The sequence below is a fragment of the Micromys minutus genome (assembly GCF_963924665.1).
Source record: "Micromys minutus genome assembly, chromosome: 21".
NCBI lineage: Eukaryota > Metazoa > Chordata > Mammalia > Rodentia > Muridae > Micromys > Micromys minutus.
This window is the reverse complement of record NC_137956.1, coordinates 30,864,134-30,932,636: the sequence shown is the minus strand read 5'-3', so window position 1 is coordinate 30,932,636 and position 68,503 is coordinate 30,864,134. Positions and strand designations below refer to the sequence as shown.

The window sequence follows — 68,503 nt, the reverse complement described above, 5'->3', positions numbered from 1 at the left end:
AGGTTGTTACATTGGAGTGTCCACTGAGGAATTCGAGCATCTAAAGAAGGTTCTGTAGTGCCTACAAGTCCCCGAGAACTACTAGGTAACAACCTCTGTGACCGATATCACCCAATAGATAGCAAATACCGGACCTTGATGAAGCCAAAGAGCCTCCAACTCACTCTGCAGCGTCTTTGTCGTCGTGGCAACCTAGCACCTAGCCCTCCGCCGCCAATGGGCAGTTCTCATTGGTCGAAGGGAATGTCGGTCTGGAGGCACTAAGGTTAAGATCCCACCCTTCCGTGCTTGGTGCAGCTCGATTCCCCGCCTCCTTCCTGTTTGCCTGCTAGAGTTGGTGCACAGCTTTTCAACCGTGAGATTCTTGAAGGAGTGCCTCGTGGGAGATGGCTTTTCAGGAATATGAGAGCTGTCTTTTAAGTCTGCAAGTAATTGTGAATTCAGAATTAACTTTGAAAGTCAAGTCCACATATTCCCAAGAGGTACGAATAGTGGTTATTAATACAAGCCTATCAATAGTCTGATTTGATTAAAAGGCCATTAAAAGACAGAGACAGGGTGTGTGACTGAAGAGATGATTCAGAGGTTATGAGCACAGAGGACCAGGGTTCGATTTCCAGCACTCACAAGGTAGCTCACAACCCTAGTTCTAGAGAATCCTAAGCTTCTTCTCTGACTTTCTCGTACCTGGCACCGTACATGGTACGAGATAAATATATCTAGGGAAAACATACACATAATATAAAACAAATAAATATAAAAATAAGAACTTAAGTGTACTGTTTGAATCCATCACTTTGGGATACCATGGTTTTTAATGCCGGTATTTAAGGAATTGGTGACGGGAGAATTATTTATAGTCTATTTATATGTATGCGTGTTTTGCTTGCAATGTCTGTGTGTAATGCCCAAGGAGGTCAGAAGAGGGCGCGAGATTGTCAGGTCCTATGAAACTGGAGCTGGTCATAAGCTGTCGTGAGGGGTGCTAAATTTGTCCTTGGGTCCTCTGGAAGAGCAGCCAGCACCCTTAACCGCTAAACTATCTCTCCAGCTCCTGGAACTTGTTCTTTTTATATTTGATAATATTAGTGAGATTGTTCTGTCCAAAACCAAATCTCTAGAAAACATACCTTTTAATTGGACTTACGCCAAGGAATGCACATATTATTTTGCTTTGTTTTAATGCAAAAATGTCAAACTTTGTGGCTACAGAAATGCTTTGGTCTGAAAGAATAACTTCTCCAGCAAGCTGTGCTCTTTGCCACAAGGTGGTGGTTTGCTCAAAAGAATTCCTGCTGAGGCCCAAATTTGCAGGTGCACCTTCATCAAGCCACCCAGAGCTGGCCCAACTGTGTGAAACTGGAATAAAGAACCTGGCTAAGTGGTTCTTCCCTCACTGAGGCCAGACAAGACCGCCGAGTTAGGGGAACGGATTCCACAGACAGGAAACAACTTTAGGGATAGCCCCCATGCCTGTTGTTTGGGACCCATATGAAAATCCAGCTGCACATCTGCTGGGGAGCTGTGGGAGACTGGGGATCAAGGTGTATATATACTCTTTAGTTGGTGGACCAGTCTCTGAGAGACCTCAAAGGTCCAGGCTAGTTGACTTGATTGGTCTTCGTGTGGAGTCCTATCTCCTTCCGGGCCCTCAGTCTTTCCCCCAACTCCATAATGTGCCAGGGTGGAGGATACGAGGGAGGGGTGGTGTTGCTCCACTCTTTTGGAGGGGGGGGGGAGGGAAAGGAGAGGGGAAGGGGAGGAGAAGGGGAGGGAAAGGAGAGAAGGACTGTGGGAGGAAGGGACTGGATGGGGAGTTTACATTCTCAGAGATCAGGATGTAAAATGAATTTTTAAAAAATAAAGAAAAAAACCGGGCAGTGGTGGCACGTGTCTTTAGTTCCAGCACTAAAGGCAGGGGCAGGCAGACCTCTGTGACTTCAAAGACAACCTGATCTACAGAGAGAATCCCAGGACAGTCAGAGCTACACAGGGAAATCCGGTCTCAAAAAACCAAAAGAAGATGGAGGAGGAGTATAAAGAGGAAGAGGGGGAGGAGAAGAAAGAAGAGGAGGAGGAAGAGGAGGAAGAGGAGGAGGAGGAAGATGACAAGGACTTGCAAATCTTGTCTGGCCATGTGTCATCTTCCAGTTTTTCATCTTAAATGATAAGGAAACAGAAATTCAGAAGGAGAATTGAAGAGATCTCAGCCAGAACACCTTGGCTGGCTCCCAGTTCTGCTACCTTTTCCTCTCTAAGCCTGGAAAAGGGGCAGCCTTCTTCAGCCTGGGTTTCTGAGTTTTCACGAGGAATATAATTCTTGACATCTAGCAACGGTGTTAAAAAGATGATTCTTTGCATCTCTGGACACTAAGGGCAGTGTTGCCACTGCTGTGGAGTCATACCCTCTTCCACAGAAGGAAATGTGCTGGGCAGCAGCTCCAGGCCAGGACCACGGTGGCTGTCCCACCCGCATCCCTTGCATCCTAATAAAGCTATTTGATTATTTTTACTCAGTGAGATTGGAAGAGGTGGACGCCACTCTTTTTCTTCCATTATGAAGCCCAGGCTGGCCTTAATTTGTGATTCTCTGTGGTGCTGGGATTACGGGTATGAACCACCATAGATTGGTGAACTACAATTTGCCAGAATCATATGCTATATTCATTGCTTATTTTTGTCCTAACAAATCTTTGCTTACTCACAGGTCATTTCTATTATTGTTTCTCACAAGTTATAAAAAGCTCCAATTCTTGAAATTTTAAGAAAAAAAATATAATTAAAGTAAGCGTTATGAAGTTACCTCTAGGGGCCTCTCTCGGCTGAAGGGATGACTCAGTGATTTAGAACATTTGCTGCTTTTGCAGAGGACCTACCTTCAGTTCCTGGCTCCCAACTGCCTGAAACGCTACTTTAAGGAGATCCCATGGCCTCTTCTGACCACAGCTCCTGCACACATGTGAGCATGTCTGTATCCTCGGGTGCACACATGTACACACAACCAGAAAGGGTTATTTCTACATTTAGGCATGCAGTTCCCTGTCCTTTTAGTGTCTGCTGTTGCTCAGGCTGGTTGAACGTATGAATTCAAATAACCCTTTACCCTCCCAAGTAGCTGACATGCTCCGCCCAATTAATTTCAGGTTTTACTCTGTTTCTTGTTTCTTGCTGTGGTTGTAGCAAATAGCACAGAGAAATTCTTCCAGGGCTCTGCCAGGGGTTTCTCTCAACGGTAACAATTTTTAAAATTACAATATAGTATCATAAAGAGATTAGTGATGGTGACACAATTTACTCATCTCAGACAGCCCAGGTAGTGGCGCGCGCACACACACACAGATGTGTGTATTCTGTAAACATTTTATAAATTGTATTCACTGATATTCAGTATTTTAAACATAAAGAACACTATGTTGCCCTTTAAAGCCAAGTCTACTTTCTTCCTGGATCTCTTCCCAGCCCTTCCTGTAGCCTGTATCTAAACTTTTGTCATTAGAAAAAAGTTATATAAATTATATCAAACAATATGTAATCTTTTGGGGACCAGCTTGTTCATCTGATATAATTCCCTCGGAATTTGAAATTCCCCTGGCCAGCATCCCAGTTGCTGTGTGTGTTCATAACTTAATTCTTCTGCATGGCTGTGCATTCCACAGTCTTGGAGCGCCATACTTTGTTTCAAACTAACTTTTGTGGGGGATGTGAGAGTCAAGGCTTATCTTCCCACATATATTTCTGGCTGTGTAAACTGAGGTTGAAAAGGGTTACCTTTATTTCATTGAATTGCTTTCTCTTTTGCAAAACAAAAACAACCCCCCCCCAAAAAAAACCAACCAAACAAAAATGGGACTGGCTAGGTCAGCCATGGTGGCACACACTTTTAATTCCTTGAACTGAGGTGGCTTTCTATCAGATATAGGTCAGTCTGGTCTACATAGCAAGTTTCAGGCTAGATAGGGCTATAGAGTGAGACCCTGTGTTTAAAAAAAACAATCCACTGCTGGGTGTGGTGACACACAGAGGCAAGGGGCAGAGGGCAGAGTCCAGAGGGCAGGGGAGGCTAGCAGATCTCTGTGAGTTTGAGGCAGCCTAGTTTACAAAGCAAGTCCAGGACAGTCAGGGCTGATAACACTGAGAAACCCTTTCTGAAAAATACACACACACACACACACACACACACACACAAACACACACTGATTATACAGTGTGTATGTGTTTTAGAACTTTGTTGTTGTTGCTATTATTAGATAACAAGATTATCTTATCACATGCTTTATATATATATAAACTTCAGAGTCTCCTTGTTAATGTTTTTTGAAAAATTCTGAGTAGTGTTGACTCTAGGATTAGCTCGGGGAGAACTGGCATTTTATTGGTAGGAAGTCACCAGATCCACAAACAGGGTGATCTCTTTATTTCTTCTTCCCAGTGCTGGGGATAGAACCCAGGGTCTTGGGCATCTCGATCAGACTAAATCATCAGACTTCTGTTTTTCTTTTATTTCAACCATGTTTTCTTGTTGTTGAAAAATCGAAAGCCATTTGTGTTTTGTGTTCCTCTACACTATTATTGAAATATTCGATTTATTTTTAAGGAGATTTCTTTTAATTACCCAAATTGTGGTAGTGTCTGTGGAGACCAGAAGACTCAGATGTCCCCTGGAGCTGGAGCCGAGAGCTGGACTCAGGTCCTCTAGAGCACCCATCACTCTCCACCAATGAGCCATTCCTCCGGCTCTGAAATATCTAATTTGTTAGCTTCGTTTTCAGTGATTTGCAGCTAGAACACGGAGATGCCTTCATTTGTTTTGCATAATGACTGCTGTTCTGAGATCTTGCTAAACTTACTATTGATTGCTAGTGGTTCTCTTAAAAAGATTTTTTTAAATTATATTTACAATGTCCTGCCTGCATGTATGCCTGCACAGCAGAAAGGAGCACCAGACCTCACTACAGATGGTTGTGAGCCACCATGTGGATGCTGGGAATTAAATTCAGAACCTTTGGAGAAGTAGCCAGTGCTCTTAATCTCTGAGCCATCTCTGCAGGCTGGCTGCTAGAGGTTTAAGCTACACCTTTATTTATTCTTTGACAATCTCATACATTTACACAATGTATAAATCATACACATTTTTATCCTACCCATCCATGATTACCTCCCTCCAGCCTAGTACCTCCAACTTGTCTGGCTCCCACTTTATCTCTTATTGTTATTAATAAACTCCTTATTAGTCTGATTAGTGCTTCGCACATACAATATTTTGCTGGTGGTTCCTTGGGTGACTTTTGAGATAGCGTTTCACTATGTAGACCAGGCTAACCTTGAGCTCATAGAGATCTGTCAGCCTCTGCTCCCTTCCAGTGCTGGGACTAAAGGCATATGATACGTGACTTTGCCAAGAAGATAGTAAGCCAGCCATAAAATATCTCTCTGAACCTGACAACCTATAACTATTGGGCTGTATCTTTCCTCAAGCTGCTAGGTTAGTTAACATTACATCAAAGTAGAGTCCTGGTGGGACTTCCTCGTGCATTTGCTACCAGAGCCTTAGGTTGCCATCAAGATTAAAGCTAAGGAGCCCTGTGCTGCCCACTGCCCTAGCATCTTCAACATCAGAGAAGCAAAGAGTGGTCCTGTAAGCTGTATACTTTCTAATCCCATGGCAAATGTTGTCCTAACAGCTTCTCATCCTCCGTATGCAGTGCAAACAGAAGTGCTGGCTGTCTTTATTCTTGATCATCTTTTTCAGGAATGTTCTACAGCCTTGAAAGATACAATGCTTTTCTAGAGCAAAGCAAAGGTTTGCTTTATAGCCTTGGAAGGGAGAGATGTGCCACCCTCTCCTGAGTCACATTTACTCTCTATGTAGGAGCATTGGTTTATTGAAACCAGACTTTCTATCCTGTGACACACCCCGGCCCCCTTTTCATGGTCCTGTGGGGAAACTGAGGAGGTTCCACAACCTTGGTACAGTTTTTGTTTTGACTAATAAATTCTCCTTCCTCTCTGACTTAGACGCTTCACTTCTTCTGCCCGCACCCGTGAAACGATAGAAGGCTAATTGTTAGCTTGCAAAGAAAGTAAGAATCACAGACCACAGTAGTTTGTTTGGGATGGGCTCAGAGTATTTACCCAGACTGGCCTCAAACTCCTGGGCCCAAGTGTGCCCCTGCCTTATCTTCCCAAATACCTGGGGGCAACAGGCATGAGCCACCCCAGTGCCACCCACTTCATATTCCTTGCTCGGACCTTCTGGTCTCTATTCACAACTCCTTTCTCAGATCTCTGGCCTGACAAGCCTCAGGCAGGGCTGTAAATCAGCCATGCCACTGGCTTCGTTGTGAGGACTTCCTCCCCCACAATCCCACAAGCTTCCTCAAGTCACCCCGGAGTTGAGTGCTTTGTACTAAATGGCCCTCTGGGATCTCCAGACCTCATTAATATTTATCTCGAAGATTTGTGTGCATTTTTGAATATTACACGCTGTATTTAGAATGTCATTTAGACTGACTCGTGTCTAGAGGACCAGACACTGCTCATGTGGCAGGTAATGGCCTTCACTCCAGCTCAGCCTCTCAGCAGCTACCAGGAAATGTTCACCGAGGATTTTAGTTTTCAATAAAGCCATCAGATGCGTTTTCGAAAGTATTGCTTAATTTTGATGCTATCATTTTTATCAAATGTAAATTACTGAAAATGTCGGGTTCTGAGTGTGTATATGTTTCTCAAATGACTCATACTCTTCTTTACCCAACTCTCAAGGTTTGGGAAGTGATGACATTAATGTCTAAAGATATTAAATTTGCCATCTAGAAAATTAGCTTCTCCCCCCAACCCCTATCGCCAGGCACAGCACTGGTGTGTACAGAGGTGCCAGAAGAAATTCTCCTGGAGGTACCTACTGTGGAACCAAGCCCGTTCTCCCGATAGAGTTCACAAAAGCAGTCCCTGCAAATTCTTAGGGAAACAAAGCTCCAGGCCTTCGCTGCATTGGCTGTATCCTGCCTTCGGAGGAGTCCCTGAGAGCGTGAGTCACAGAAAGGAGACAAGAAGGTCCAGGGGATCCAGCTTGCATCTGCCTGCAGCACAGACATTGACCAGGGAGGGGTGAAAAGCAATACTGAAATCTATTCAGGAGGCAGAGACTGGAAAAAGTTCAAGGTGATCCTTGGTAACATAGCAAGTTCAAGACCAGTCTGGGATACATGAGATACTGTCTGTTGTGAATAAATAAATAAGGGCTGGAGAGATGGCTCAGTGCTTAAGACAGTGTGCGAATCTCGAAGAGGACAAGGTTCCATCCCCAGCACCCACATGGTGGCTTAGAACTATTGGTAACCCCAGTTGCAGATGGAGTTCCATTCTCTGAGAATATGAGGCACTCACATGGCTTATATACATGCTCAGATACATAAAATAAAAAAAAAAATGGATAAAATCTGTGTTTAAAAAACAAAGGAATGAAATTGCAAAATTTGGTTCTTTTAACTTATATAATGAAACCAATATTATTGGAAAGCAAGGCCATTTCCAGCCTATGACCAAGCCAGCATGGGGAACCACAAATCTAAGAGCCAGTCTGAGTTTGGAGGCCAGTGGCTCCTTGCTCTGCCACTGACCCTCTAGCCTCTGCTCCAACTCGTTTTGTTACAGGGGACAGTGGAAAGGCTAGTTTATCAACACTCCAAAGATGGTGGCTGTATTTAACATATGAGTTCATTTTAGTGCTGGGCTTTGGTCTTGTTTCAGTTTGAGTTGTATTTCCCAGCATGAACTGAGAAGGTATGTAACCCCAGAGGAGACGTGTTCCTGAGAAAAGGCAGGGTAGAGAAACTGATCCTCGGTGACAGTAGAATCTGGAAAAGGGGATAGGTCCCCTGATCACATATAGGATCAGGCTGTGACTTCGAGGGGTCGGACAGGCAACCTTGCAAGTTTGTCCTAAGTATGCAGTGATGTTTTATATTTTATATTCTATAGAATATTTTATATTCTATAGAATATTTTATATAAAAAACCTGTACAGAAGCATTTATTGGGCCCAATGCTGTTATCCGTTTACCTAATCCACTGCTCAGCTGCCACCACACCAACTCCCATCCCATGCCATAGTCTGTCACAGCCTTCAACTTCGTGAGAACCATGTCCTGCCAGGGCCAACATTGTATTTGCTGTAGTAGGTGTTGTGGTAGCCCTGGCAACCAGACTTGGTTCCCAGATCTTATTCTGGTCTGTTTTGCCACCCTTGAAGGCAGGTGAAGCCCCAGTGCATGGAGAAGCTGAATGATCGTAACTGGAACCGTGTTTGAACCCATCCTGAGGATAACTTTGACCCTGAGAGACAGAAGTAGCCCACTTTTCCCTTTTCCCTAGTATAATTGTTTTCAACTCTCCTAATCCAGTGACCCTTTAATACAGTTCCTCTTGTTGAGGTGACTCTGCCAACCATAAAATTATTTTAATGGCTACTTCATTACTGTGGTTTTGCCACTGTTATAAATGGGACTGTAAATATCTGTGTTTTCCTATCATCTTAGGCAATGCTGTGAAAGGATTGTTCCTCATACCTGCCCCTCCAAAGGGATTGCACCCTACAGGCTGAGAGATGTTGCTTAGTGGCATTCTCTAAGGCTCAAGGGCTCCAATTGCCTTATAATTCAGACCAAAAGCACTAATTTTCTTAGGAACTTGTGTGTTTGAAAACACCATCAGAAATATAGGCACCTTTATGTTTTTCCACAATGTCATAATTTATTGAGTAACATTAAATTCACTAGCTTCCTCCTAAGTTTTCTCTGAAATTGAAGCATTCTATCCTGGAGGAAACTCTGGAAACAGAAAGGTAAATAACTCAAAATAGCTTCAGGAAATCCCTGAAGCTGAGTAGATTCACTAAGCCCCGCCCTGCCAGAGTAAGCAATTTAAAAGTTGAGAGTTCCTCTCAGATGAGAAAAGCTGAGCTGTGGAGAAGACTCTGAGATCAGACAAGCTGCTTGGAAGAAGCAGAAGCCAGGTTTAGACCAAATTAGGTACCTAGAAAGAACACTCTCCAATCTGTTGAGCTGCCTGCAGGCTGTGCAGTGTGTTCCAGGTTCCCAGTTTTGGGAGCTGTCACCCATGCTGGGGTGGACCTTGGTGATTCAGCTGTCTTTGAGTCATTTCTGATCTTCCAAGGAACTCTTCACACATGCATCAGTAAATAACCCCAGTTAATCTCACTGGTTCACCAAGTTGGACTTTGGTGGGATCCATACTTTGGTCTGTTTGGGTTCTCTGGGGTGAGTAGACCTGTGTGCTTCTTCCTGCCAAGAAAAGTTTGTCACACAATAGTTACATTTAGTTTTGTTAGCTACAATTTACCATGTGGTTCAGGTTTTCCTTGATAACTGTAGGGGGGAGATTCTCTAATCATTTGATTGGATAAATAAAGCCAGCAGAAGCTAATCATTGGTCGAAGATGTAGAGGCAGGTTTTTCAGGTCTTAGGAGGAAGAGGAAGAGACATAGAGAAAGGGCTTGTTGGCAGGCTATAGGGCAGAGAAAACATACACTGTGTAGGCCTTGGGGCTATTAGACTTGGTGGTGGCCTCCACAGCTGGAAGAATTCTAACACAGGATAGCTGATGAGTTTAGGACAATAGATTCCACTCCCAGTGGTTGCAACATCTGACTAATTTTAAATATTAAGATTGTCTGGTGTTTTCCATCTGTGGTGACTCAGGTGGACAAGAGAGAGGTTTAACTGCAGAGCAGTCAGTGGTGGTGGGCAGAGCCAGCCAAGGGGTGGATGGTCAGTGTAGAGTGATTTCGTGATGCCGGGGCAGTCCTTAGAGGCTGGCTAGTGGAGCTGGCAGAGAGAGGTTGGAAGACCACAGGTGGAGCTCTCGAGAAGAAACGTGTGGATTATAAAATTATTCATTAGATAACATGGGCATTGGCAATCATGGATTCTTATTTTTTATTTTATATGTATGAATGTTTTGCCTGCATGTATGTTTGTGTACCATGTACATGACTGGTGCTCAAAGAAGGCAGAAGAGAGTATTTCATCCTCTGGAATTGGAGTTGCACACATTTTTTTGGGGGGGCTACTGTGTGTGACTTCTAGGACTTGAACCCAGATCTTCTGAAAGAACAGCCAGTACTCTTAACACTGAGCATCGATCTAGTTCATTGTGGATTCTTTTCTTTCAATCTTAATAGCTAAAATTAACTCTAGACTACACATCACACACACACACACACACACACACACACACACACACCCTGAGTCATACCTTTGGGAGAAGTTGGGAGTTCTCTACCTTTTGGGTTCTTAGCATGGGTACCAGATGGTCACATGACAAGTCAACATAGCCCCATAGTTCTCTTCTTGAATGGGCTCAGGTGAGGATGTTGTGCCCTTTATTGATCTGGTATATTGGGAAAGTTGGAAGGTCTGGCTTTTTTGACATGGTTTTAATTTGATAGGTTTATAGGTGGGCCCTTATACTGACAGGAACAAATCATGTGCCTCATGGTTGGTGTCAGGCAGGTGGTGGTGTCTCCTACAGCCATCCCACCTCTGCAGTGGCACTGGTGCCAGATGCCTCTGTGTCAAATGGAATCCCCAGGGCAAGGTGCAGACTGAAAGCCGTTGCTCACCCTGCTTGGAGCAGATCCAGTGAGTGGAGACATATTTCACACATCCCCCCACCTTCCCAGCCTCAGTAGACTTAGCCTTTCACTTCTGCTGCTGAGGTTAGACCTCCCTTCCTTGGGCTGTTAGTACGTATGGTTTGGTTGAACTGTCTTCTAGATAATAGCTAGACAACCCTCTTTCCCCTTCCAACTGCTGCACAGAAAACATTCTGACACATTTCCATGTGTGTGTGTGTGTGTGTGTGTGTGTGTGTGTGTGTGTGTGTGTGAGAGAGAGAGAGAGAGAGAGAGAGAGAGAGAGAGAGAGAGTATATGTGCATGTGCGTGTACTTCAGTCTATATCAGGGATATGCATTCATTTCACACTTGTTTCTTACATCCTTCAGCTATAGTTCTAAGATCTACATGCTGGTAAGTGATCAGCTCTCCCAGAAGCTTCTGGCCCTCCATGGCAAGCATTCACCTTACTTCTCTTTCCCACTTTGCAATAATGAGAACCAAAATTCTCTAGACCCTTCCTTCCCAGCAAACTATACCCCTGCTCTGTATTGGAAACATCCACTCCTTCTGGTGTTAGAATTAAGCTTTGGCCAGTTGCATTCCCAGCTGGTACAGTTAGACGGGTTGATCTCAGTTCCTTACCATTTCACTGGGCTTCCTCCTAACACAAACCCCATTGGAGTTACCTTGCAACTACAGGAAACTTACCCAATGTCACTGCACAGTAGAGAGGCATTTGGTCCTCCTGATACTTGGCACCTCACTGCACTGGTCCTGTGTGTGCACTTGTACTGTGTTTGGACATGCACTTTGGAGAGCCCTTACCACTGAGTCATCTGGCTGACAGTTTTGGAGTTTGTTTTGTTTTGCTCATTGCTTTTATTGATTATTTTTCCCTCTTCAGTGGTTTAGCTACACTAGACATGCATGTAAGGGTTTGATTTTGTTTTGAAAAATAGATTTTAAAATATGTGCATTAGCTTACAAAAATGGGTTTTCATTTTGGCATATTTTTGTTTGTTTTCTTCCCCCACCCTCCTTTGGGCCCTTCTACCTCCACCTACCTGCTTTCATGTCCTGTGCAGCTTTATGCTCCCCCCACAACCCCCACCACCTTACCAACACCTCTTGTTCCTGGCTCCTGGTTTCCTATCTAGTTCCCAAGTCTGTATCCATTTGGATAAACCCCCATTTACACACATAAATACACAAGAGTTAAGATCTGCATATGAAAGTTTTTTTTCCTCTTTAAGACTAGGTCCCATCACTTAATGTAATAATTTACAGATCCATTTATTTCCCTGCGAGTTTCGATTTTCTTAACAGCTGAATACAATTCCATGGTGCTCACATGTCGGTGTTTCATTATCAATCCGTCTGAGGATAGGCGTCTAGACTGGGTCCGTTTCCTCGCTATAACTATAAACATGAGTGTGCAAGAATGTCTGTGGTAGTACACAGAGTCCTTTGGGAATGTGCCCAGGAGCGGTATAGCTATGCCATATGGGAATTTTATTTTTAACTTTTGGAGGAGCCTCCACACCGACTTCCACCGCAGCAGCACTGGGTAAGGGGCCCCTTCCCCCACCTCTCACTAGCACTGGCCTTTGGTGCTGGTGATTTTCACAAGCCATTCTGACTAGGGTGAGATGGCTTCTCAGGTGGTCTGGGTTGTTTGTGATTTTGTTTGCACTTATCTTTTGGGGGGAACAAGCTCCTCGCATCTGTGTGTTGATCTTTCGTAAGCGGTAGGAAACCTCACTGTAGCTCTCCCTTTGCCAACAGACTTCTCCGTCCTTCCGTCCTTCCTTCCCTGCCTCTCCCGCAGGATCCTGGTGCTATAACCGTTAGATGTTTGAGAATGTCCTGTGTCACCTTTGTGCTGTGATCACTCGGGCTTCTGTTTTACTCCCTGGGCTTTAGTTTCGGTGCCACCCTAAGACTGCCATCTAGACAGACCATCAAGCCTCTACAAAATTGTGCCTGATCTCCCATTAAACGACCTGACGTAATCTTGATTTTAGTTAGAACTTTACACCTTTCGGACCCTTTGGTGTTTCATTCTCCCTCCTTAATCAGTCCTATGGGCACTTTCCTCCATGTTTTAATCATTGGTGCGCATATTCAGACTCATTATCGCATGGAGCAGTGTGCTTGCTGACTTACGTGGGCAGATGTAATCACTGCCCAGATGTAGTGCGTGTCTGACAATGTTCCTCTCTCCAACTCCTATCACTACCAGATAGCTTTATTATTTTATTTTTTAAAAGATCTTATTTTATGTTAACTCATGTGCTGGCTAGGGAATATAAATATATTTATGTATACATGTACACACACACATCAGGGTTAGGTGATATATATATATATATATGGTAGATGTGAGTGCTGGGGATTGAATTTGGGTCCTCTGTGGGCTAAGTGGGATTGGAGCTCTTTGTTCCGCACAGGTCCCTGGGAGGTCCATAGAGCCACCATTACCCCCCTTCAGCTGGCACATCACCTGTGAGTGCTCAGAAGCTCAGAGACCATACTGAGCCCCAAGTCTAGAGGAAGATGAGCTAAGGTTTCTGAAACCTGAAAGCCCCGCCCATTCCAGGTTTCTCACTGAACCATTATCTCTAACCCTTTGTTCACCATTGGGGGTGGGGGGCAGTGGTACTGCATACCTGCTTTGTCACTAACTGGGAGGTCTCTTTGCGTATCAGCCTAACAGCTGTGACCTTTATTCTATTCCAGGAATTGGCTCTTGTCCCACTGACTGGCCTCAGGTCTGGTCTGCGTTCTGCCTGGGTCCTTGGCCAGAAGTCTCTGGTGTGTCATGCTTCAGACACACCTGATCAACCACGAAGATCTGCAGTTTGGAAAGGCTTCGGATCAGTCACACCTCTGTGTACAAGCTTTTGTCTCGTGTCTCTTAGCATGGCTGTTGGATTTATTTTCCCACATCCCCACACCCACACACTATCTTCTGACCTGGCTCCGTCACCCGGCTCTCACTTGTTCCCTCTGCACCGGTGGACTAGGTGCTCTTCTCTGGGCTCCCACACACCCCTCTGACTCCGTGATTGGGAGGGATATCCCTGTTGCAGGCCCAGCATTCCATGGGTGCTCTGTCAGTCCTCTATCTCACCCCCAGTGAGCTCTTGAGAACTCGCTTTTGCAGCACAGTCATCCTGTTTTAAAAAGACTGTTCACCAGCAACCACCACAGCTTTCTTTCAGGGCTCAAGGAAATGGGGGCGGGGGGGGGGGGCAGAAGCTCTGAGCTCTCTACCCAGAGCTGCAGCCTGAAAGCTGCAGACTCACTTTATATAATGATGAAGCTGGGTGAGACCCATTTCTGCATAGACATGAGGATTTCTGAATGGAAACAGGGTAGCTATAGCCACACTCTGATGAAATGCTGTCTGCCCACCTTCCCTGAGGCCTGTGCTGAGCAAAAGTGAGAGAAAAAGACAGTACCAGGGCAGGACCTACAGCCAAGGTAGAACCTCTGACCTTCCAGGCCTCTCTCCTTACGCCTCACTCCCTACAGCCAGGGAGTATCTAGATGCTATTTCAGTAGCATCTAGTATGTTTTAGAATGTTCTCTGCCCCGGGGCTCTTGAAGGCCACCTGGGCTTTGAGAGCAGGCTGGGGTATGGATGTAGGGACTATAAACTCATTAAATGGGCGGTGGCTGGGAGGCCAAAGGAAAACTGCCTTAGGTGGAATCTCTGGCTAAGGTTCTGGGAGGCCAGGGGTGGGGAGAAGCACTCAAAATGGCAGGCAGTCTGGGATAAGTGAGTTCCAAGTGACCAAAGTCTATTTGCAAAAGAATGTCCTCAGAAATGACCCAGAAGTGGAAGTGGTGGTACAGAGACCCTATCTGGGGGAGGAGGAAGAGAATAGCTTTGAACAAGAGGCCACTCCCATCCCCCATTCCACTAGGAGGGAGGTAATCATCTGAAAGATACAATTACAAGTATTGGGCAGAAGGAGAATGGAAAGGAAGGCTAACATCAGGGCCTCCAGACCTGGGAAGGGAGGCGAACAGCCAGAAACCCTAGGCTTGTAGCTCAGGCTACTCTGCGGGTTCCTGGTCAATGAGACCCCTCAAAATAAACAACAATAACGACCCTCCCCCCAAACCAAAGATCAAAACAAGGCAAAATGCTGCCGGGCACCTGGCACCTGAAAAGCAACACCCGAGGTTGTTGTCCTCTGTCCTCCACAGCTGTGTGTGCACATGATTGCATGCACAGGTACATACATGCTTATGTGTGCATGCACACACATAGAGAATAAGTGGTGTGAGTGTAAGACGCCGTGGCTGCTTTGGAACCGGATATATCCCTCAAAAGAGTTGCCTAACTGACCTGGCAATTCCACTGGAGATGTATGTATCCAAGGGAAATCAACGTGTTTACATTAAGACTGGTAACATTCTAGCCACTTTATTCACAACTCGGAAGAGGAGAAGTAGGTAAGCATCCGCTGATGAGTGGCTAAACAATGTTTCATATACACTGTGGGAGATGAGTCTGAGGCATTGCTGCGTGGAACCACTTGCATCCAGCGTGCGAACGCTATGGAAGAAGCCAGTCACGGAGACCACATGTCGTATGACTCCATTTATAGAAAATGTTCTGAATAGGCAAATCCACCGAGGCTGGAAAGCAGATTAGAGGTTTCCAGAGGCTGGGAGGAGGGAAGAATGGGGAAAGGTTACCCACAGAGGTTTTTAATTTATTGGGGAAGGGAGTAGTGACCAAAATGTTCTGGAATTAGATAAATAACTATGGTTGCACAACTTTGTTATGCCAAAACCCCACTGAAACGTACGCCTTTAAAAGCATATATTTAGCGTTATGTGATCGTATCTCAAATGTTGTAAAAGGGAAAGCCAGGGTAGGGGATGGCTGGATGACTCCAACCGAACAGAACGGCTAAATGGTGTATGACCGGCGCCTCCTGTCCAGGTCGCTAGCCAATTCACAGGAACTTTGAGGCCTGAAGCCTCCCACCTAGCAAACGCAAGCAGCAGGCCCTCAGAAGCCCGGGATTCTGAGGACGTGGTTGAAGCGACAGGAGTCTTCTAGAACTGGGGAGGCATCCGCAGGTCCCGAAGTTGGCAGCCCACGGCAGAGAGTTAAAGATTGAAGCTCTGGCTCTTTTAAAGCGATCCGGGGCGAATTCCGATTAGGTGTCCCAGGCTCGTCGGCAGCTCGCGGGCTGCAGGTCAGTGCGGTGAGTGCGTGGAGGCGAGGGACCCTTGCTCGGTGCCAGCTGTCCCAGTGCCCACAGTGGTGCTGTTGGGGGGCGGGTGAGATCATCGCAGTCACTCGGAGAGTGCCCGGTGGAGCGGGGTGCGCGGTCGCTTTAAGGCGGCGGCGGGGCGGGGACGGCGGCGGCGGCCCGGCTGGCTGGCGCGGGGGCCGTCAGTCGGCGGCGCGGGGCCCGGCGGGCGCGGCGCTCCCTCCTCCGGGTGCGAGCGAGGAGGCGGTGGCCGAGGGCGGGAGCCCAGCCCCGGCGGGAACGCGCCGGGAGGAGGCCGCCGGGCGCTTTGTTCCGTTCCGGGGCTGGAGGTGTGGCCGGCGGTGTGGCCGGGTCTGCGCTCGCCCTGCTGCGCTGCGCTGCACCGGGCTGCAACCGGGTGACGGCGTGCTCCGGCTGTGCGTGGCCTCGGTCCCTACCACCCGCTCTGGCGTAACGGTGTCCAGTGGAGGAGTCACTCGCCACACACCGACCCAAGTGGGGAGGGCCTAGCCGCCGCTCAGACTCCTTTGATTGTAGTCATCCTGGGGTTCCTCGGCTTCCCGGGTAAGGACTCGGCAGGGAGATGGGCGGCGGGGTCGGGTAGGGGCTCTCCGGGCTTAAAATGGCGTAAACCAGGGTAAAGATCTGCGGAGGGGTGGCACATTTATGTGGATAACAAAAAGCAGCTTGCTTCATAAACAACTCTTTACTGCGCCCCGAGTTCGGGTTGCTGGTGGCTGGATCGCTGGTCACAACTGGGGCCTGTGCTCACTCATTAAACTGATGCGGCCCGGTGCTCATCATGTGTCAGGCTCAGTGCCAAATCCTGTTCTGCTCGGAAAGCAGGGGCACAAACTGAGTGACAGTCCAATGTGGCCTGTGGGAGCTCAAGAGCCTCTACTCCAGGGTTAGGTCAGGGACGACTGCTCAGAAGAGCAAATGTGGGCATCTGAGTGGGCCCTTGACATCGCGTTAGAATCCCCCGCAGAGCTGAGGTGGCTTGGGGGTGAAGTGCAGTCTGGAGACTAGGACAAAGCGTCACCTGAACTCTGACCTGAGCGCTCCCCCCACCCCCACCCCGATGGTGGAGAACCTTCTTGGGCTGCAACGAGTTTTGATTCTCTGGACCAAATTAGAGTCTGACTGGTGATGCTCAGAACTGTGGCCTCCAGAGGTCTGCCTGGCTGAGAAGTGAGCAGAGAAGACTTAAAAGCAAAGATTACAAAGCCCTGGCACTTGATGGGAATTTGCCCATCTTCAGACAGGACGCCTTCAGAAAGATGCTGTTGCGGTGGTATCCAGAAAGGGAAAAGTAGGAAGACAAGCTACCCAGGACTGTGCCTAAGCCTGTTGTGAGTGAGGCTCTAAGAAGCTGGGGTTTACGGCTACGGCAGCCTGTGTTGGGCATTTATAGTGTACCAATCCGCACGTCCTGCAGTGGTGGGTTGAAATGTGAGGTGGCGGCTATGTATATTAATAACTGACGCATGTCAGGGCTCAGCTATGAACAAAGCACTTTCACTGAGGCAGTTCATAGAGTTTCTCCGGCCCCTTTTCCCTGAGAAGAAATTTGAGCTGCTGACATTCCGTAAACCTTATTTCCTGTAAATTGCACGTCCCTGCTGACTGGTGCTGAAAAATGTTTCAGGCCGTGGTGTTTACTCATAGGTCTGCTCATGATACCCAGCAGGCAGTTAGCATCTCTCTGTGTTTTATGGCATGGTTTGGCCTTTCTCCACCGTGGTGGGAGGTGTGGGGCTCTGGTGCAGTGGGTTTCAAGGTTGGTCTCTTTGCAGTGGGAGGTTAAGCAAGTCCAGTGCTTAGAAACTGTCATTCCCCCCAGATGTGACCTTGACATTTCCTTATGGAGAAGAAAGGCCCGGCCCTCTGGAGAGGCAGGTGACTGACTTCCCTCTCAAGTAGTGGCCTTGCTCCTGCCTAAAGCAATTTCCATAGCCATGGCTGGCCTGGAACTTACAGTGTAGACCAGGCTAGTCTGACACAGATCCTCTGACCTCTGCCTCCTGGGTGCTGGGATTAAAGACACACAGCACTCTACTTGACTGCTTTCATAAGATTTATTTATTTATTTATTTTGGTGACAAATGTAACTTTTATTACTAGTTTTAGGCTCAGATATTTCATACCCTTTTATGAAGTGACAAGTCACTGTCCCTCTGAGGTTGGTCCCAGTGATCATCACCCAGAACCAGGGAGGATGTTAATGAATTGAGCCCTTTTGAGTGACAGGTCCTAACATCACATGTTTACCAACCCCCTGGATCTACTCAGTTCTCAGAAAATCTCTATTCTATACTGGACACATGTTGTTACCATAGTAATCTTATCTACCAATGAGATGCCCCAGACAGTGCACTTCCCTGGGAATACCCAAAAACACACTGCTCCGGAGCACTGTGTGGTCTGTGCAAGTCATGCTAGGTAGGACTTGGGTTCTTGTGAAAAGCTGGAATGCTCACTAGTATCTTGAGGATGTGAGTGCAGGCAAAAGTCGGCTGTGAGGTATCAGCACCTTCATAGAGAGATGGGGAAAATGGAGGAGCTGGGTTTGAGCATTCTGCAATTTGGAGCGCATACCGGGTGCCCATGATACAGATGCTGAGCTGAGTACTTTGTCGATGGACTCTGAAGCCTTACCCTTATAGTTTAATACGATGCTTTAGGCCCCATGGCCTAAATCTGCAGGGATGCATTGGGCTACAAGTAGCAAAACACAAGTAACAATAGGCTAGCCATAGCTCAGATCTCCCAAAGACACACTTGGCTCTTAGGAGACCATTGCACCCTTCCAGCTAGTTCTTGTGTGGGTAGATCCTTGAGAAGGATGAGGCTTGGAGTCTAGACTCATGGTTTTCATGATCTTGAGGAGCCACTTTAAAAAAAAAAGATTTATTTATTTTAAATATGTGGGTACACTGTAGCTGTCTTCAGACACACCAGAAGAGGGCATCAGATCTCATTATACAATGGTTGTGAGCCACCATGTGGTTGTTGGGAATTGAACTCAGGACCTCTGGAAAAACAGCCAGTGCTCTTAACCACTGAGCCATCTCTCCAGCTCTGAGAAGCCACTTTTTATGTGTATGAGAAGTCAGACAACATTGTTTGATGTGCAGAGTTGAGCGTGCGTGTTGGTTATTTCTCTTGTCACTGTGACAGGAGACCTGGGAAAAGACTGGAAAGGCTTCGTGTTGCCGGACAGTTTGAGAGTACAGCCCCTCGTGACAGAGGGGGCATGGTGATGAGAGCTTCTAGCTGGGTCAGTGTGAATGAGAGGCTGGTCACACTGCATCCATCGATAGAGTGGGAGATATGAATGCTGGCTTTCTGTTTGCTTCCTCCTTATTTAGTTCAGGGCCACCAGCTCATCGATGATACCTATAGTTCCTCCTGCATCAAACATCTCTAGAAACACCCTCACAAACATGCCCAGGGAGTTAGATCCTGAGGCGATGATTCTAAATCTCATCAGGTTAACAAGATTAGCAGTCATAGCATATGACCGGGGGGCAGTCACGAATCTCTGAAAATGAGCCACGGGTTAGCCTTATTTTTTGAGACTTGTTGTGTGGTCCTTTGTCACAGCTGGGCACTATTCACCTCTAGAGCATCCTGAAGGGACAGAGACAGAATCCAGAAAATAATACAGTGACTGGGATACTGCCTCCAGGCTGAGGTAAGGTCTGTGGTCTCAACCTGCAGCCTTCCTTGGGAGGGTCTGGGACAGGAGCTGTGTTGCCGATACTAGCTGCTATGCAGGCCACGGTGGCATCTTTTGTCCCATAGGTCCTTGACAGTGTCACCTCACCAACCCTGCTTAGCCTGCCTTCTACACCTCCATACCCCCCCCACCCCACCCCAGAACCTTTTCAGCTGGCTTTTGTGCTCCAAGGTAGTTTCCTTCAGGTGTTTCTCTCATGGGAGTCATGAAGCAACCCTGTGAATTCAGCCTGTTATTTTTCTTTAATATACTTGGGAGCTTCGTTAGATGGGTTTGAGGATGGCCAGATGGTCAAATGAAAGTCTGGGTCTCCCCAGCTGCTAAGGTGACACAGTGGCTTGGAGAGCCCTTCCGGCTGGAGAGCCTGGCCTGAGGCTACCTCCCAATGGATGAAAGCCATGATCTATCTTCTGATTGTTCTATTAGTAAGATTTTGAAGACCACCGAGAATGGAACTGATTCTGTAGCAAGGAGTGGTGGGCAAAAATGAGTAGCTAGGAAGCTCTAAGCTCAGCCCTGGTCCTCTGAGACTGTCTAGAGGGCCTGGGTGGATCCCGCGCTGAGCAGGCCCGGGCTCTGTCTGTGGCTTCTCTACCCAGGCTTGTCATGGGGATTAGATGAAACACACAGATGAAATATGCCGGGAGACCAGAAAGGCCAGGAGAAAAAGCATAATCAGAGTTGTGGCTATCTCGGATAGCAGAATCCTGACCCAGCAGGCCCCTCCAGCACACTTAATATACAGTCACACTTAGCAGAGCCGTCCCCTCATCCTCGTCGTAATGGGAAAGTTCATTTACAACGAGGCACAGACAGATCTCCCATTGGAACAGATAGTAGTTGTTACTATGCTTTACTAAAAAAAAAAAAAAAAAATACCAGCAGGCATCATATCAGACTTGTTTATTTAAATGGCTATCTTGTTCAGATTAATGCTCCAGGAAAAATCAGAGACAGACGTGGTAATAGAAGTCTGTAATCCCAGCACACGAGGTAGACGCAGGAAAAGCAGGGGTTCAAAGTTATCCTAAGCTACATAGCAAGTCTGGGGCCAGCTTTGGGCTACATGAGACTGACTCAGAAACTACAGAGAGGGCCAGTGGGAATGGCTCAGCAGGGAAAGGCACTTGCTGCCAAGCCTGTTGGCCTGAGTTCAGTCATTGGGACCTGCATGGTAAAAAGATAGGACTCACTCCTGCAAACCGTGACTCGCTCCTCTGACTCCTGTGTGCACATACCCAGAAACAAACACGTAAACCAACAAATAAAACTGATCAGAACGGAAAGGAAAGAAAAACTTTTAATAGGGAAATAAAAGTCTAGTTTTAAGGTGAAGATTATGAATGGACCGATACAGCCCGAGTGTGAAGTTGTCCCCTGTGTAAAGGCTAGGAAGCTCTCTAGAGAGTCCTCCATGTGTCAGCTTTTGCTTCAGCTGGACCCTTGTAGAGACAGGATACCTACTGCCCTTCAGCCTGGGCTGCTCCACTGGGGAGTTTGCTCATCGTCCTAAAGGTCTTTCCTTTCATCCCTTATCCTGACCCACACAAACCACTCACAGTTAGGTGTCTTATGGAATGGACAGTTTTTCTTCAGCTTCTTCTCCGTGGCTTGGTTTAAAGATAGCCTGTCTGTGTGGCCATCTATATATCCACCCACGGGTCCATCTGTCCACCTATCTGTCCTTCTATCCATCCATCTGCCTGTCTGTCATCCACCTGCCCACTCATCTGCCTACCTATCTTCTCTTCAGCAAGGACACGTGGACTTGCCCTGCACAGGACACTTTATAGTCACCATCTCTGTGGCGACACTTACTCATGACAGTGCCACTGGATCTTGTCAGCCTTCTATGGTTGTGGAGACCAGGATTTAGGAAGGTTAAACAGGTCTCTATCATCATGAGCTTAGAGATGCAGTGCCAAGGAGGAGTCTGAGCATGTTCTATTTCAGGCATGTGTCACTTCTGCTACATCTGTTGTTCCCAGAACTGGAGTGGAAGACCAAACAACACAGTCCCACTTTGCTGGTGCTCTGAGGTCTGATTCATCAATGCTACGGGGCAGGGGTCTGTACGGAGAGAGGTGGAATACTTTTTACATGAAAACACCGTAGGCAGCAGAGACTACAGAGGTGAACCTGTGGCTGATTCATAAATGGCAGGGACTGTCAGTAACCCTGGCTCCATTACTCAGGCACAGATGAACCCTAAATCACTTGCTCACTCCATTGTCTTTAATTTTTAAAAAGAAAAATATCAAGGCTAATGTAAAGAACACTCTGGAACCGGGACTCAGAAGAGACCGCTATGACTGTTTTATCTGCACTTGATCCTTCCCATGGTACCACTGGACTTACATAGCCTGGTGAGTTTGGGCCTAGTGTGAGCCTGTTGAGGGCTGTGGCTGGTTTCCATGTATTAAACCTCTCTCTGCTCTCATACCCAGGTAACCCATCAAAAATGCTAGCGAGTCCTCCACCGAGTGCTCGTAGGAGTGCCATCCTCCTCTGGTGGGCTTTGGCTTTTCTCAAAGGTCTTTTTCAAGCCTGTCCATCTGTCTTCATAAACACCTGTCTTGATCACTGGGTTTTGGAGCATAATTTAGTCACCAGTGTTTTCTAAACTGGCTGTAATTTAAATGGAGACTGGAACAGGAGGTTGGAAAAGACAGAAGAGCTATGGTTGTCCTCTTAAAATCCGATGATTTGTAAAGTTCATCTGAAACAATCATTGTCAATGTCCATTTTATATTCTGAACTATAGAAGTGAGCTGGACATGGTGGGACATGCTTTTTTAACCCTGTCACTTCAGAGGTCAAGGCAGGAGGATCAGGGGTTTAGGGTCTTCCTAGTTACATGGTGAGTTCAAGGCCAGCCTGGAATACACAAGACCCTGTCTCAAAACAAAAGTATAGGGCAGGTATAGTGGCTCACACCTTTAATTTCAGAACTTGGGAGGCAGAGGCAGATGGATCTCTGTGAGTTCAGGGCCAGACTGGTCTACAGAGTGAGTTCTAGGACAGCCAGGACTCTGTAGAAAGACCCTGTGTTAAAAAAAAAAAACCAAACCAAACTAACTAACCAACCAACCAGACAAACCAAAACCAAACAAAAAAATCCCAACTGGATAAACAAAAGTATAGGCCTTTAAGGAAACAGACCGAGTCTAGTGGAGATGCTTTTCTGATCCCCAACTCTGCATGTTCCAATTTTTCCTTTAGAATGGGCCTGGGTGCTTTGTAGGGGGTTCTCTTCTCTGCCCAGCATGGATACCAGCTGTTCAGCTGCAGACGGTAGATGCTCCCGGTGACTGCTGCAGGCAGCCTCGCCTTTCCACCCACAAGCTGGATCTGCGTTCAGCTGGGGCTTGAGTAAGAACAGCAGAGTGCTGTTTTTTTGTAGAGCTGTTGGTGGGGACATAGACTGTTCTAGAAGGCCTTTCCCTACTGGCAGATCTATTCAAGTGCAACACTAATGGTGGGGGGGGGGGAAGGGCTGAGGTTTGAACTAGTTTTATGATATGCTATGGTGACCTGAGGGGGCCTGCAGATCCTCAATAGGATCTGTCAAAGGTGAAATACCTTTTATTGAGTTGCCAGTAAGAGATAAACCTGGCTGGATCCTTTTCCATCTGATGGAGATGTTACAAAAGTCACCAAGGCTGAAAGGACCTAGAGGTTGTCTTATTATACAGGTGGCACCAGCAAAAGCAGTTACACAGGCTATAGAACTAAGTTTTATTTGATTATACAGAAATATAATGAACGTTTTGTGTTTACAGACTTAATTTCCAAAGAGAAGTTTGGGTTTACAAGAACCTATAGCACATACTGTGTGTTGGGTTGCCCACAGTATGAGATTAGAATTGTTTGTAGTTATGTGGAGCTGTACACAGATTGGTAGAATTACCAGCAATTGAGAGGGAACTTGGAGCCACCCAGCTCTTTAAGAGTTTAGAGAAACTTGGAGATAGACTTCTGCCTCCCCAAAGTGTTAAATGTTATATTCATTTCAAAAGAAGAATCAATTTCAAGTTATCTACTGCTTTTCTTTTCATCCTTTAGAATTTCAGCACTTTCTGGATAAGTTCCCCCCTTTTGTAGATAATCACAAATTCACCTCTTCGTGTTTTAATGAGCGGCTGTGGAAACCGAAGCTTCAGTGGAAAGATCCAGAGCAGGGCTTCTTCCTCAGCCAGTACCACCTCCTCAGGAATCACCCCCACAGCCCAAAATAGTCTCTCTCCCGTGTGTTCTTTCAAAGCTTGCTTTACTGGAGAGGAGGGAAGAAGGGTGGAGACGATGTCCCAATGCCTGAAGAACATATTTTTTGACATTGTGTATAGAATGAGTCTCCTCAGCCATCCTTCCACACCCACATTCCTCAGGTTGAGATTCTTGGCAGAGCGTGGAAGGTCGACCACTGCACACACCAAGCCCTTTTCCTGCTGAGGAGATCAGGCTCTCCAAAGGGCAGGTACCCTTTTGGCATCTAAGGGCAGCTGGCCTCCCAGTTCCTGTCCTATCCACCCATTGACCCAAGCTCCACCCTCACTCCATGGATTGTGGCACAAGTCCACTTATCTGGGACTGGGTGGGTGTTTCCTGCATGTTTAAGATTTTATGAAGGAAATAAAAATAAAAGGAACAAAGTTTTTTGTCTTATTTGTGGACTCCAACTGGGGATAGTTGGAAGGATAGTAAGGGGTACAGAGACTGGCCACTTGGCTCCTTAACAAAATAACCATTCTAATAGGCAAAGCGTTCGGAGGCACTGTTCTATTTGGGATTGGTGTGGGTGAATAGGAAGGATGGGCAGAGGGTTTGGAGAAAGCCTCTGTGTGGGTGGAATGTCATAGGACAGGGTGGAGTGGTTTTGCCCCAGGGTCTCCATCTCTGTCAGATGGGGTTTTGAGGCCACCCAGCTAGGCTTCAGAGCAGGCAACCTGCCCTTAGGCACTGTCTTTCTTGGAAGATGTCTCTGCTCTAATTTCTGCCCACTCTCTGTTTGTGTGATCTGAAGTGAGTTCCCTATTCCTGTGAGCCTTTCTTCTATATGCATAATAGAAGAGCTGCCCCCAGCTGACTCCCTACCCTTTCCTTTCTAATCCAGTTTCCCTGGGGTCAGGCCTCAGTTTCACATGTGTGGGGAGATAGGCACCTAGCACTTCTCAGTTTTTCCCAAGGAAGTTACTAAAACCACCTAAGCATCAGTGGGAAAAAAACCCCCAAAACCCATACCTATAGTATTTGAGTATTTGAGGGTGAGGACCATACTTAGTGATTGTCTGAACTCCAGGGCCAGCTACCTGCTGTGCCCCATGTGTGTCCAGTACTCTTGGCTTCTTTGCGTCTCAAGCCCTACTGACTGAGTACTGTGTTATATAACAGGCTTTCGCCAAGTGCTTAGTGGCTTGCCCATGGCTCACAAGAGGTATCGATGAGTGACATTCTCCTCTTGGTTGGTCACACCCTTGAAGAACTTCTCACAGTGGCTGTCTCTTTCTTTCTTAAACCTCGTTTACCACAATTTCCCAGGGATCAATTTTTAGAGGTGAAAACTCCAAGCTTCTGCCATTTGATAGCAGAGCTTCCATAACAGTCTACTTTAGACTAGGCTCGAGCCACACCCTTTAAATTCAAAAAGGTCCATTTACAAAGCTCCTCTAAGCAGACCTACTGTGGGAACCACGGGTATTGTAGGATGGTTACTGCTTTAAGGCTAGCATAAACTGTAAAGTCAGGCCATCCCTCCTAATGACCTGGGGTGGATTTTCTTCTTGATAGAGGATTGGTGAAGGACATTGGTGATGTGAGTCCACAGATGTTTGCCGGGACCCTGTGGAGATGGATGTGCATGGACCATGGTCGGGGGAAGTCACACTGCATCATGCACAACTAAGCCTTAGGTACCAGCCTGTGAAATTTGATCAAAGTAGATCACAGGGTGCTCTAACTGAAATCTCACCAAGTCCTAGGCACAACAGGAGTTTGGGAAGTTATTATGGGACTTAGTATGTGGTTAGGGTTTAATAAACAGGTGTTATAGTGATACATTTTGGCCATAGGTCTTCCGCCTGGGTCTACTTTTAGTGGATTGCTGCTCTCTGGCACTCACCAATAATAGCTTTGCAGTTATTACTTTGCTGAAGATTGTACAGCTAGAAGATAGACTTGCTTTATTTATTTATTTATTTAATTTATTTATTTATTTATTTATTTATTTTGACACTCCAGGGTCTCATGTATCCCAGGCTGATTTCAGACTTGCTGTGTAGTCAAGAATGACCATGAATTCCTGATCTCTTTGTCTCTACTTTCCGAGCTATGGGATTTGGGGTGTAAGCTGCTTTGTGTGGTTCATGAAGCGCTGAGGGTCAAGCCCAGATTTTCATGCATGCTTAGCAAACACTCTACCGACTGAACTGCAACCCCAGCCCCTTGGATGAATGATGTTGAATGAAGTGCTCTGTAGAAGGCAGAGGGAGCTAAGAAGGTGTGGAGGTGCGCACCTTTAATCCCAGCACTTGGGAGGCAGAGGCAGGTGGATCTCTGAGTATGAGACCAGCCTGGTCTATAGAGTGAGTTCTAGGACATCCAGAGCGACACAGTGAGACCTGTCTCAAAAAAGAAAAAGAAAATAACAGCAGAGAGGGGCGGGGGAGAGGGAGCGCGAAGGGTGGGAGACGGACCCCCTGGTCAGTGATGACCTTTGGTTTGGCCTTGCCCTTCGAACTAGATCATTGTGCCTGTTCTTCCTCTCAGACACAGAGAGAAATCGAGAGAACAGAGAAAACCATAGAGCTTGCTGGGGGAGATGTGGCAAGCTGTCCCCTGCTTTTTCAGCTTGTTCCAGTCTTGGAGAAAGGACTCCACCCTGCCCTGAGCCCTGGTTGGATGCTCAGAGCTGATTCTCCTCCGAGTACCCTGACACTGGCCTTCACATAGGAAAAGCCCAGCAGTCCGTTGCCATGGAAGTTTCCCCTTTATTTGGCCCATCCATCTGGTTACTCTTTAAAAATGGAAATTAGATCACCTCACTCTACCTCTGGGAAGAGCCTAGTTCCCTGTTTCTCCCCCTCCCCCCTTTTTTTTGGTCAAGCATTAAAAAGATGTTCGCATTCTTTGATAATGGCGTTGGATGCTTTGAAAATAAATGAGGAAAACAATATCCTTTTTGGATGTTCCTTTTGCCCTCCACCTCCCTGGGTCTGAGCCACTCCTCTCTGTAGAGAACACGCCCCTGGAAATGTCCCTTCAGGCTGAGGAACCCTTGTTGCTGCTTGGGGTCAAGTTCACGGCTTTCATCTTCTGGCTCCTTGCAGCCAGATCCAAACCAGGCCAGCAGTAAAGAGACATCTGTCCCAGGCCAGCACAGGATTGTGTACATGACAAAAAGGGCCAAACGAAAAGGGTCAATGAGGTAGCCATTGACCCAGGGCCAAACCATTATAAGGGGGGGGGGGTCATTTGTTTGGCTTATATAGTGGTTTAAAATCTAAAGTTCTTATACAAAAACCCAGGCTTCTAATTACCCTAAAAGGCAAGCTATCTGTTAGGAGGCAGAGACAGACTAGCAAGCTACCAGCCAGCCCAGGTCATTCAGGGAGACCCTGTCTCAAAAACAGACCCAAACCAAAACATCTGCTCCTCTGCAAGCATTCTCTGGCTACAGCCATCAGCTGGGTCAGACTCATTGAGGCTCTGCTTTCAGTCTCCTCCATCCTAGCCTAGGAATCTGACAGTGAGGGTGGGAGAGGGAGACATGCTTCTTAAGAGAGGCCTCAGCTAGACAGGCACCAAACCACAGAACCCTGTCCTTTAGGGTTCGGCTGGAGGGGGAGGGGCAGTGAATAATGGCTGCCACTGGGTATCTGCCCAAAATTCCATAGACTGAAAGAAGGGGCTCCACAGGAGGAGAGAGAGTGGGGTCCAAAGATGCCTTTCTGAGGTATAGTTCAGAAGGGTCTGAGAAGACAGCGGCAGCTCCTTCAAGAGTCTTGGAGGGAGTTTAGTTAGAAGGCCATCACTACTAACAACCAGAGGCAGTGGGCTCTGTTCCTGCCTCCTAAGGACACCCTGCTAGGACATAGTCGGGGCAGAGACTGTGTGGGGGAAGGGGTGCTGAACAGCAAAAGGAAAGTCTAGAAGGCTCTGTTCAGAAAGCCTCAGGTTCCCATGCACAGTTTCCAGGAGGGTCTTTGGGTTCAAGGACAGCTAATGAATAACTGCTGAAAGACTGTGGAGACAGTGCTGGGGAAGGGAGCCCACGTTTGGAGCAGACTGTAGCCACTGAGTAGGAACGCCACATGCAGCAGAGTTCCTGGACCTTGGTTTTGAATTTGAAGGAAATGTAAGAAATGAAGAAGAGATTGAGAAATGGAAGGAAGCAGATGAGATTTAGTTTGGAGTGGGGAGGAAGGAAAGGGTGAGTGAGTGGGAAGGGGGTGCTAGCTCATCCATTATTAGTTCTCAACCTGTGGGTTTCAACTCCTCCACAGGGCTCAGCTAAGACCATTGGAGGACACAGATGTTTACGTTACGATTCATAACAGCGGGGAAATTACAGTTATGAAGTAGCAACAAAATAATTTTATGGCGGCGGAGGGTCACCCCAACCGGAGGAACTGTACTAAAAGGGTCTCAGCATCAGGAAGGTGCTCTCTGAACCCAGTCTGTGCAGAGCTGAGCCGGGCTGAGCTGTGGGGCAGCAGAGAAGAGGTAAAAGGGGCCGTGGGAGTTCAGTTCAGGCAGGGTAGGACTGCGCCTGCTTGACTGTGCTTTGGGAGGCCTTAAGTATGGGGAACCCTTCCTGTGAGAGGGCCCACTAGGGTGACCTCCCTGGTCACATGCAGATTCCTGTGGCAGGCTAAAGAAATTTTGTCCCTTTAGCTGCAGGTGAGAATGTCCCCAGTACTAGGAAAATATTAACTGATGCCTGCCCCCACCTCCAGGGACTGAGAACATGGATTTACAGAGCAAACCACTTGTGCCTCTCCTTGCAGTGGCCACCCTCACAAGCCTGCGCTTCAAGGGGACCTCTGTTCCTCACCTCTGGGCTGAAATCCTCCCACTCCCTCTACGTGTGCGCGAGTGCGCGTGCATACACACACACACACACACACACACACACACACCCTCCTTGATGAGGTATTAGGAGACACAGTGAGGAGCAGAGCTTGGGGTCCCAGAGGCCAGGTGAGGCCCATGGCTTGAAGGCTGAGACGTGGATCCTGAGACATGGAGGCCCCTGTCAACCCTGTGACTCTAGGAAGTGAGAGTAACTTGTAGTCTTGCAACTTGCCAGGGCTTGGGGGGCAAAAGCTTTAGCTTCTTCCTTTACTAACTTGTTACCTTTGGGCAAATGTCTCAGTACCACTGAGTTCCTTCATAAAATGAAGTAGCAACCCTCCCTTGGCTTCTGCCTCACACCCTGTGTGACCCCACCGGGTTACCAGTCAATCCTTGCCCACTCTCCAGTCTTTCCCTAACCCCCCTTTCTCTAAGCTTCTAGTACTTTGAGTTTGTATTGTGCAATCTATCCAGCCGCACACAGGCTCTGGTGGGATTTGCCTACTATGTAACCTCCCTGTGGCTATCACAATAGTTGGGGGCCCTGTGTCACTGGCAGCTCTGTGGCAAGACTAGTACATGACTGTGTTGGCCAATGGGTAGGAGAGGGTCCAAGGGGCTCCAGCCTCACCTGTCTAGGCCTGCAGCCTTGGCCACTGCTTCCTTCATCAGTGGATGTTTCTTGAGCAGCCGCTGGATGCCGTTGCACCATGCCAGTGTGAAGGTGCAAAGATAAAGACACCCGGTTTTTCCCGGACCCTCGCTATCCTATGTGATCGTATTCACATTCTCCACTGAGCCACGTCTCACAGCTTAGAGCATTCACTGCACTCTTGGTTTCATGCTTCTGAGCTTCATGGCTTTGCGTCGTCTTGTTTTCTACCCGGGACATGCTGACTCATATTGTTTACCTAGCTAATATTTATGAGGTCTGCAAGACTCCATTCTGGCATGTCCTCACCAGAAGACATCCCCACAGCCCCCAGCATGGCTAAGATGCCCCTATTCCCAGACTTTTGCATTACAGCATCAGGGTATAGACCAGTGGTTCTCAGTCTGTGGGTCGTGACCCCTTTTGATGTTGCATATCAGATATCCTGCATATCAGATATTTAAATTACTATCCATAACGGTTGTAACATTACCGTTAAGAAGTAGCAATGAAATAATTTTGTGGTTGGGAGTCACCATAACACGAGGAACTGTGGTAAAGGTTGAGACCCAGGGCTCTAGACCGTGAGCAGATGTGAGTCCTGAGAAGTTGGCTGCACTGGCTCCTTACCCGCTCTACTGTTCTTAGAACTCAGGGGTAATTTTGCCATTTCTTACACCCTGTGGCTTGTCACTTTTTAATCTCCCCCATGATACACTCTCTAAAACACCAAACACCCTGAGATGGCTTGCTTTTCTTGCTTCAGAGAACACTGGTGTTTAATGACTTGAGAGAGACGTTGAACACCGAATGCACTAGCAATGTGTTATCTTCTGAGTGCTCTGTTGGGAGAGCAGCTGTCTGCAAAGCTCTTGGAGACGTGCACTTGGGGGCTTGCTGTCCTAGGGAGTTACTGTAAGGATCATTGCAGGCTGAGATGGATGCTTCCCTCCAGCCAGATTCTTCAATGAAGCTAGTACAAATGACCGTGAGAACCTTCCAGCAGTGGGCTAGTGAGGGACTGAGTTATACCGAGCTGTCTGTTGAACTGCTAGTTTTGAACCACTAGTTTGCAGGCCACCCCTGAGCTTAGGAAGGGCCTTGCAGGAGTAGGGGTTCTTCCTGAAGAAGGGCTGGACTGGGTTTTGAAGGATGCTGCTGCTACTGGTCACCGGGTGCATCCTGCAGAGTTACTCTGTGTCAGAACTGGGTCAAACAAAATGCAGCTTCTCCTAGCACCCTAAGGCTGGTCCCACTTTCCCAGAGGGTGAGTGACTGCCCAGGGTTACCAGTTTGTAATCCATAGAGCCAATTCCTTGGTCTGGAGTCCCAGGTGAGGGGCCAGTCCATGGGCTCAGCTGGAAGCAACAGCTCTGTGTGTGGGTGGGCTGGGGGGGGGGTGGGGAGCAGGAACCAAGAGAATAGACAAAGTCCCACATGAGAGTGATACCATACCAGAGGAGGTTTCCCAGCTGTCTGGTTTCTCCCACTTCCTCTCTGGTCCACAAGGTGGGACCACATCTGTGCAGCAGGCTTTGTACCATAGTGGGGGTTGGGTGCCTGCTCAAAGGTCCTTCCATCTGCCCCGCTCTAGCCTCTTTTGCTGTTCTGTCTGTGGGGTCAATAATTTGGCCTCATGACTCTGACACCCCCCCCAAGCCCACTGCTGTGCTCTTTCCAACACTCATGGGTCTGCTGTCTCTGCCCTGGCCTGACTTTGCACACGTATACCCATGCTCCTACTGGCCACAGGGGGATGCCTGGAACAGTGCTAGTGGTGGCTCTGGAATCACATTACTCCGTTTTAGCTGGGAGACCTTGGTGAAGTTATTTTAACTTCTCTTGTGTCTCAGTTATTTTTGATATTAACTTTAAATTACGTTTGTTTATTTAGCTCATGTGCACGTGTGTGCACACATCGCACCGGCTGTGCATGGAGGTCAGAGGACAGCTTGTGGAAGTCAGATCCCTCCTTTTACCATATGGGTCTCAGGGATCGAACTCAGGTTGTCCAGCTTAGCAGCAGATGCTTTGGCTCGCTGAGCCATCTCATTGGCCCTGTGTAATTGGATTAATCAAACCAGTGCTTGAGAATTAAGTGGCTTAATTGGACAGCAGGGTCTCTCAACAGTTTCTGTGACACGTTGTTTATCTTAAGCGTTGGCTGTTGACATGACCACTTATGTTGTGACTGCAGTCAGCGGTTCCTGCACACCGCTCAGAGTCAGTGCTGGATGGTAGATGGGTACCCAGGCCCTCTCTGGAACATACCTTGTACTTGTGAGGGTGTCCTAAATGTTAATGATGATGATACAGGAAACCTAAGGTACTGGGTGAACAAGGACATTGTCCCTCTGGTTCTCTTGATGGTAGTGGATACTGGGAGGAAGAGGTCCTGTTGAGTTAACATGAGCTAATGATAGAGTCATCCAAAGATGACCAAGCAAGATGCCTGTGAAGGCCCCAAGTCCTTCCCAAGAAAAAGGATGACCAATGTATGAGGAGCTTGGGAGAAAGCAGGAAGGGTAGTGGTGCCAACTCTGGGGTGCCAAATGCAGGCTCTACCCATGCCAACCACCTTGTTTCTGCCCGTCAGGAGCACTAGGTAGAAAGAGTAAGGAAGGAAGGGGCCTACCCCCAGTCAGTGGCATCTGCCATGGTTCTGGGAAGGAGCAGTACCCAGCCATACAATCATCTTAATGGACTTAGGCTTAAGGTCCCCACTTAGTAGCAAGAATTTACATCCGTAGCTGGCTGTAGAGTTGGAGGGAGCTGGGTGCAGTGATGGCTGCTTACAGGTGATGAGTGCTCCAGGGACAGTGCTGGCTGAGTTGGTAAGAGGGTCATACAAAGGAGAGGGGGAACATCTCAGGGAGAGATGCCAAGTGCCCCAGACTCCAGATGGGCCCTGCATTACTACCACACAGCCTGTAGGTCAGTAGGGGGGAAGCATCCCATTTCTGGGTATTGTGCAGAAGGGAAGGGCAGCTCCTGGAATGCAGAGCCATTTCCTCCACTGGGTTGGGTTGCTCCCCGCAATGTGTCCTCATCCCCCCCAACCCCCACTCCGTGCCCAGTGCTGTGCACATCCAGACATCACAGAGATGAGACTAGCTTCCCAGGACTGATTCAGTTCCATGTGAGCGCACTCTCAGAAGAGCATCATTAATAATGAATGCATCCTCCTTTCCCAGCCTGCTTCATGTAAGAAACCCAGCCCGACAGCTGGGCTCAGGAGGAATCTTTAAAAATAATTAGTGTCAAAATAGAGATGTAAAAGAATGTTGAGTACCAGCTCTTCACAGAAGTTGGTGGCATCTTTGGAGGACTTGTACCCTTGCTGTGGCCTCTTAACAATCTGTGGTCTCGTCAATGTCAGGGAAGCCACCACAGGACGCACAATGGCCCTGGGTTGTGAATCACAGTGGCAGGAGAATCTGTATGAGGCTGCAAATGAACTCAAGGTCAGTTCTAAGCACAACCTTTAGCATCTGATCAGCCTACAGCAATGGTCAGCTAAGGAGTGGCAGTTGCTACCACTCTGGGCACCATTGGTCTTAAACTAGGACTATATGATGTCATTTTTAAAGTAGTAGTAGGTGGGTCAGTGGGGTGGCCAGGGACCTCCTCAGACCCATTTGATGGTGTCTGCCACCAGCCCTGTTTCTTTCGAATGCACAGCTCTCTTGGAACAGTGGATAGTGGTTTGGGGGCTCGTCTCCTGGGAAACAAGCTCCATGGACTCTGTAGAAGCTGGGAAGAAGAGAGCAGACTGTTGTCCTGAGCATCCTCTCTCATCCCTACATGCACGGGCAAGGAATTGAACTAAGTCAATGAAACCCAGTCGGTTGGAAGAGAAAGCAGGGTCAGTTAATTTCCACTGGGGAAAATGGAGGCTCTAAGAGATTGAGAAGCTTCATCATGGGGAGTCATCTGCCCAGCTGCAGAGTCAAGGCTGTTACTGAACCCCTAGGCTTGTTTCTGGGTTGTCTCAGATGTATCTTCCACTATCTATCTATCTATCTATCTATCTATCTATCTATCTATCTACCTACCTACCTACCTACCTACCTACCTACCTACCTATCTATCTTTCTATCTATCTATTTATCTAATCTATTACCTATATAATCTATCAGTTCACTTTTATTATATGTGTGAATGTTTTGCTTGCATCGATGGCTGTACTGTGCACCATATGCGTACCATGTGTGCCTGAGGAAGACAGAAGAGGGCACTGGATCTTCTGAACTAGAGTAACAGATGTTTGTGAGCCACAGTGTATGCTGAGAATTGAACCTGGGTCCTCTGGAAGAGCAGCCAGTATTCTTAACAGCTGAACCATCTCTACAGCCCTTGTACCCACCATACTTTAAAACTTGCTGAGTGACAAGGTTAGGTTGGCCTTACCACCCAAATACCTGCTTCTTAGGGGCGTGAGCTGACCTCCTGTGAGAAAAGCGACATTGTGTTCCTTCTTGGCACAAGAGAGGGCTGAGAGGGTAGAAGCTAAATGGGGCAGGATGGAGTGGCTAATGAATGCACAGATTCCTCCAACCTTGTGAGGGCGTGGCAGGGTATGGCTGTCCACCCGATAGAGCTGATGTTCTTCTTGGGGAGGTGGGTCTGGAATTCAGAAAATAGTTTATGTAAGATGGTGTTATGGGTAAGGAAGAAGGGGGTTAGAAGGCACATGACCTTAGTGACCCCCTTCAAAGTACCTCTCAATTTAAAGATGCTTGAGGTTTTATATACATATTATTAAAGTAATTTTAAAAAGGAACATTGCCTTTTAGGAGGAAGTTTCCAGTGCTGGTGCAGCCTGTGGGCTGGGTGGGGCTCTGGGAGCAACTGTTGCCATGGGAACCAGCTCGGCTGCCTTCACTGCCAAATGGCCCGCTGTTCCAAAAGTTGGTTCCTATGTGGAGGGTGTTGGAACCTCAGAGCCTTTCCCATGGAAACAATGCCCTAAATGATGGGCGACATTCCCACACAGGCCCGAATCATCTGGCTGTAATAGAGATGAGGTGGCAGAGGGACTTCAGATGAGGGAAGAGGCCGAGGCTGGGAGTCACGTGACTGAGATGGGGCGCCCTTGCTTCTGGGAGCAAAGTAAGCAGGTGAGAGATGATGTGTCTGATCTAAACTTGGCATATTTTGTTTCATGCTTAGAGCAGATCCCGAGGCCAGAAAAGGTAGCTTGCCCAAGGTTATACAACGGAACAGAAACACGAAAGATGAGTGGCAAACGGTGACGGGAAAACCATGCCTTCCTTAAGCGACCTCCCTACCTTCAAGGGCCATTTACGACCCCGCAAAGCAGAGAGCAAACACTCAAAGGTGATTTCCACTAGAGGAAGAGCGAGTGCAGAGACCATAGGCAGTTTGCTCCACAGCTATCTAGCAATCGAGTTTGCCGTGGTGACTTTCGTCAGAGCCTTTGAGTGGTATTTAAGAAGCTCTTTCCCTGTACCATACAGAGACGGGCTTATTTTGTAGAAGTATGGCACGTACCCTGTCATCTTCGTGACTCCATTTACGAAGACTTTATTTCATTCATTTTTTTTTTCTGGGTGAAAAACATGTTCCCTGTTTCCCCCACCCCAATACCAGGAGAAAACACACAGCCAAAACCACTGTATTGAGAGTTTTCTGGATCCGTTTTGTCCTGGTGAGTTTTTTTGGTTCACACTTATTTCATATCTGTGGGGTTCATCTGACCCCTTGGATACAGTCCAATGCCTGGCTGAGAGGATTTCCCTTAGTCCTGCGTGTGCTGAGGCCAGCTCTGAGGTTGGCAGTTAGTCTAGCTTCTTTTGGAAATGCCAGAGCTTAAGCCTGGGTACTTTCAGCCTGTTCTGTGCCAGCCTGTTCTGTGCCACAGGGAGTGGGGGAGAAGAACACAAAGACAGCCCATGCCCTTGGGTGCATAGTAAATGTGTATGCGATTCCCGGTGTTATGGTGACTTCTTCATGAGGACCACAGAGCTCACAGCACAGGGTGGAGGCTATGTCTCCCCTGGAATGTGAATCCTAGGCCTGGGCTGACTAGAACTGTCTATGTCCCCTCTGCATATTGCCATTTTGCATACATTGGACATTTAATAACTATGGGGACACACCAGGAGAGCAGAAGATAGTTGGGGTGACAGAAAAGTGCCTGCTGCACAGGTGTGGCTGGAATGGTCACTGAGGACTACTGGTGACAAGTCGAAGTTAAATGCCCAGGAATGGAGTTGACTCATCAGCTGTGGATGGTATGAACATCTACTGAACCTTACTTAGGAGGAAACTCCCATAGACAGGGACCCCTGTCCTGATGTGGTTTCCTGTAGCCTGGGGGTTCCTCATTCCCTGAGGTCAGAGCACCATGTTTGACCACTTTTGGCCACCTGCCTTAGCAAGCAGAGGCTGTTTACAGCAAGTCCTCAGGTAAATTCTGCTGTGGGTGGTCTGAACTCTGGCTCAAAGGTCAAGTTTGTGTCTGTGACTAGTGTGTGTCTTATCTTGTGATCTCTGGAGAACACAAGATAAATGGTTGTATTTCCTTATCCTTTCCCATCTCTCTCTAAGTGGTGCTTGCTTAGTGCCTTCCAGCAGAGAATGGAAGTGTCTTTTTTACCAGTACTTGAGCTCTAGCCCAGTGTGGTTGTCCATTGGGGAGAAGACAGTAGCTGTTAACAAGGGGCAGGGGCAGGGGCACCAGGCTTCGCTGACCAGAGAGGCAAAGAAAAGATGTTTGTCCTTACTGCCTGCCTGTTTCTGTGGTCCTGCAACTCTCCTGTGACCCTTGTATTTGGCCACACAGACCCAAGCTATAGCTCAGCCCCTTTGTTGATTCTGGGGCCAGCTACATCCAGCTCCACCTCAAAGATCTTAAATGAAAGTGGAAAGAATATTTTCAGGTAGCTGAATGTTTTATTCTGTGAGGGAGGTTAATACTTCCAAATTGTTACAGAATGCAAACCTATTAAGTCATCCATTGGTATCCAAGGCAGGGTCAGGTGGTTTCAAGATCCCAAATTTGTAGCTTCTCAAGTCCCTCCCATAAAATATTACAGTACCTTCTCATTTACTTTAAATTGCCTCTGCATTGCTTACATACTCTATACAGTGTATATGCTGCATAAATAGTTATATCATAGTTCTTAAGAAATAAGGGGAAGAAAATGGTTCATATATGTGAGGAGAAAAAAAATACTGAAAGGCAGGATCTCATGTATTTTAGGCTAGCCTCCAATTTACTATATATCTAAGGACTACCTTGAACTTCTGTTCGTCTTGTGCCTACCTCCCCAGTGCTAGAGTTTCAGGCATGCTTCACACATCCAGTTTATAGGTGCTGAGGGTTTAGTGTGCTCGAAGCAAGCACTCTACCAGCGCAGCTACTGTGCCAACCGTGAGACTTTGTTTTCAGATGCAGAAATGTTTTATTAACAAACAACAGAAGAGTGATAAGCTTGGGTGTCCTTATCGTGATCCAGAGGCAGTAATTCAACATCCAGGGCGGAGAGAAGGCTGAGGATCACCACAGATCATGCTCCCAGGGTGATCCTCAGACAGGGGGGTCCAGGGGCAGCATCTTTTCAAGTCTGGTCCACATCCGTCAGCGGGAGTCAGGCTGGCTGTGCACTCTAGTGGGCCGGAGGGAAAAACCCTTTCTGCTTCTGTGCTCAGAATCAGGAGGGAAGCTTTTAGTTTCCCAATGGTCTTTTCGCAGGGAAGGTTGTTTGCTATTGTTTAAGAAGGGAGCTGTTAGTCTTCCCTGGCTTTTCTCTGGTTCTCTGGACTGTTCCCAAAGCCTGCCTGCCAGCTTCAGCAAAGGCCAGTGAAACGCTGGCCATTTTCACTAACTAATGGTGTTAAAACCTGTGATTTCCCATCTAAGTAAGGCCTGCCACCCATCCTTAGGGGCTCCATAGGCACCTGATTCTCCATTGTCCTAACAAAGATCAGAGTGGCTGTTCTAGATCTCCAAGGCTCCTCTTCCAAATAAAATTTAAAATAGTTGCAATCCATAATTAGCTGAATCTGTAAATGTGGATCTCATGGCTAAGGAGGTTTGACTGTGTGTGTATGTATCTCATGGAAACAGACAAGGGAAATCAAAATGCCCTGCAGTCTGGAATAGCCCCCTTCGAAACCTTGTTGTTCTAGGCTCCACCCCTGGGGAGGGGCAGTCATGGATGGGGTACCTTCCTGAAAGAGTGACCTCATAACTTTGCTGTTTTGAGATCTGGTATTTTTCCAAACATAATAAAAAACTTTTTTTTTTTTTAAAGCTTGTTAACCATTCTGTTTTGGTTTTGTTTCTATGCATGAATGTATGTATGTGTGCAAGAGGGTTTCCTGTGTATTCCAGGTTTGCTTGAACTTGTGAACCTACTGCCTTAGCCTTACCAGTCAGTTCTGGGACTACAGTTATACAGCACCACACCCATTTGCCTGATTGCTGTTTATCTGTCTCCCCTCTTTCTTTCCCCCAACATTTAAATTATTTATACCTCCATCTCCCCATTCCTAACATTTTTGTAAAGTTTGCTGACTAGATATTTTTTTCCTTGCAATAAATTCTCACCTGATAAGAGTGTAAAAGAGGGTGCACCCCCTTTTAATTTTGATCCGTCTCTGAAGGCGTATTCTCAGCCCAGCTTTGAGAAGTTTATAATCTTCCTGCCTTCAAAAAGGCACACACACACCTCCCCCACACTTTGGGGGAGTCCTAAATGTCAACATCAGGTTTCAGTGACTTTCAAAGGATCAGCAAGAGTGCTGGCCTTTAGCCACATGCAAATCAACATGGCCACACAACCCACATTTCCGTGACTACCCTCTTGTCACAGCCTAGAACTGAAGATATCATAGAGCTAAAAAAAATTATAAAAGCCTCTAAAACTGGCCTGTTACAGAAGGAAACCATGATTCGAGAGTGTGGGCACATGTAGGAGTTCAGGAACCCTTGTCCTCTGGGCTGTGTTAGTCCTCTGTTACACCCCAGCCTCTCTCTTTCCCAGAGCAGCACTGGTGTGTGTGTGTGTGTGTGTGTGTGTGTGAGTGTGTGTGTATGTGTGTGTGTGTGCGTGCGCGCGTGTGTGTTTCATCTGTACAGAGATAGGAGCAAGCTATTCGATTCCCTCAGTGGTTAGAATTGTTTTTGTTGCTGCTTGGGCATGACCAGCCAACAGAAGGCCCTGCTTTTCCTCGAAGGGTCTTCAGAGGGCAGCTTTTGTTCCTATGAGCACTCCTAATTGTTCCTTTAAAAATATTGTCATTAATTCTCTGAGAATCTCATGCAGTGCGTCCTGATCATATTCGCCTATTCACCCCTTTCCTGCTTCTCCTTCATCTACCCTCTCTACCCCCACTTCCCTACCCACTCAGTAGGAGTCTGTCTTCTTCCTCTTCTTCCTCCTCCTCTTTTTGACTAATCTAGTTTGTTACCCAACTACTCTTGGGCGTGGGGCCTGCTCTGATGTGTGGTTAACTAACCAGAAAGCTAACTCTCCTCCTAGCAGCTATCAGATGTCAATAGCAGACTGGAAAGGTGGCTCAGAGGTTAAGAGCGGTGACTGCTCTTCCAGAGGACCCGGGTTCAATTCCCAGCTCCCACAACCCCAGTTCCGGTGCTTCTGATGCTCTCACACAGACACACATGCAGGCAAAACACCGATGCACATAAAATAAAAATAAATAATAATAACACACACACAAATACAAATAGTTCCTAAGCTAGTGGTGGTATTTGGTGCCCACCTCTCCCCTGCCTTCACACTGGGATTTTTGCCTGGCTTGACCTTGCTCAGGTCCTATGCATAGCACGCTGTGAATTCATGTATGCAAGTGCTCTGCTGTATCTGGGAAATATTGAAATCAGCCACCACCTCTGGCTCTTACAAATTGTTTTTCCCTCACCAGTGTATGATTCTGCTGCTGGCCCACTGGCGGCTGACAACACCCCCACTGGGTCCCTTCTTGGTTTTCTGATTGTTCTCCTATGATCCCCACCAGCCCGTCTTTCTGGCACTCGGTGACACCATTTCCAAGGTCATTCACTGTACCCCTGTCTGTCACACTTCCTCTGTCACACACACCACTTCTTCACAGTCAGCCCTGACCTGTGAAGACCCCATCACTCTTGAGAACCATTCATCCACATTTCCATCTCTCTCCTCTCCGCCTTAGCTGGGGACCTCTTCGGTGCTTTCTAGAATGTTTAGCGATGTCTCTGGCCTCTACCCACCAGGAGCCAGCAATACCTAGAAACATCCAACATTGCAGATGTCCTGGGGTGGGAGACAGAACTGCCTCTGGCTGAGAACCATACTTTATTTAGCTAGATTCATCGCCATGACACCTGTGCCTTCCTTCCCTTTGTCCCAGATTAAGTGAATGAATGAGATTCTTCTTCTTTTTCTCCTTCTTCTTCTTCTTCTTCTTCTTCTTCTTCTTCTTCTTCTTCTTCTTCTTCTTCTTCTTCTTCTTCTTCTTCTTCTTCTTCTTCTTCTTCTTCTTCTTCTTCTTCTTCTTCTTCTTCTTCTTCTTCTTCTTCTTCTTTAAAATGGGTACAAGTCCTTTAACTATAAATCAGGAGTGAAAATTCACTCCAAGTTAACAAAATATTCAAACCTTCAAATCATAAACCAGGAGTCAAAAATTAAAAATAAAAGACACAAGGTAGCATGTACCATTACTAATGAAGGCTGAACACGCTGCATTTCCTGATATGTATGCTTCGCAGACAGCAGACACCTTTGGCCTAGTTTCCACAACAAGCATCTGAATGTGTGATCTTTTTCCTCTCCTAACTCTTGTGTTTTGTGCACTTTGCACCCCTCTTTACCCAGTTCCTGCTTTCTCTCTACTGCCCTGAATGGGAACCCAGATAATGCAGATCCTACATAACAGTCATCACCGTGCAAGAGTCAGCCTAGGTGTGCTCTACTCTAAGTCATGTGACACGGCAAGGCAGAGCGAGGCAGCCGATGAGGTTCCTGACTAAAGAGCAAGCCGCTGGAGGGAAAGGCAGCTGATTTGAGTTGGGAGGGGCCTCCCTCTGCCTGGGCCTGCTAATCAACACCCGCGCCTTTGTCCTCTGGGCTCGACAGCCTCTGTGCTACCTCAGTGGAGCGTTCCAGTAGGTAAGAGATGTTCTGGTTGATAAGAGATGAAGTGAGAGGTGAATCCTCTATCTTCTCAGCCCTGAGCCCTCTCCCTTATGGGCATTATTCTGGGGCAGAGGCCAGTTGTGAGGGAATTTCCTTGATGCAGCTCTTGGCTGTACATTAAAGATTGGTAGTCTGGTGTCAACAGAACCAGGACTGGCGTGTAGTTGCTGATCAGTAAATAATAGGGAATAGACCGTTTGAACAAGTGACTGTCTCTGGGGAGACCTTGTGTGACAAGCTCACACTCCCCTTGCCTTGCTTTGTTTTCAAATAAGAACCAAAGCCATGAATATTTCCCCCTCGCTCTAAAGAAAAAGATCCTTCCCTCATTCCATGTGTCTTTCTCCCCTAGGTCTGACTACCAGAAGCATGGCGACCAGCGCTGTTCCCAGTGACAACCTTCCCACATATAAACTGGTGGTGGTGGGAGATGGCGGTGTGGGCAAGAGCGCACTCACTATTCAGTTTTTCCAGAAGATCTTTGTGCCTGACTACGACCCCACCATTGAAGACTCCTACCTGAAGCATACAGAGATCGACAGTCAATGGGCCATCTTGGACGGTGAGGAGGCCCGATAACAGCCTTGCATGGGGTGGGTTTTTACATGGGGAAGATCAGGGAAATTTGATAGACTTTAGTGGGGCAATATGGTTTCCTGTTACTATAGGATGGTTGCTATGAGACAGTGCCCAGCTTCCTGGGGAGAATTCTAGGTAGCGCTCATGTCTTGCTAGAGTGTTTAAAGACCTCAGTGGCAATGAAAGTGGACACCAAACAGAGACAAGGCTGGAATCCTGACACTCAGAAATGCTACATCAGGTGTTGCTTACTTGAGCAGACATGCTGATGACAGGTATAGAAGTTTCAAACTAATGAAAGTGAGGAAACAGGTTTTCTCTCTCTCTCTTTTATTAAGGAAAACTGAGAAAAACTCCCAAGAATAGGGGGCGCTTGAAATACTTGAAAATTTATTTCTTAATAACCAGAGTTTATTTACGAAGTGTCCCTTTACTGGGAGATCTTGCATCTGGTATTGTCTTCTAGTCTCTGGTGCATTCCCAGGCCCCTTCTCATTCTGAAACTCTGAGGACAGCATGCCCTGCAGGGACTGCCCGAGCTGGAGGCCACTGCTCCAGGTTCCCCTGGTCATGATTTTCTATTGCCAAAGTCTCTTTCCTAAACAAAGGCCCTTTAAGCCCAGGCCGCTGGTCTAGGAGGAGCGCTGACTTACAAGGTTCTTTCAGATAAATGCGGTTTGCAAATATTTCCCTCCATCTGTGTCTTGTTTTCCAGTCTCAAGACAGTGTCTTTCAAAGACTAGACGTTTCTGTTTTGACGACGTCTAGTTTATGTGTTCTTTTACAGAGCGTGCTCTTGGTGTTTTGTCTAAGAAATCTTTGCCTAACCCAAGGTCACAACAGTATTTCTCAGGGTTTCTCCTTGAGTTTAATTGCCTGGGACTTTTCATTTAGGTTTTGGTCTATTCTGTATACTTTTGCGTGCGGCTCTGGGGGTGGAGCAAATCTCCCAGAGTTCCTAGTTGAAGAGATTCTTCCTTCCAGCTCCCAGTTGCCTTTGTCCCACTGACAGCCAATTCCCTGTGTGATCTGTCTTTGGTCTGGATGTCTGATTTAAGACATATTACCATTGCCTTAACAGTTAGAATGTTATAATAAACTCAGCAGTCAAAAACCCTGAGAATGATGTATGATTATAGACCCAGTTACAGTTTCTGATTTTTGTTTGTGATAGTGTTAAATTTGTATACAACCTGGAGGAGTTTTTGTATTGTTTGGTGTACTAAGCCTGGGACTTTTAACTCGAGCTATGGAAGTGAGCCCTGAGCCTCATCCTCAGTCTTGAGAGCTAATGTCTTAGCTGACAGTGCTGAGCCTTTGAACCCATGAACACGCCGTCTCCACGCCGCCTCTCCATGTTTTAAGCCTGCGAGCACGCTCTGACTCTCCAATTAGTTACAGCTTTTTTTTTTTTTTTTAACCTTTCAATTGTTTTATACTTTCAGAAGCGTAGGTCTTTCATATACATTTTGTCAGAGTTCTGCTTACATCTGCATTGATGTTATGGTAAATGTCTTTAATTTCAGCTTTGGTTGTTTGCTGTTAGAATATATAAACATAAATGATTGCTAGTGAATTTTTAAAAGGAGTTTAAGATAGCTTGTGAAGGAATGGGTTTCATTGTGACATTTTAAACATATTAGTCATTATAAGTAATTTATTCTACTTCATTCCTTGCCCCCCGCCACTGCATTCCCTGTGCCTCCTGACCCCTCCACTATAATTGATTTCTCTTTATTAGTCACACGACCTGTTGGTTATTAGCTTTAGTGACTGTGAGATTCTTTTCCCTGGGACAATCAAGCTGTGGTAGAGGCAGTTTTATCTTTTCTTTTCCAATCCGAATGATTCTTACTTCTTTTTTTTTTTTTTGCCTTGAGTGACTAAGCCCCAGAACAGACATCCTTGCCTTGATCCTAAGTCTTCTGGCCTGAGTCTGATGGTGACTGTAGATTTCTTTGGTGGAGATGTTCTTTATCAGGCTAAGGAAGCTCCTCTCAATCAGCAATGGATGCTGATGTGGTCAAATGCCTTCTCTGGTCGATATAATCATGTGGCTTTAAAAGATGTTAATGTAGTAAATTATGTTTAATTTCCTTCTATGCCTTTTTAATTTTAATTACTTTTCTTTCATGTATATGTTGGGGTGGGGGTTGGGGCATGTGTTACAGCTTGTATGTGGAAGTCAGAGCACAACTTGGGGGATCCATTCTCTCTTCCCCCATATGAGTCCTGGAAATTAACTCATGTCATCATCATGGCAAGTACCTTCTTTAAAAAAAAATTAAAAAAAAAAGATTTTATTTTATATAAGTATACTGTAGCTCTCTTCAGACACACCAGAAGAGGGCATCAGATCCCATTACAGATGGTTGTGAACCACCATGTGGTTGCTGGGATTTGAAGTCAGGACCTCTGGAAGAGTAGTCAGTGCTCTTAACCACTGAATCATCTCTCCAGCCCAGCAAGTGACTTTATGCAGTGCACCATCTTGCTGGCCCTTTCCTTAATGTGTAAGAAATAAATGGTATGTGGTTATGATGAGTTGGATGATGAATTTTATATACCATTTGCTTCAGTTTGGAAGAATTTACAGAAATGTTTTACTTGTGTTCTTGAGTGATTTTAGACCATATTTTTTTATTATAATTTATTTGTCTAACTTTCATAAGGAAATAATGCTGGCCTTCTAGAAGAATGATTTAGAAATTTACCTTTCTTTTTAAATTTCTCTAGGAGAGTCTAAGCAAACCTCTTCTGACTTCTCTCTTATGTGTTCAGTAGAATTTACTGGCGAGCCCATCTGGACTACAAGCTTTCTGAGAAGCTTTTAAATTATAAATTAAAGATGTTTAATAGATAACCCATTGTTGAGCTGTCTCTTTATTCCTCAGTGGACTTCGGTAGTTTGTGATCATTTTTTTTTAATTTGATCAATTTATCAGAGTTTCTAAATTTATTGGCATAAGGCTTTTGATAATACTCTTTTATTATCTTCATAATCCTCATGGATTCTACAGTGACGCCCATACTGATCCTTTGTATCTTTTTCCCCTTCCTTTTCCTGGTCAGGCCCGGTTGGGTTTTCTGTGTATCGATTTTCTCAGAGCCAGCACTGGCGCCGTTGATTTCTCACATTTGGTTCCATTGATTTTCACTCAAAGCCATTCTTTCTGCTTCTGTACTTACTCTGAATTTAAGTTCCTCTTGTCCTCTTGTCCTCTTGTCCTCGGAGAGGGATGTCTTGCTGTCCTAGAGGCTAGTCTCCTCCTGGGCTCAGTGATACTTCTACCTCAGCCTCCCAAGAACCCGAGAGTGCAGGGACACAGCACAACACCCCACCTTGTTCTGATTGCCAGAAACGCAAGCAGATATTGTTGATTTGAGCCATCTTATCTCCCCCCCTTGGGATATTCATTTGGTACTAATATTCTCTGAATTACTCCTTTAGCTGTGTTCCGTAAATTGTAATATGCTATGTTTTCCTTCCTTCCTTCCTTCCTTCCTTCCTTCCTTCCTTCCTTCCTTCCTTCCTCATTGCTCCCCTTCAGCCCCTGAGATAGGGTCTCACTATGCAGACCCGTGGCTGAACTAGAACTCACTGGTAAACCAGACTGGCCTTCAGTTCACAAAGATATTTTTGCCTCTGCCTCCCAAGGTCTGTGTGGATTAAAAGTGTGTGCCACTGTGCCTGACTTGTGTTTTCATTTCTAGTCAGTTCAAACTCTAATTTCTTGTTAGCTTTCTTCTTTGACCCCTGAGTTATTTAGAAGTATCTTATTTCATTTTTCAAGAATTTGGGGATTTTTCAGAAATCTCTGTGTTCCCGCTCTTTAATTCCAGTGTGTCAGGGAACATACAGTCCATTATTTGAAGTCTTTATTGAGGCCTCTCTCTGTGCCGAGAAGATAGGCTGTCTTCATAGACATCCCCAGAGTCTGCTGTCACTGGATGGGATGCTCTGTGAGTTCTTTGAACACCACGCTGGTGAATAACGTCGTTCAGGTCTTCTGCTTCTTCACTGGTTTTCTGAATACTTAATTTGTCAGTTATTAAGAGAGAGAAGTGTTGCATGTCAGGTTGTAATTGTAAATTTCCTTATTTTCTCCCGGGCTTTTGCCTGGTGCAAATACTCTGCTGTTAAATGCATAGACTGTTTTGTCCTCTCGACAAATGGCCCTCTAGTCATATTAAAATGTCTTTCATCTTTCCTGCCTCTGTGCTCCCTGCGCTGCACCTTGGAACTGTGAGGACCTTGAGCTGGGCACTTCATGCATGCTATGGTGTGAGGAGCAGCTTACGGAAAACACACCAGCTTTCAGGGCTTCGTCTGTGGCCTGGAGTTTTGATCAGTCTTACTGGGTTCCAGGTAGTCAGATGTGTCAGAAATTTGCATGTGATCTTCTCTCTTCTAGCATGTTCTTCCTGTATAAATAATTCATTGAGTTTTTTTTTTTTTTTTTTAAGGCAGGTCTTGTGTGTGGCATGCTGGCTTTGAACCTACTGTGTAACCGAGGTTGAACTTGAGTTTCTGACCTTCCTGCCTCTGCCTCCTGAGTTCTAGGATAATATGCCTATAGGCTTTCTGGCATGATAGACAAGCACTTTACCACCCAGCTACATTCACAGCCTATTAAATGTCACTTTATTTGCAAGATCTTCCACGACCAAGACAACTACACTAGTATTTACCTACCCCTTGTCATTTCTGTCAGTAAATACTTTTTAGTAAATAGATGAATTATCAAACACTGAACAATGTATATGTAGGAACAGGCTCAATGGATTAGCTGCATTATCCTCTTTGTTTTCCTGATTCTTAGTAAAGAATACATACATAACTATGAAAAAATTTACATTTATGCACATTCTTTGTTGTTGCTGTCTTCCTTCTTCTTTCTCTCCTCCTACTCCTCCTTCTTAATATATGTATGTAGCTTTGGCTACCTTAGAACTCTCTATGTAGATCAAGATGACCTTGAACTCACAGAGATCTGCTTGCCTTTGTCTCCAGAGTGCTGGACAAAAGCCATGCGCCATCCCACCCAGCATGCACTTTCTAAAATAATTGCAGGTGCCATCTGTTGGAATATATGCCACACTTTAGGACAGACTAAGTTAAATACATGGAAATAAGTTTCTTTACTGCAGGTCTGATAAAACCCTTTACCATACGATGTGCATTAGGAGCACATTAGTAGAGTGTGTTAGGATTCCCCCAAAAGAACCATTTTTGGCACTTCTTTTTGGGCTGTGTTCCACGGAAAACATTCTTGCATAATACAGAGAGAGGAGAACACCTCCTGGTACAAGCTGTGGCTCAGTCAATGTTATTTCTTTTTATTGCCATGTAAGCTTCTTTAATGTTTTTCTAAGTAACTTTGAACATTTGCTTCTCAGGGAGAAACCAGTATTTCCCAGAATGACTTTTAGAGGTTGTGGTAACATTTCTTCACAGCAGAGACAGGGTAAACATGGCCATAAGATGACTTTAGAAGCTCAGATCAGTGAGACCGGACCTGACTCAGAGTCTTAGATTTTCTATGCGTTTTAATGGGATAGGGTTTTTATGTGATAAAACACCATAGCCAAAGCAAGCTGGGGAGGGAAGGTTTGTTTGGCTTATTCTTCCATATCACTGTCCACCACTGAAGGAAGTCAGGATAGGAAATTTCCACTGGGGCAGGAACCCAGAGGCAGGAGCTGATGCAGAGACCATGGAGGGGTGCTGCTTCCTTGCTTGTTCCTCATGGCTTCCTTCACCAGCCCGGGATGGTGGCTCCTCCCACGATGGGTTTGTTCTTTCATTGATCACTAATTTAGCAAGTGCAATCCAGGTCCTACCTAGAGCTGAATCCTATGGAGCCATTTTTTCTCCGATTGAGGCTCCCTCCTCTCTGATGACCCTAGCTTTTGTCACGTTGCCATAATACTAGCCAGGACACTTGGCATATGGCATTGCCCACCTAGGCCTCTCTAAGAATAGATAAGAGATGCCCAGACTAGCACATTCTACAACACAGATCCTCCCATTTTAAACAAGGCTTAAAACATTTCATCTGAGTATGGCTTTTAAAAGCATCACCCGCTTATAAAGAATGCTGTAATAATAATAAATCTCAATGGGGGTCTCTACCTTTGATCATTCAGTTCCCAGATAAAAGACACAAAACGTTTATGTTGATTATAAGACTTTTAATACACTAGAGCTGGGCACGTATCTACCCTCTAAGCTTTTATCATCTACTTCCCCATCAATAATCCTGAGTTACAACCTGCCATGTTTCATCTGAGCAGCTCTTAACTCCAATTGGCCGGTCCTCACAGCCATGTTTTCAAGATTACCCCATGGCATTTTCTCCTCTCTCCACCTCCTCCTCCTCCTCTGCTGGTCTCTGCCTCAGACCCCAAGTCCTAGAACCAAAACCCCAACCACCTCATGTCTGCCCACCTATAGGCTGTAGACATCTTTAGTCAACCAAAATAGTTTTAAGTTAAGGAGCAATGCTACTTAGCAATCACTTGGTTTGCGTGTTGATTCTCATGTCCCTGAGGCAACCAGGGCCAGTATTCAGCATTACAGTTCACAGCAACAGACCAAACCTCCACAGAGAACCTTAATCAAGGCCTGTCATATTTAGGCCTGAACATAACCAGTGCTCTGGGGTCCTGCTTCCCTGCTGGGTACCAACTGTGCTAAATCTGGGGGTAGATGGCTTCAGTCATCCAGTACCCCACCAATCTCAAAGTGCTCTGGATTTTGCTTTTTCTTGTCTCAGACTGAGGAAGGACAAAAGCATGGTGGCATGGTGATGAGCAATGATGGCAGTGACAGTGGGGGTGGGGTCATCATGGTAGTGATGATGTCATGGACCATTGCTGCTGAAAAACCCATGAATGTACACTTTACCTCTTATGCATGCTGTTGTGGTGGCCACTGTTACAGATGAAAAATACGGTCGAATGTTATCACTTGTATACGGAATGTCTGTCTTCCGTTAAGTGCTTTGGTCACTAGAAAGTGGTACTCTTTTTGGAGGTGGGAGCTTCTTGGAGGAAGCAGGTCACTGGAGGTGTGTCTTTGAAAGTTCTACCCAGTCTCTAGTCCCTCCCTTGCTCTTTGCTTTCTGTCCACCCCGAGACGAACAGTTTTGTCCTCCACATATCCTTGCCACTATGACACTTGGCCTCAGCACAGTCCTGTGATCGACAAAAGCCAAGGACTGTGAACTAAAAATCCCTGAGTAAATCCTTCCTCCCTTGAGCTGGTTTTCTCAGGCACTTGGTCAGTGTTGGTGAAACCGACCGATACATTGAGTTTCTGACAGCTAGCATTGGCCCAAACACCCAGAGGCCACCACACAATGCATAATCGGTTGGGCATGAGGCTTTTCTTCAATGTGACAAGCCAATTCTGGTGGCCCTAGGGAGTAAGAGTTGAACTCCCAGGGAGAAGGCACACAGCTGGATTGTCCGAATTCCATCCCACCCCTGGCCTGCCTTCCTTCCTGTGCTCTCCTCCCCGTGTCTGTGGTCATGTCTGTGCGCACACTCAGGAGGATGACTATGAGGTTCTACTCCCAGGCAAACGTGTTTCTTGTTTTATTTCAAGGACCTGCAGTAGGGGTTTCCTCACAGAACCTGGAGGATGGAGGCAGAAGGCCATTCCATCCCTCTCTGTGCAGCCCCTGGGCTTTGGATCAAGCCGCCTTTAAATTCTTTTCCAGGGGGCTCGAGACCCTCACTTCACAGCCCATGGGCAGAGCTGTGGACATCTCCTCTGTACTGTCTGTCTTCCCATTGACTGTGGGTTCTCTTCAGGGCTTCCTCCTGGCTGTCTGGATTCTCTCCTGGTCTCTTGGACCCTTCCTTGCTCTGGCTGGTGCCTATGTGAATCACTTCATTCCAGTACTGAATCAGGAAGCTCTGAACCTTAAGCAGAGTCTTGGAATTGTATGTTTGAGGCTTTCTGTTGTGAGGTGTATCTGTTTATCTATATCTGTATCATAAAATACACTATTGGAACTACATTGAAATGTATAGGTATGTGTTGCTCAGTATATATCCTTGGATATATTATCTAATATACATCACCCATTTCCAGAACCTTTTCACCCTCCCCACACTGATACCTGCTTAGCTATCTACACAGGGACTTCCTGTTCCACCCAATCATGGCATTCATCATTCTACTTCCTGTCTTGAGAACACTACATGCCCCATATATATGAGTGGTGTTGTACACTTGCCCATTCATAGATGAATTCTTCTACTTAGCATTGACTTTCCTTCCCTTTTAAAGGTGGCTAATACCACACTGCATTGTGTATCACTCCCTGGTGTCACGCCTTCTAATGATAGACACTTGTGCCTTCCCCTCTTGTGACCGATATGAAAAGAGCAGCTATAAATGTGGCCTGTAATTCTCTTTGGGTTCCTCTGTTCAGTCCCTTGTCTAAGCAATGTCCTGTCCCTGTTGATTCTGCTGGGCTAGTGCCTGAAGGCTGCTGAGCACATCAGGTCAGCCTCTTGCTCAACTGAGTGCAGATTGAGAAGCGACTTACCTGGAGCCACACCTGGTTAATGGCTGATCCAGGCCTCAGCCTCCTGACCCCACCAACTATGCTCTCCATCTTCTCATGCTGACTTCTGCTTTTGCACAAGCGTTAAGCATGCAGGACAGCTGTTGGCACACACCTCTGCCCCCTTACAGGAGAAGTAAGTGTTTCTGGGCCTCCCCTCCCCATCTGGCTCCAGGCTCACTCTGCTTGCCAGCCTCTGGGACATCCATTGCCACAAAACATCAAAGAGCCATTCTCCAAACCCTTCCTGCCTAGGAGCTCTGGGACCCAGGCTCATAACCTTGCTGTTCCTCTTCTCCTCAGCAAGGGCTCATTCTTTGTGAGGAGCAAAAGCCTAGCCGTCTCTCCTCTGGCACCCTCGGAAGCCAGGACATTTCCACCCTGGCTTCTGCCCAAAGCTAGACACAAGTGCTCTTGTTTTCTTCGGGGGCCTGGACCTGGCTTTTCCTTGAACATTTGAATCCATGTTCTTTCTGGAGAGCAGGAAGAGAGGACCTGGGAAGGGCAGGAAGGAACTTCCTGTGTATTGAGAGATTTTTTTTCTGGACTGGGGCTTTGACCCACTTATGCTCACCACCCCATGGCCAGCATTAGAGGGGGCACATCAAGTAGTACCTGCATAACTCTGAGAACCAAGTACCAGCAGAAAGGATGTAGGAGCTGGCTCCTGTAAGGAGAGCGCTCTACTTGCAAAGCCTGTCCCAGGCCATTGGAAGCATTTCTGCAGGAATGGCTCACATAGCCAGGAGAAAGGGTCAGGCACAGACCTGTTAGGCTGGATTCATCACCTGAGGCCAGTGGCCATACTTACTCCCACAGCAAAAGAGGGAAATCCCTCAAACCACTGTGTTTAGGAAAAAGAGGACAGGCTGACCCTTACTCTACTCCATCCTTGCTTGGAGGCACTACATCTCGATTCACAGACAGCAGGAGACTGTGTACCATGGTGGGCATAGCTTGAGCATAGAAGACCCCTCCCTCCATGGTAACACACCTCCTAAAAGTGCCATTCCCCCATGCCAACCATCCAAACAAATGAATCTATTGAGGCCACACCTGTTCAAACCACCACACCTGTCAAAGTTGTGCACTTAAAAATCACCAATTGATCTTTAAATTAATAGTCTCTAAAATTACAGCCATTAACTCCTGAATGTTTTCCTATCCCCCAGAACATTCATCTTTGAACAGCTACTCCTCATCTCCTCCCCCAGACCCCAAACTCTGCTCCCTGCCCCTGTGTAGTTACCTGTTCTCACACCTTGTATAGCGTCGGTGCTTGGAAGGTTCTCTGAGCTGCGGTAGACATTCAGCGTCTTCTCTTTGTGTGTAGCTGACATTCTGGTGTATGGACACAAGCCCTGCCCACTCTTTCATTGGTTCCTGGGACTGTCTCCCCTCGGATGACACTTGACTCTTGGGTGGAGAGTGTTGCTGGGACACTCAGCTGCTTGGTTCTCTGTAGACTTGACGTTTTTAGTTCTCCCAGCGGCACTGTTAGGGGCCACATGTTTAACATTGCATCCCACCCACATTGTAGGAGGGTCCCACAGACGGGGCGAGCTGTTCTGGGGGGAAGGATGGTGACATTTATTCTTGTTTCTAAGAAAAGGATGGAGGTGAGAACAAAGGAGAAATCAGCGACAGGGGATTAGGAACCTAGATGGTGGTGACTGTGTTTAGAGTCCTTAGCTGCTTAGGACTCCATTAAAAGGAAGCCACCAGGGACAGCCATACATCGTCTCTTCCCAGGCATACATGTCTGCCTACATGTATAGGGTCTGGGGAGAACATGATGAAGCCATTTTGGAGTGGGTGTTATAAGAACAGCTTTAAGCCCTCCACAGCCGAGGCGTCTGTCTCCCCCGCCCCCTTTACTACCTGCCTGCTATCAGAATTTGGACATGTTCTGTTTGCTTCTTGCTCATAGGTAGGTAGGCATAGGAACTAGATGCAAAGGTTGAGTTCAAGACCTACTCCATCGCTCGTTGGCACTGGCCTGAAGCTTACTGATCTCAGCCAGCCTCAGTTTCTTCACTTGTAATGGGCTTGGCCTCCCAGAGGGACTGTGAAATAGAATCCAGGTTGTGGGCCGGCGTTCTGTCTCTCCATTCTTCCCAGCTACCAGGGCCCCTCCCAGGCTCTGCTGTGTTCCCATGATGCTCCTGAATTCTGGTTATGCCACTGAGGCCTTTGCTGTCCTCTGCACCTCCTTCTCACGGGCTGTCAGTCTTCTCATCACTGACGGACACCTGAGAGAACAACTTAAAAGGAAGAAAGGTTTATTTCTGCTCACCATGGCAGAGGGTTTGCTTGATAGTTTGCCAGCACCATCACTTTGGGCCTGAGGTGAGGCTGAACATCACAGTAGCAGGAGCATAGAGCGTAGGAAGGTGTTTGCCAGGAAGCAAAGAGAGGGAGGGAGGCAGGGAGAAAGGGACCAGAGGCAAGAGTGCCTTCAAGAGCCTGTCCTCAATGACCTACTTTCTCTACCTAGGCCCTACTGCCTAAACTTTTTGCCACCTCCCAAAATAGAGGCACTAGCTGGGAGCCAAGCCTTCAGTGTATTTTAATATTCAAACCATAACATTCCCATCCCTGAGAGCAGCCTCTGAGGATGAGTGTCCCTGGTGCCTCTACAAACTCCGCAAAGTCGTGGAGTATCTTCCCAGAATGGGGAGGAGGGGGTACACACACCTACAATTTGCACACCAACCCAGGGGATCTTGGGCCTCATACACACCTACCCCGCAGTCTCCTCACTCTTGCCCCACAGCTGGAATAGCATGGTGTCATGAACAGGCATCCTGGGGGCTAGTAGCTGTGGAATATTACTTACCATTGTCCTTTGGCCGTATGTTGAGAAAGTTGGTGTCGTTACCAGAGGGAATCCTCCCCCCAGGGCCAGGAAGCCAGCTGGAGGCTCTGTAAAAATGTGGCTCCTTCCCTGGCCACAGTCCACAGTGGGGTGGCCTGGCTTTCACAGCCTTCCAGTGCTTTGCAGCTGAAAAAAAAAAAAAAAAAAAAACAAAAAACAAAAAACAAAAAACAAAAAAAACAAAAAACAAAACCAAAACAGGTCCTCTTTAGGGGACAGTGAGTGGTTGGTGCACCCAGCCAGGCTTCCGGGCACCCAACCTTTCCCTGTTACACAGCTGACCCAGAGAGGGAGCACAGTTCGGAGAGGAAGGAGCAAGCCTGTCATCTGTTGCTGTGCATGCTCTGTGAGGTGATGTGGCTTGATGCACATGGATTATATAGCTAAGGAGGCACAAGCTTCCCACCTAACTTGCCTGGAAAATAGGCTTGATTGTCCTCCCTCCCCATAGTAGGCCTGGGATTTGCAGAAAGAACAAACTCTAGATATGGTCTTTGGAGATATATCATCTCCAGAAACCAATCTATCATCCATCTATCTATCTGTCTGTCTGTCTGTCTGTCAACTTTTTATTGATTCTTTGTGAGTTTCACATCATACACTCCAGACCTGCTCATCTCCTTGTCCCCTCAAATCCACCCTTCACTCTTGCACCCATCCCCAGTAACACACACACACACACAGAGCACAGAAAACATCTCACTGTAGTGTGTCATCATCTGTAGTGTGTCACAGTGTGTCCCACAGTGTATCCCTCTGGCCACACATCTTGCAGATGCCCATAGCCATGAGTCATTGGTCTGGTTCAAGGTCTCTGGCTTCTGTGACATCATCAGTATTGGATCCTCACTGGGACTCCTCCCAGTTATCCTGCTGTTGCCCTGTGTCATGGAGATCTTGCAGGACTGGCTCTTTCACCCATGACAACCATTCACAGATGATATAGATTTTGGAATGGGTCAACGTGGAGCCCTGGAATTGGGCCCAGGTGGTATAGGAGCTTGGTCAGCTTGCTCATTCTCCCATATCCACTCCACCAGGTCAAGCCCTGCTCTGATTAGCTCACCCATCATGCTGCCATCGGCAGGAAGCAGGGTCAGCTCACCTAATCTCTGTGACCCCAGGGCCAGCTCTTCTGATTACCTCAGGGGAGGGCATCACCCATGCACACACACAGACACACACCTCACACATGGCAGAGGAGTGGCAGAGCCCACTCTTTCATTCTCACCCTTGAAATCACTGTCTTTATTCTGTACTCTAGAACTCTTGTGTGTCTTAATGCTTTCCCTTGAAGCTAAAAGGTCATGGCATTCCTTGCCTGAGTCATGGGATGCCCCTTGTGTTTCTGTACACCCTTTTGAGCCCACCTCGGAGCCCACCCCATCTGGGGGAAGACCAAGAGAACAGTGCCTGGCTCCTGATCTTTGCTACTTACTATGAAGTGCAGAGCCAAGCCAGGTTATGAGGCACAGGTCTGAGGAGCTGAAGGCACAGGCTGGAAGAAGACTGCAGAGGTGAGAGTGAGAGGCTCTCCACGAGGGAGACCTCCTCACAGGTCAGCCTCTGAGCCACAGTGGCTGGGACAACCGGAGAGGAGGGAATAATACGCTTCCAGGTTGAAAGTCATAGCTCCAGCATGTGTTTGGAAACTGGACACTAGTCTGGATCTAGGTGGCCAGACCCATATCGAGATAAATAAAGAGCAGGAAGAGGAGAGGAGGAATCAGTCTTGACAGATACATCAAAGGCCCAGGCTGGCTGTCCGCCCACCTGAGAATTGTGCAGTGCTAGCATGTGGAATTGATGCTTCGAGCAGCCTCCACGTGATCCCGTTGCACTGGTGTTTTCCATCTGGAGACTCTCTGGCCCCCATGCTGTCTGTACCACCACATACTGGCAGAACACCTCTTCCCCCAGTAAGTAAGGTCTCCTTACTTCTCCAGAGGCCTCCTACCTTCATGAAAACAGGCAGAGTTGCTTTTCTGAGAGCTTCAGCCTCCCCTAGGAAGGCCAAGTGAAAGGACACAGAAGGGGTCTGTGAGTCAAAGCAGAGGCTGTCACCTCCTCCTGGCTGCAGGGCCCATCTGGCGAAGAATAACTTTCAGCCATTTGTGTCTTCAGTTTTATATGCTAGTTCTTACTGGCATATTAGGTCGTATTAATTTTGATCATTCATAATTTTCTATAATTATTGTTTAAATGTTAATAGCATACATTGCATAAGATAATGGACCTTGTTATGACACATTAATGCATGTATACAATTACTCCCATGATTCTCTCTTCTCCCCATCTTTTTCTTTTCTTTTCAAATAGTTTCCTTTTTACGTGTGTGTGCGTGTGTGCATGTGTGTGTGCTTGTGTGTGTGAGTGTATGTGTGTGTGTGAGAGAGAGAGAGAGGGAGAGAGAGAGAGAGAGAGGGAGAGAGAGAGGGAGAGAGAGAAAGAGAGAGAGGGGGAGAGAGAGAAAGAGAGAGAGAGGGAGAGAGAGAGAAAGAGAGAGAGCAAGAAAGAGAAAGAGAGAGATAGGGTCTCTCTAAGCCTTTATCTCTTCTATTGACTGGGAGTTTGAGGCTTTATCTCCATTCTTCAGAAAGTTATGACATAGACCTATGAGTGAATGAACTTGTATTTATTTCTTCAGCATCAGGATATAATTAGGATCCAGAGCCTCTTCCCCAACAAAGTGAGGCCTTCAGGCTAAATACCTTTAACCATTACCAGAATAAGGAAGCACAAAACCAAAGTTAATAAGGCTCAGAGGGTTAGAGAATATACTGCCCTTGTGGAGGAGCTGAGTTAGGGTCCCAGGCCTCATGCTGAGGCATTCACAACAGCCTGTAACCAGACCCAGAGCATCTGATACCTGCTTATGGCCTCTCTGGGCACTGTATTCTTATGAACATACAGACACACACACACACACACACACACACACACACTTAAAGAACAAACTAATTTTAAAATTTAAACTCATGCTCCCCTCCTCTTCTCAACAACCATTTTTTTAAAAATACCATCATTGCTTTAGATTTGAGGGAGTTTTGTATTTGGGAAGAAGACCTTTCTTACTTCCGAGCCCTTCAGATATTGAACTTGCTGGTTAGGCCTCTTCAGCCTGTAACCAGCCACCATTTCCTGGCCCATCCCTCACTCCGGGGTCATCGTAGATTTTAGTTCTAAACCATCATGCACTCTCTTGCTTTGTATTTGTGCTGCTGTGATTTGAACCTAGTACCTCACACACGCCCGGCCAGTTCTCTGCCACTGAGCTATACCCCAGCACCCCCTCTCTTTCCTTAACCTTTCTTTTTTAACCTTGATTTTGAGGCGGGGTCCTGGTAAGTTGCTTGGTTCAATATAAATGTCTCATCCTCCTACCTCAGGCTCTTAAGTAGCGGAGAGAGCAGGCCCGACCACCAAGCCTGGCTTCCGCAGTCTTCAGATTGAGTGACAGGTTTTACTGCGTTCAGATGTTTGCTCTTCCATTTGCCTGCTTGTGGGGATCCAACTTTCTCTGCTGTGGATTTAGATTTCACTCTAATGACTTGTGTTCTCTAAGACTTTAGAAAGCATCGGGGAGTCCATGCAATGTCAAACATGAGCATTTCCCTTTACAGAGGGCTTTTGTGCCTGGCCTTGAAATCCCTCCCTATGTAGCCAAGAATGACCTTGAACTCCCGTTTCTTCTGCGTTTACCTCCCATGTGCTGGCATTATAGGTATGCTCTACTATGTCTAGATTCAGCGGAGTCTCTTTTATTTCCAGATCCATATTGAGCTTTAACTTTTGAATGATGTCTGTTTTTTTTTTTTTTTTTAAATAATAGAGACCTTCAAAGTCTGTGAATACATTAACTACAACATTGGTGTCATGATTTCTGATCTCGCATTCATCTCTTCCCATGCATGTGAGAAATCATACCGCTTTCGTATGTTTCGTTGCTTGCCACGAAGACTAGGGATTATTTAGGAGAAGGGGCAGAACTGGAGGAATCCAGCCTGGTCCCCAGATTTCTCACTCTGTGGCTTTCCTTGCCACCTGCCCGTCAGCGATTCTACACGAGAATCTCTCACCTCTTTTCTTCTCATGTCAGCACATGTCACAGTCTGATCCCCATAAGCTCTGTCTTCATTGTCTTCTTTACCTCGGTTGCTCAGCTCAGGCCTCAGCAGCATCCTCGGTGCCACCGTGTCTGAGAAGGTTTTCAGCATTTGGTCACTTCTCTTCCCAGCGTGGTCCAATCTGTCTTGTCTAGATTACCATGAGGCTCTTAACTAGTTCTCTGCTTCCACTGATAGCTTTCCTTCTGGCCCCCAGCATTGGACTAGCCTTTGCACAATGTCCTGGATGCTTTCATTCTTTGCCTACGTTCTCCACTGGGCCTTACCATGCTCAGGAGGAGGAAGGACATAAGGCAACAGACTCTGATGACCTGCCTGTCACCCTTGGACCGTAAGGTACTGGCCACACCACTACCTCAGAATTTTGGGGGTATCCCCTTCTGCAGGAACGTTGCTCCCCAGGTCACGAAACTCTGATTCCTTCTGCTCTTAGTCATTGCTCAAAAGTCATCACTGAGAGGTAGCTTCTTGACCTGCCCAGAACGACAATGAAATCTGCAGTCGCCCTTCTGATCAAGCCTTACACTATGTATTTATCTCTAGTAAGGTTATATCAACCATTCAGTGCCTTTGCCACTAGGTTTTGGCCTCATTTGCCCTGCAACCAAAGGACCTACAACCTGCCTAGCATGTAGTAGGCACTTGGGTATTTCTTAAATGAATACACCAAGTTGCTTAGCTGCCTGTTCTTTTAATTATTCAAATATAATATGGGTATTAGGTCTTTGGGGTTAGGTCTCAACTAGTGGGCATCAGGGGTCTGTGCAGTGGGGGTGTTGAGCATGGCTGGGGGTTGTAAGTGCCTCCTCAACTATACTTGATTCTGCACTAGATGACTCTTCCTGCCATTTCCATCCTATGATGGAAACCTTGATTTCAGAAGGCGACTCCTTCCCCAAGGTCTGCATTTGTCTGTCCATACACATAGGGCTTAAAGAGGCCTTTCTAAACCAGCCTGGTTTCTTTGGAGCTACCCCCACCTGAGAGAGCTTCAAAGTGAAGGCTCTGTTTCCACACGTGTGCAGGAGGAACTGGAGGCAGAGAGTCAAGCTTACCCCGCAGAGAACTCAATCCAAACCCAGCTCTGAGGTTTCCCAGAGGGACTTGTGAAAGTTGATCCCTCTGACTTCATGAGGCTTGTCCTTGGGCCACAGAATTGAGGTCCAGTGAGGAAGGAGGTTGAAATGAGCCAGGAAGAGCCTTACACTGAGGCAGGTCCTCCTGTGAGGACAGCTGGGTCTGAGCCAGCCACAGTGGGTGCAGCAGCAGCAGCAGCAGCAGCTTGAGGTTCTATAGTCTGTAGTCACTCCAGTAGGTGCGGGGACAGTCCCTGAATGACCTCATTCCTCTCCAGTTCTGGACACAGCTGGGCAGGAGGAGTTCAGTGCCATGCGGGAACAATACATGCGCACGGGGGATGGCTTCCTCATCGTCTACTCTGTCACTGACAAGGCCAGCTTCGAGCATGTGGACCGCTTCCACCAGCTCATTCTACGTGTCAAGGACAGGTGAGGGCAGCAAACAGGGCCTCCTTACTCTCCTTGGCTTATGAAAGCTCCCTCTTCCCTCTCCCTCCTCCCCCTGCTCCTTCCTCTCTTCCTTCTCCTCTTCCTCCCTCCCTCTCCTTTTCTTTCCCTCCCCCTACAGATTTCTCTGTTATTTCCTCTAAGGCAGCAGTTCTCAATCTGTTGGTGACATCCCTTTGGGGGTGTCTATCAGATAGTTACATTACAATTCGTAACAGCAAAATTACAGTTACAAAGTAGCAACAAAGTAATTTTTTGGTTGGGGGTGTTTCCACAACATGAGGAACTGCATTAAAGGGTTAATTAGGAAGGTTGAGAACCACTGCTTTAAGGTCTCCCCTGACTCTTGCTTCCTAAGCTGCTCCCAAGTCACCAAGCCTTATGCCCCTCCCATTTTCATAAACACCCTCAATCAAGTAAGTAATCATTAGTAACATCCCTGTTTCTAACTTCAATTTAACCAAATTGCATTACAAAAAGTAAATTTCCTCTCCAGAACACATTGGAATTGATTCAATTGCATTTGACTGCAAGGTTTTACAAGTCCCTTATAAAAGGCTTTTTTTCCCCTCCATACTCTATAACCTAATCAAATCACCTAGTGTCTGGTTTAAGCCCGTCTAATACTGGCAGTCTAAGAAGCAATGCAAAAAGAAAATGTAAATGAAGGAAAAGAGCAAGTTTTGACTGAATGCCAATAAAGATGGAGAAACCCAGGCAATGACCGTTCTGCAGGAAGAAGGGCTCATAACATTGCCTGGCAGGGCAACACAGACACGCAGAGCTACAACTGATCAATGTACATTCAGCCCATGAATATATGGACCTCTAAAGAGACACCCTAAGTGCTCCAGGAGTGGGGAAGTCTTAATTTACTTGCTAATCAAAGAAATTAAAAAGTAGCATTTTTAATTTCATTTTTTTTAATGTGAAAATATTCAATGTTACCCCAAATGCCTGTTTTGTTTCGTTCAAAAGTCGGGAAGATGCTGATGGGGCGTGCCCTGCCATCCTGCACTTCTGGGAGCCTCTCTTCTGGGATCCATTCTCGTTTTGCTGCTGCCATTCATGTGCAGTGCCAGCCCCGTCCCTGCTGCTCTTCACAAGGCCTGGCCGAGGGCCCGGCATGGTTGTGTATCAGAGCCTTAGAGAACTGAGAGTCTGGGTAGCCAGGTCCTACACCAACAGCCTCAGGCCAGCTAGCCTTGCAGCAGACCCCGGACTCCTTGTGTCTGAGCCCCTGTCTCCTGGAAAAGAGGAGGCCCACTGGGGAATTGCTGTGGGGGTAGGCTGACCCAGAGTCTGGTGGGCATCACCTGCTGGGATAGGAGGATGAATCTCACTGTTATGATCTGAATTCTCCTGTTTCCTAGGGAGTCATTCCCAATGATCCTTGTGGCCAACAAGGTGGATTTGATGCACCTAAGGAAAATCACCAGGGACCAAGGAAAAGAAATGGCGACCAAATACAATGTAAGTGGACATACGTGCATGCGTGTTTGGGCCCCAGGGCTCTGTGTGAAAGTCCAGATGCCCTTCCTCCTGCAGTGCTGGTCTTTGGAAATAGGACTCAGGCCTCCTCCTGAGCAGCGAGACTCCACAGAGAGGCCACAGGGCACAGTGTTGGGGGTATTATTTGAAACCAGCAGAGAAAACACCCTCTGCAGCCATAAGAGGCTCTGGGGTAGAGGTGTGAACAGCTGCCTTCATATTGGCCTGGTAGCTGTGGTATTCAGCATCTTCCTGGCTGAGGGCTGATCTGCCTGAGGAAGCACATAACCAGCACCCGGCTGTCCAGAGGTGATAGCTCTTCCTGCTCATGAGCTAGCACCTAGTTATGCTGAGCTGCCATGGGCTCTGTTCACTGAGGACTCCCGCCTGCAGGTCCAGCAGTGTGCTGGGAAAGCAAGCATATCAAGTCCTCTACCCTTACAACCATAGGCGCCATTGTCCCTACTTGGTAAACATTGGCACTGAGGTTGTTTCATTTATAGCCTATCATAGTACTTTAGCTTTCTCAGTTCATTGTAACGCTCTTGCCTTCTCCATAGTGCTGGGTTAGGTCTCTGCTCCCAACCCCCATATTGGCACAGTGCACTGGCCTCCGTGGACCCTGCCTATCATCTGGAAAGTCAGCTGCAAGGTAGCCCTATCTCTACCCAGTGGACTACACAAAGAAAGGCATGCTGGGAGCTAGTTTTGTCTGTCTGTCTTCTGTATTAATTCCTTTATTAATTCCATTATCCTAGGTCCTGGAGAGCAATGGTTCCCTATCTTTAGGTGCTTACGCTTAGTAATGGAGACAGGCAATAACCAAGATAAATAGCAGTTTGTCTGCAGGTGACAGATCCTACGGAAACAAACAAATCGGGAAAGGGGGAGGGGCGTCAGGATTGGGAACCGGAAGTATCTTTTTAAATAGGGTGGGCTGGGTCTATTTCCGCAGGGACTTAAGGAGACAGAGGAATGGCCAGACAGGTATCTGGGAAAAGAACATTCTAGTAAAGGATTATGATCTGTGAGCCCCATGGTTGGAGTTTGCGGGCTGGCAACCGAGCGGCGGTGACTGATCGGGTACATGGGAGTGAATCATGAGAAGTGTAGTCAGCGAGGTGACTTAAGCAGTTATGGCTCCTATGGAGGTTGAGAAGGATGGCCACTGGAGGGTTTAAGAGAGATGTAACTTGTAGCTGAGCAGCTTCTCTCCTGAGATATGTTGACAATAGTCCACTGGGAAAAGAGAAGAACAGAGAGTTACGCAGGGGCTGCCCCAGTGCCCCACCAGAGGCTGAGAAGCACTCGAGGGTAGCAAGATTTGGGCTGAACATCTTAGAACCAACAGCATTTGCTCACAGATCTGGATATGGGGCCAGAGAAAGAAAGGTGGGTCAGCCGACTACTGTGTTTGCAGACCCCTAGATGCTGAGGATGGCCGAACTCCCGGGACGGTGGGATGTCAAGGGGATCTGACTGTGGATGGTTTCCTGTCTCTCTTCTGCATGTACACAGGGCTGCACAGTGTCCTGAGCCATAGGTAGGGTTCTACCTGGTTCTTACCAGGAATGCCCGCCATGCACAGGCATGGTGTCTGGCTCACAAAACGCTCCAAAGCTGACCTACCACTGTGTGTCCTGGGAAAATCTTCCTGCTGACTGCCCTAACTCCTTAGCTTGCTCTGCCACCCTTCCCATGAATTTAAGGAATGGATGAAGTACCTTCTTCACCATACTTATCTTTTTTAAATGTATTAGAATAAAAGGCACTAATTTTATGACCAGGAAAAATAAGTTATGGGAAGTTGCAAAGTCACTCAGTCTAACCTCTGCCAGCTTACTTCACATCCAGGAGGCCAGGGCATGTTTTCCTGAACTCTCAAGCCCTGTGTGTGGAGGGATGATATCCTAGTTCTCTGGGATACACCCGTTGTAGAAACTAGAATTGTCTTATTCTCCCCAAGCCTTTGTTCCACTCTGCTGGTCCAAGTCTTGGTGGGGACATAGCTCATGGGGTCCCATTTGCCACAGCTTCCATGTGCCACTCCCTAAGGCGAGAGACTGTCATCAAAGCATCATCCTTGGGGAAAGCTTCCAGGCTTCTAGAGTAAACTAGAGTGGGCTGGGCTGGAGAGCTGGTCGTAAGAGATCAGGGTGACCCAGGTCCAGAGTCCTTCTCAGTTCACACCTCCTCAGCCTCCCCCACTGAAGTTCACTTCGGAGGAGTTCAGGGAAAAGGTCAGAGACCACCCCCAAAAGAAACATGAAGAAGGCTAGGTATGAGAGAACTTGGTGTGAGAAGCAGAGCACTTTGCTCTAGAGTAGAAAAAGACTGGATTCTATTTTAGGGAGCTATTAAGTATCTCTGTGACTAGGGAACAAGAGGGAGTTCGAGAAGCCATCAGCCAAACTCTCTAGCCTTACAAGGCAAGAAGCTATACAGCTTTGGGGGGGGGGTGTTCTGTCAGATACTTGGAACCTCTTGAGTTTTGTTTTGGTTTTGTTTCTGAGACAAGAGTTTTCCTGTGCAGCTCTGTCTGTCTTGGTATTATCTCTGTAGACCAGGCTAGCCTCGAACTCACAGAGTTCCACGTACCCTTGCCTCCTGAGTTCTGGGATTAAAGGTGTGAGCCACCACCCAGCTTAAAGTGTGCGTTTTTAAAGGCGGAAGAGGGCTCTGTGGGTCACGGTGCCAGGTTGACCAAGCTGAGCTTTGTTTTCCAGATCCCATATATAGAAACCAGTGCCAAGGACCCGCCTCTCAACGTGGACAAAACCTTCCATGACCTAGTTAGAGTAATTAGGTAAGCATTGTACTCAGTTGTGCCCTCCCTGGCTATCCCCTCTCTGGTGGAAAGGGGGAGCCAGGCTACAACAGGAACAGGTGAGGAACAGAACTCCTGAGAGACTGGGTGATTCCTAGCCTACTTTGCCATTTCCTGTGACTTTTTGCACCCCCTCACCCTGCCTTTACCCTCCTACCTCTACACTGCCCCCAGGTATAATGGGGGGGGGGCTGCAGGCATACTGTGGAGATCAGTTATCCTAGTACCTCAGAACCCTAAGCTTTCAACATATCCAACATGACAAAGAGGCAAGCCCCTCTTTCTACCATTGCCCTTGATATTAGAGACCCCAAGGCAGCACCCCAAAAAAGCCAAGTATGGTCCCTAGACTCAAATTCCAGAGCCACTATGTGTGTCTTCCAAGACCCACAACCTGTGGATCTTCAAGTGCCAGCAGCTTTGAGAACAGACTCATGGATATTCGTTTCTTTAAAACCGTATTCACTTCCCTTTGAACGATGGAAGCTGAATCCTGGCTCTGCCCCTACCAGATCCAGTCCAATTTCTAAGCCTTTAACATCCCCAACAGTTAAAGCCCTGTCTTCAGTACCTTACACGGTGACTCAGAGGCTGTTGGTAAGCTATGAATCAGACCTGAGCCTGTAATGGTGCCCCTTGTTTACCACCTCTTGGTCCCCGGCCATGTGCACACCTCTGCACACACCCACACATGCTCCACGGCCTGAGTTCATCCTCACTTCCCTGCCCAGACCTCACGTCACACTTGTGTTGGCAGTTGTCGGACTTCCCAAGCTGCCGTGTCTCTTATGGAACTGTAGCAGCCAAAGCAACCTTTGGGACTAGGAAATGTTAACAGGAAAAGTGTAAAAGCTCTGGCACCCAGTTGGCCAGTTATTTTATCTAAAATACGAAAAAGAAAAATGAGCCCAAGCACCAGCTCCATTATAGGGCACGGCAGGCTTACGGTCTGAACTCAGTCTAGTCACCGATAGACGGCAGGGGACTCTCATTTTCCCTTCCTCTCTCTTTCCCTCTCAAACTAAGAAAAGCCACATAGCCTGGGCTCCTTGGGTGGCCGGGACAGCAGTACTCTCAAGTTCTCCCTCCAGCCTAGGGCTGTCAGAGACTCGGGAGTCACAGAGAGGACAGAGGGGGAGTCACAGTACAAAGGAAGCAAAAAAAAAAAAAAAAGAAAGAAAGAAAGAAAAAAGAAAGAAAGAAAAAGAAAAGGCTTGCTTTGACGTTGTCTTTACTTTCTTCATTCAATAGGCAACAGGTTCCAGAGAAAAACCAGAAGAAGAAAAAGAAGACAAAATGGCGAGGAGACAGAGCCACCGGCACTCACAAACTGCAGTGTGTCATCTTGTGACAGCCTGAAGCCCTGGGCATAGCAACCGTGAACTGCCAGCCCCTGGGACCAGCCACTGCCTAACTGCACTGAGAACCATTTCTAACCACAGCCCTTGGCTCTGGACTGGGCACAGGAAGGGAACGAGGGAGGAGGGGCAGGAGCAGGCAGGGGCTGGCTTTGCTGCCTCTCCCGGGAGACAGGGCGACAGTTTCCAAACCCTTCTGTGTTGATTGAGCCCAGTTCCCAGTCTCTTGGTGGGCTTGTTGTTTTTTTTAACTCCATAGGGCTGGTTTGCTGTGGAAATGCTTATCCACATACAACGCACCAGACAAGCCATGAGCAAGCTTCCTCCCTGACCCTGTCCCCAGTGTCTGAGCTCTTGTGTCTTTTGTAGATTTTTAAATTATTTGAGTAATGGTTATTTTATTAAAGAGGTCTGTGCCCATTGCCTGGCAAAGCCCCAAGTCTTTGGCAGACCTCTGATAAATGTCTGGAACAGGGCTGTTGTCTTCTAAAGTGAGTGTTCTAGCAGCGCCAAACCCCATCTAGGATGAAAGACAGGCAGTGAGTGGAAAGCAGAAGTGGGTGGATTCTTATCCGAAGCCTGAAGTCAAACCCAGGAAGCAAACTGACTGCAGAGACTGGAGGGGAGGAGATAGATTTACCTGGAGGGCTTTGGTATGGTTGAAATGCCAGAGATTAGAAAATAACCCCCCCCCCCCGCGTGGCCATTTAACCCCAACTGAAGTGAGAGTTAGCTGGGACCGGTTCACCCCTGGAGGGGATTTCCTTACCCCTGAGAGTGTGGGGAGGCCAGTGACTGGCTTTGAAAACATACTAATTTGCTTTCCAGGCAGTGGGTAAATTCTGTGTTCAGACGTGGACAGGGGCCCTTGGCTTCTCAAAAGTGCCCCTGTTTGCTCTCATCCTGTGTGTTGCAGTGTCTCTGACACAAACACAGGGCCATGTTCAAGGAGGTGAATAAGCGACACTATCCAGAAAGCGCAGAACATTAAGCGCTGTTATCGCGGAAGCAGCAGGACCTGAAGCCATGGCCACCCGAGTCAGCTGACCTGAGTCCAGCCAATGAGCAAACCCCCTTCTAGCACGATCGGTTTGGCTGCCTTTTGGTCCACACTTTCTTTGCTCTCTTAGGTCAAAGGGGAACAAGAGATGATGACTTGGTCCACACACTTGCTTCAACAGGGACGCCTCCCGCCACGACGCACCCCTCCCTCTCTGGTGCTGTTAGTGGGGTAGAGATTGCCTTTGTCCAGCTAAGATCTGTATGGAGGGACAGCAAGAACGAAGTACATCCTGTAGGGAGGTCAGAAGCGGAGGTGGCATTAGTGAGCTCACTTTGCCAGCTCGCCTCGCAAAACAGAGGCTCCCTCCCCACCAGGTGGCTGGGCCAACGTGGACGAAGGAAATAGGGCACCAAGGGGATGTCCAGCCTCGTGATTTTTTCCAATCCAGAAACTCCTAAATTGTTCTTGTGCAGGGTCATCAGGACAGAAGGCCCCATTCAAGGGACAATTCTGCTGCAGAAGGAAATGATCGCGACTTTGGACAGCTAGAGAACAAACTTCCTACTTAACCAAAATGCCACCCTGCCCCGATTTTCTTTTCTGTTCCTGAAGAGGATACCAGAGAACATGGCAGATGAGGTATCTCACCATTTCTCAGATCCTGTAATACTTAGGAATATTTTCAACACTAAAAGAACCAGGCTTTCTCCAGCCTTGGGCTCCCTAAGCCACACCCATAGCAGCTGCAGCCTAGAGAGGATAGATGGAAGAAAGGTCAGGATGCTCTACACTCAGGGTAGCAGCCACTGCCAGAGAAGCCGTGTTCTGCCACCTGCTATGGCACACCCCTGCTTCTGTGGCCCAGCACCTCCACTGTGCGGAGTGGGGACTCTCCCCGGAAGCAGAACAGCTGCCTGGACCAAAGCCCCAACTCACACGGCTAACCAGAGGGAGGTTCCCAGCATCCCTGCCCCTCTCAGAAGAAGCAGTGCATTGAGTCCATCATCCAGGGCATCCATTCTAAACTGCCCACATCCTAGACTGACTCCACACGCAGATGGACAGACTGGCAGACATCCGCTCTTCTGCAGTCTCTGGTTCATGGCTTTCATCTTCCACAATTCAATTTCCCCCCATGTGTGACATGGGTAGATGACACTCCAGAGTTAGAAATGAGCCCTCTGACAGCGTTTCCAGGGAGGCAGAGTAAGGTATGCTTAATGCATCTCCATCACCAGCTGACAGGGGGGCGTCGGGAAGCCTGGTTGGCCATGACACCGTATGACCGAGGACCCTTTGCGTCTGTACTGAGCTACCATTCTGAGGTTCCCTCTAGTTTTTCAGAAACTTGTGTTTCCATCACATCTGTTGGACCCCTGCGGTTCCCTCTCCTCTGCCTCTCCTGTGTGCTGATTTTCCTCCATTGCTCTGCCAACTCTCTATAGGTTCATTTTCTCCCCCAGCCATCTCCCTCCCCCAGTATAGGGCTATGCTATGGCTTTCTCCTTTCTAAGCACCTTGCCACACAGGGAACAGCTGGATGTTTCCTTAGGACTTCTCCACCTCCCCATAGCTCTTGCTGTGGAGTACCTGTTTGGTTTAGTGTGGCCTGTCTTGGCTGCCAGGAGATATGACCGACACTGACCATGCCAGCTCTAATCCCAAGGCCCCTCAGACCTACCACACTAAGTCCAGAGCCACAGAGGGGTCCCTTCTTTTAGCAACCCACCTGCTTGGAGACTCCACATTGGGTTGGGCTTACCTAGAATGCCAGATACTTGAAACACTGAGCCCTTTGCGTGACAGTATTAGCAGGTGGCCGATGTCATGGGATGAGAGAGAGAGAGAGAGATGCCCAGACATCTTGTTGATGCTTGAGCCTTTTATGTCCTTTTTATCAAGTCTTTGTGTATCTCTACTTATTAATAAAGAAACAAGCAAAGATCCTGTCTTAGTTCCTCTTCCTCAAACGCTCCTAGTTTTTCAAGGTTTTTAGTTCTTCACTGAAACATGGACTTAGCCAAACCTAAGGTAAAGAGAGCATATTGGTGGCCATGAAGGTATCTTTTCCTGCAGGAGCCTGTAAAGAGAATATCTCCTGGCTGTATGAATGTAGCACCTGTCAATAATAAATCTGATGGCCTATGCCGTGACAGGAAATAGGAGATGGGACGTCCAGGACACAGAAGGATTCTGGGGGAAATGACAGGTGGGAGTTTCGCCAGGGAAGATGTGATGAGATGGTCACGTGACAGGATGTAGATTAGAACAAATGGGTTATTTTAAGTTATAGCTAGTCAGAGAAGAGCCTAGCTATATGGCCAAGGTATTTGTAATGTATCTTGAATCTGAGTTTTATTTGCGGGAGCATGGGACTGGGAGGAAGAACCAGACCCTTTTTTTTTTCTTTTGCTACAAAAGCCCACTTCCTCAGCAGAAACTATTTTCTTTAAAAGTCCCATGTTTTTAAGATTTATTTATTTTATGTATGTAAATACAATGTGGCTCTCTTCAGACGCATCAGAAGAGGGAATCAGATCTCATTACAGATGGTTGTGAGCCACCATGTAGTTGCTGGGAATTGAACTCAGGACCTCTGGAAGAACAGACAGTGCTCTTAACCCCTGAGCCATCTCTCCAGCCTGTGCAACCAACATTCTACCAATGGAACCACCTTCCATCTCCAGGAGGACTGTTTGAAGAGTCCACTTTGATTCCCTTCGAAGAGGCCGTGGATAAAAGGACCCTGGGTCACAGACATCAAGATTGTCATTACCCTGCAACTTGCTGACATGACCTGGGCCCTGTCACACATTTCTCAGTCAGAATCTTCATTTCAACAAGAGCTCAGTGATTTCTTAGCAGCACTCAGCCCAGGTTTGCTCCCTTTTGAGCCAATCTCCCCATAGCCATTCAACCTGCACTGCCTCTCAACCTGTGGGTTTCAACCTCTGGGGATCAATGACCCTTTCATAGGGGGTCACCAAAGACTAACAGGAAATATATTTACATTGTGCTTTATCACAGTAGCAAAATTACAGTTGTGGAGTAGCAACAACATTCATTTTATGGTTGGGGGTCACCACAACACGAGGAACTGTATTAAAGGGTCACAGCATTAGGAAGGTTGGGAACCGCCACCTTAGAGGAAGGCTCAGCTGCGAACAGCTGCAAGAATCTGCCTAGCAACACCACGCACTCAGAGCTGCTGTCCCAGAGGCACCACAGGAGCCCATCCAGTATAGGAAGATTTTGCACAAAAGACAAATGGGCTCCCAGGCGTGCTGTTGTTTTGTTTTGCTTTTCAACTCTTGGGTTTTTCTTTAAGTGTAAGCAGTAACAAGCTGTGACGGAGTATCCCTTTAATCCCTGCACTCAATCCCAGGCACAAGCACGCAGAATACCAGTAAGTCTAGAAGCCAGCCTGGTCTATGCAGTGAGTCCTGGGCTACACAGTAAGACCCTGTCTCAAAGATAAATCAATAAATCAGCCAGTGATCTTTCATGTCGAGGGAAATCTCACCACCCATTGTCCAAGCTAGGAATTCTTCAGGCATTTAAATAAAAGGTAGACGATTGTATGCAATGAGGGATGCTCGCATTTCCAGGATTTCCCCCATT

The 68,503-nt window shown here is 47.2% G+C and overlaps 1 protein-coding gene across 1 annotated transcript; it reads left to right on the top strand.

Annotated features, from left to right (window-relative positions):
• The first annotated feature begins 16,085 nt into the window (after window positions 1-16,085).
• Window positions 16,086-66,758, top strand: MRAS (muscle RAS oncogene homolog). Its single transcript, XM_080934789.1, has 6 exons — window positions 16,086-16,444; window positions 40,864-41,073; window positions 58,032-58,185; window positions 59,577-59,676; window positions 62,421-62,500; window positions 63,773-66,758. Exons 2-6 carry the CDS (start codon window positions 40,881-40,883, stop codon window positions 63,870-63,872), a joined length of 627 nt encoding a protein of 208 aa, XP_080790915.1. The 5' UTR covers window positions 16,086-16,444; window positions 40,864-40,880; the 3' UTR covers window positions 63,873-66,758.
• Window positions 66,759-68,503: the final 1,745 nt, after the last annotated feature.

Excerpts from the sequence above, each read along its gene's own strand:
- MRAS (XM_080934789.1), top strand. The coding sequence starts at position 40,881 with ATGGCGACCAGCGCTGTTCCCAGTGACAACCTTCCCACATATAAACTG. Across the intron at positions 58,186-59,576 it reads ATTCTACGTGTCAAGGACAG|GGAGTCATTCCCAATGATCC; the intron begins GTGAGGGCAGCA and ends CCTGTTTCCTAG. Across the intron at positions 62,501-63,772 it reads GACCTAGTTAGAGTAATTAG|GCAACAGGTTCCAGAGAAAA; the intron begins GTAAGCATTGTA and ends TTCATTCAATAG.